The following is a 72,089-nucleotide window of genomic DNA, read 5'->3' on the forward strand; positions in this document are numbered from 1 at the left end:
GTTTAATATTGGATGGATGCCAAAATTTAGCCACCCACAAATCGGACCCAATGGGAATCGGTAATCTCGGAGGGTCAGTGTTGGTAAACCGTGTCTTTACCACGATGCTGCTGCAAGAGCCATCACTTAGCCCGCACGGTGAGGATCTGGCACGTTTATGGTCAACCGCACAGCCGTATGTCATCGGTCGGATTACGGCTTCACTTGAAAGATCCTTCCACGAAAAGAGATTTCAATCACATTCTCTAGCAACGCATTTTTTGTAACAGGTGATTTTTGTTCACTTCACTTTAATTGATGCACTAAATTCACCATAACGGTTTTAACTGTAACAATTCACTTCACATTGATTGATATTTTTTCTATTTGCTTCACTTTGAGTTTGAAAACCTTAATTGAACATCCCGTTTTGCTTTCACTAAACAGCACTTATGAACTTCCAATATATTTGAAGCACCTTCACCATTTGAAAAAGAACATTTTGTGATTAAATCCAGCAGAAATAGGACTCTACTTTTCTCCTCGTTTTATGATCAACTTTACACTTCATTTCTCAAGACGTTTGCAAGGCTTTCAAAAACTTTAATTTCCTTTTTCGGGTTCGAAAGAGGAGGATCAAAACGATAAGCATTGTTGAATTCAAGCTAAGGAAATTGGAACAGGAAGTGTGCCACTCAATGGGGATACTATATTTCCTTCGTTAGTCCAATGGCTCATCAAACGTTCGCCGAACAGCATAAATCATCCTGCACACTTCAACCGAACCAAACGCGATGATTTGGACCGAAAAACTCGTTAAGATCTTACGTGAAATATATGAAGGAAAGAAAATAGATGCAAGAAAAGAAATCTAGCGCTTACCTCAAAAGAAAACCCAAAGAAAATTGCGATAAACTAACGAAAAGAATCACGAATGGGAAAGGAAACTATTCGCACGGGAATGGACCGTCCCGGGATCTGCACAATGGAAACCCGGTGAAGAAAAATTGGTGAAACGGACAGGAAGAACAAAATATTTCTCTTGCCCAAACCTCGCTCCCATGCAGGAAATCCTTTTCCTGTCCAGCGGGCGATGCGATGGGATTTACGTGCATATAAAGCCAGCGGGCATCCAATCTCATGCACAAACACACAAACACACACACACACACACTCACAGAGAGAGGCACATGCGCCACGATTGAACATCGACACGGCCAGTTGTCAAACTTTTGAAAAATACTTCTTAAGTGGGATGCAAATATAAATAAATTAAAGCTCAGGTGAGTAAAAGAGCTGTTAAAAGATTTTTTAAAATATACACAAAAGAATGTGTTAAAAATTTAAAACAAACTTCAAATCCCTTGCCAATCTCTCCATTTTCCTTGCGCGATATAATAAAATATTCAAAAAACCGATAAGCTTTAAAAAAAACCATCACGAGCACTAGGTACCATTGACATGGGATGGTTTCGAGATCACTTGAAACGCGCCAGCCGTTCGGTGCAACTTTCTGCAGCGAAGGAAATCCACCGGAGAAGACGGGAAACCCTTCCGTTAGGCTACGCAGCCGCGAGCGAACTGGCAGGTTTAAAAAACAATTCCATACACCAGCATCGGTGAGTCGAGCGGTAACTAAATATATCCATGAAACCCAACATCCTCCTGCCGTCCTCCAGACCGACAACAGCTGCCGAGGACTTCCGGAAAATGTGTCGAGAAGGAGAAAGCACGAGCGACCGGGCGTACGGTGTGAGAGAAATAATACTGGTGGCTCTGGGAGGGCCACAGTTTGGAGATGCTGGTCGACCAGCTGGTTTGAAGTTCAACCCATCCAGGAGATGTGAAAATAACACAACGCAAAACACACGCACGTACATACAAAAACCATCCTCCAAGGATCCAGACGAAAATTCCAATACGACAGTGAAAGCACGTTCCACAAATAATAGAACAAACCGTCGGCTTAAGGAGCGAAAGCGTCGTGCTCTCTTCGTGACGAAGGAGAGGCAATGATGAGAAAATTCCTTCTAAGCGTGAAGTGAGCGGAAAATTCGCATAAGGGGAGTTTTTTAATCAGCAACCCGTAATCGTGTTGTTTTTATTCTAATCTGGTCGGCCTGGTATAAGTAAATTGTGGTTATTATACATTCAATGAAATCAATATAAATAATTTAAAATATTGGGAAAAGCTGAAAACTATTTGTTTCTAAAAGCGGGTTAACGAACACTGCTTCACATTTTCACATTTTCTCCCACACACAATTCAGGCACCATAGCATTTTCTCACTCTCATTCTCGTCAACGCATTTCACTCAGCTGTTTGTCTCATTTTCCACACATTTCTGCTCTTCGCTTGCGGTTGCCTAGCAATGGCAGTAAACGAATGCATCACGGGCATTCACAGCTGTTCAACGCTCCTTAAAAGAAGTGTAAACAAGAAAGAGAAAGGACACTCGAACCAAAGAATCGCGGTTTTATTCGCCAGTTTGTGCTTCAAGAAATCGAATTCTGCGAAATGGAGGTATGAAATGATTGAGTAGTCCAACTATGAATTGTGATATTCACACGCCCCCATTTGTCCAATAAGTATAAACACGCAGTTTAGCAACAAATTAATTTTATTTATATAATATTTATATATAAATTATTATATTGTAGTGTGTTTCTGTTGTTTCTTCCTCCGCACTTCACCATTATCGCTATTCTTTCTTTGTCTCACTTGTTTCTCTGGTTGTTTCGCTGACTTTTTCACTGGGACTTTTTTTGCTTTCGTTTATTTCATTGTTTTTTCTGTTTTTTTTTATCAGGTTTTTTTTCGTATCTTACCGTAAGTAGCCATTTCAGTGTTTGTCGTGTTGAATCAACTGTACTGTTTGCATTCTTATTCTTTACTCATTCGCCATATTTGCGATCGTTTGTTTTCGCGTGAGTAGTGGTTGTGCTGCGTGTTGCTACCAAAAAAGTTTGCCAAAATCATTTTACCATCTCCGAAATATATGTGTATGCCCACCCCATGGCTTAAGGAACCTGCGTTTGTCGAAGGTTTGCCCGCCTTCGAACACTGATACGAGACTTTATTCTAAAGCTCGGTATTTTCCGTTCCACCCATCCTAAAATTGCTCCATTCCAGTGGGACATTCGGTTCGATCTTAAAACATACACACAAAACTAAGGTTTAGATTAATCCAAGGGTTTGAATTTTGCTGGAAATTTACATACAATTCTACGCTCCTAAATACACATGTTTTTTTTTGTTTTGTTTCGCATTAAGTAGTTTCATGATAGCATCTAAAAAAGATTTTAATTTTATGTTTCCCCTCCGAACAACGTGGCAGTGAGTGCCAATCGCTCGAGAAAGGGTAATTGTAAGAAGTAGAATAATTTATATAAGCTTCCAAAGACAATAATTTTGAGTTTGCTTTGAATATCGAAACGCAATTCTACTGCGCGGTACTGAAGCCGAACATAAATTTTCATCAAATGCCAAACTGATAAGATCTCCGCCGGAGACCGTATTTAAATTAAGGTTTGTTTTTGTTACTTTTATCGGCTGCCGCGTGCATCGTATGTATATTTCACTTGTTTTTCCCATTTCCTGCAGTTTTCGGTAGTTCTGTCGCTTCCTAGCTCGCCCGTCTTCATTCTTCTTTCGGTCTGGTCTCTCGCACCATTCGGTCAGTGTCTGTGTATCCACTTCTCGTCGATTAATTTAATTACATTGTATTTAAAATCACAGATATAATCTATTATTTAATAATAATTCTCTTTCACAGCTGTATGAACAGTTGGTTTGCTTTGGGGAGTTAAAAGGAAAATAATATTCAGTATGAACGGGAAAAAGTAGAAAGTCAACAAAACGATTAGTTTGAAAGAAGCGTTTCTGTTCCACGTGCAACGCTTCATAAGTAATGTGGCACACTAGCTCCACCAGTCAACGTATAGGTAAAACTGTGCAACTATACATTCAAAAGTACGTTAAAACAAACGAATTTAGTCACGAACAAATAAAAACGGGCTCAAATGTTATAAAACATAGCGCAGCAAAGAACCCTTCTTTAAGACAAGGACATCACCATTAAATCCATAGGACACGGTATGCTACATCTTGTTTGCGTTTGATTACACTTCGTTTACATTTCATCGTAAGGCTCGAGAGATACTCCAATATGAAATATATTGTTTACGTTTCGTATACGGAGGTAATATGAGTATACTTCTTGATTCTGTATTCCAGCATTACCGGTGGTGATGTCCTTAGGCGTCGTCTTGAGCCACATGGGCAAGAGGCGCGCACATGGAGAGCGCGATCAAAGGGATCAAACGCAAAAGAGAATACCTTTCCCAACACTCAAACCAACTGTAAATCGTATAAGCATTAAAATGAAATCATTTACCTCAGCTTCTACTTTCAAATGATAGAGTAGAATAACATAACTTCTGCTGTAGGATTTGGGGAGAGCAGTGCGTATCGTGATTTCGTATCGCTCGTACCGTTCAGTTTTGTAACGTGATCATCGACAGGTGTCAAGATCATTGCTAGCAGCATAGGGTGACACTAAGTTGCGCTTGGTTTTGTTTCATTCTTTGTCCTTTCGTTAGGCGTGTCTCTTAACTCTTCCAGTTTATCTCTACGTCGTTTCGATTTTTTTCGGTGCTTGGTAAATAATTTTGACATAACGGTGAACAAAATGGTTTAATCTATGAGCATCTTCTACGGTTGATGATTATGACGTTGCTGGGGATTGGCCAGCAAGAGAAGAAAATATACTTCTTTGCCTTGATCTTTGCAGGACATTGATGGTGATAGTGACCGAAAACAGTATTGCATTTGCTTCTAGCAAACATTTTTGTGTCTCTTTTTATGGTAGTCCCAGAGATCGTTTCTGAACCTTTCTTCGACAGTCCAAATCTTCTTTGTTTTCCTGTTCCTCTTTTGCTTACATCGTGTGTACATGAATGTGTTTCCGTGAGTACAAGAGTTATGTGTGTCTATGTTTGCATCTGTGGGCAAATTTATTAAATCTATTTCTCATTTCACCTTCCAAAATAGTCTGTACCAACTAAACACCTCTCTACTTATTTTCGAAAATTTCTAAATGTTACATCTTACGTATGTTTTTTTCTGCCTTTTTTGCATGCCCCCTTTCAAGCACCCACCCGCACGTCCTAGCTAGTTCATGTCTTTCCCATTTCATTATACTTCTCCCACACCGTTTTCTGTGATTTTATTTTGTCGATTTCTACTACTTCTCGTACCTCTTTGCATAGGGTCCTCACGTAAAAGTTGTCTTTTTCCACACAGATAGGATCGTTTCTCCTGCTATTTTATATAAGGTTTTTCTTCACCACTTCCACACGCGTATCACTCTCGATGCTTCTACATTCATTATATCGTTTCACCTCTGCTTGCGCCGGTGATGGTACACACAGTTCGGTAAAAGTAAATCTGTTAATTACAGTTAGCTTACATACAAGGTAAATGTACTTTGTCGGTTTACTCTCTAACTGCTTCGTGCTAATCTTATCTTTCTCGCCCTACCAATAAGGTTGCTATATCTGATTTGTTGTCTCTCTGCTTTTCTTTTGTTTTACAGCAATAGTACTTGCACTTTTATTTTTCTCAATTTCTTCGTCTAATAGGTTGCAACTTTGCCTTTACGTGCTAATGTTTATTTTTTCCTTAATTTGAACCCTGAAATTTTGTACTTCCGAAAAGTATGTGTATGTTTTGTTTTTCGTTTGTGTTTGAACTGTTTCATGCGTACCACTGCAGAGTCGATGGTAAAAAATACATAGCGAAAACGAGAGTGTACGAAAGTGGTGGCAACTTGTAGAAAAGATGTTGCTGGTTAATGGGTTGCTTGGGGGTTTTGTGTGTGATTGCTTTGTTTAAAAAAACATGAAATTATCACTAACCGAAACACTAACAAATGCGATGTGGTTCGTTTTGTCTTTAGTCGGTGAACTTATGAGTTTCATATTGTTCCATCATTGTTTTGTTGATTTTGATTAAGCTAGATATACATTCGCTTGTTCTCTGCCCACAGCATGTTCTTTAGATTTTGTTTGTTTATTTGTGTTTCTAAACAAGTTTGTACTTTTTTGTCTTCGATTATGGTGCCTCGGCAGCAATGGCATTTTTCGCCGGTTTTTGTCCCTTTTAATCGTTTTACATCTGTACTGCACTGCTTGATGATTACGTTTTCAGAATGTTGGGAAAAATCAACAATTACATGAGGGGAAAACGATTACGATTTCAGTAGTGAACACTCCGGAATCTGGGTTGGAGATTCTCAATAGGGAGCGATGTAAGGTGAAGAAGTGTTGTGCAGGTTTTTAAGAAATAGTAGCTCCAAAGTTTGTGTTATCTACTAATGATGACGTCTTTATGTTTTTTCATATTTTCTTCTTCTTTTTTTTTACTTCATTGCTCATGGTTTAAACTACACCGAAACATCTAGGGGATAATTTTAAGTATCTTTTGTCGTCACTTCTTTTGTTGAGTCCACTGCTTGCCTTTCCTATTTCAATCCACAGGCATTGCATTCACCTTGTGACAATCTCTTGCACACCTACACACAATGCCAAACTTTGTATTTTCAATTTTAATGATAGGTCCTAAAAGTATATGCGTTTATACCTTCGTTTTGTGATTCTTATCGTTTCTCTCTTTGCTCTGGTATACCATATGAATTTTGAACTATTCACCATCAACTTGCTTAGCTCTGCTTGGTTTGTTTATTTTTTTTGGTGCTAGAGCCTGGTATCTTTCAGTATGTTTTTTATATTTTTGATCGTATCTCTTGGGTTTTGTGAGTATTTTTGACCGTTTCCTCTTACCATTCCCTGCCGAATGTCTACCGGCAGGGTGTTTTGTTTCGTATTTCCTGGAGCGCGGATTGACTCCGCCATTGGGTAGCATTTCGATCTGTATGCTCATGTGCGACGATTATTGTTAAATGTAATTTTTCCCTTCACCCTCGTCGTAAAATGCCTAAATACTTACAATGTTTCGCTTTTCTAATATAGATATAAATTAAAGTTTTAATCCAAAATTGCACCTTGCTCGATCGCTTTCTACGCTTACTACACTACTTGTCCGGCGCGGTTCTTACCGTTTGCTTGCGCCTCGTAGAGTTCAGTATCTGGACATTTAACCATAGTATAGCCTCGTGCCACAAGTATACACATAACGTCACCGTCACACACTAACACACCAAATAGTTTCCCGCTGGAGTAAGCGACATGCCGGAGACTTACTCTTAATGGATAGATTAGTATTTATGCGTTGTCTCTAAAGATAGGTTGTGTTATACAATTTTGTCTGGTATATCCTTAGTAAATTTTCTTTGTCGTACATTTTTGCTTTATGGCCCGCCCAAGGAAAAATCCGTTTTGCATGGTAGTGTAGTGCTGTGACGACCCTTGTTTATCAGCTCACGATGTAGTGAATCTGTAGCGGACAGTTTCATATTTGCGACTGTTTTACACTTGATTGTTTACCTTTTTTGTGTCATGGATCTTTGCTTTGAACAACGAATTGGTTGTTGCTTTTATCTGAGTGCAATGCCATCTGATATTGAATGGCTTTGAACGTGGTGACATGCTGTTGAAAGTTCTCTGTAGACATCTGGCATCACCGCACTACACGATTGATTTACGCTCTCGAAGATTTCAATGTGCAGCAATAATTTGAAATACGAAGGAATAAATTAAAAACACAAAACCAATGTAACGAACCGTACACTGACTTGATTTGTGTTTTAAATGTTGCCTCAGCGGTTCTGGACGGTTTATATTGTATGTTGACGATGAACATCTGTGTTTGTGCTTCGTTTGTGCACTGGAGCATAACTGGAGTTTGGTGAGTCATGCAAAAACATATGAGAATGCTGTCAAACATTTTTGGGGTATCTGTCACATTGAGAAACTGGCAAGCTGCGAAAGAAATCAAATAAAAGAAAAAAAAATTGGGACGACAAGCTAAAAAGAGTACAAAAAATAAATTAAAATCGATCGAGGGATGCAAGAGGAAAACTTAACGAGAGACACACATAGTGAACAAAGGAGGAAATTAAACATCGACCCAAGGAAATCAAACAAACGAAACCATTGAAACCCATAAGCAAAAGAAGAGAAACTAAATAATACGAAAAATTGAGTTTTATTCGTTTTCAGCTTTTCAATGTATCTTTTTCCTTGCATTATCGTTATAAAGTTTAGTCGATACCGGTTTTATCCTCATTGTACAAACGAACAAAGTGTTTTCCCCCCTTTTTAGTTGTTACAGGCGATTTGTATGTCTTAAATTTTTTAATTATGTTCTTTTTTTACACTTAAACACTTGTTTTATCAGATGCTTACTGACGTAGCTTACGGTTTTTGCTTCTGCTTATCGAACAAACATAATACACTTAAAAATAGATCGAAATTAAATCAAACCTTATGCTAAATGAATTTTTAACAAACCAATAACTATCAAAATAAAGTTCAACCAAATACCGTCCCACCATTTCTCAACAATGGTAAATGCAAAGCTTGCAGCGTGACGTGCAGATAGTATTAGTTGGCATTAATGGTCCACCAGCAGTTTGGAGTTTATCGTTTCCACCCTCCTGGATGCTGTACATGTTTAGTTTAGACTCCAGTGCGAGCTATAGGAGCTGTTGACCCGTTGTAGAGTTTCCGTTCTGGCCAACTACAGCGCTTTCGGTCGATCTCGCAAGAACGGATCTTTTGAACCTTCGCTGAACCGCCCAAAGGCGATGGGCAGTCCAACTTTCTTCCAGCTCCTTCGATCGGTTAGCGTCCGATTCACTTAAACGCTACTTTTTACAAGTTAGCTGTCTGCTCAACTAACGTAAGCACCACTTTCCTTTCTTGCGACGGCCTAATTAAGAAGATTTGGTACCGCGTACAGGAAGCTGTTGACTCAACGCATTCTCGGAACCCATCCGGATATCACCCATATGTTCAAGCGAACTGTATTGGTAACTTGGTTGATATCTGCATTTCTATACGATTTTCCCGACGATGTTTGACATCGATTCTCATATGTTTTTGCTCTCTTGAATGTTTCATGTACTTTTTATAACCGAGTTCTATATTTTTTAGATGTTTTTCGTGTCCTTTATCCTTTTCTTTTTTGCGCATTTCGAACCGATTTCGTGTCGTTTCATTCTATTGCTTAATTTAGTACAAACTCTTTTTAAGATGATTATTAGCCCAAAACCAAATACTATATTTACCCCGAAATAATTGGTCAATTTAGATCAGACCTGCACGCTAAGTTGTAATACGTAGCTTTGTGTTAATTTTGTTGATATTTTCGGTGAACGCCTAAACGTGTTTTATGTACTAAGTTTAATTTTTGCTTGATTCCGTTGCCTACTTTGATGTTCCATTCTGCACAGTTGATTCCGTTTATGACGGCGGTTGGGTTGATTTGAAAGTGTATTCGCTTTTCAAAACCATCGTGAACGTTGATGTTAAATTACAAAATAAATCGGTAACAAACGCACAGCGTCAACGGAGTTTGCAAAAGAACTGTTGATGGGAATAGAAGATACGCAAAAAAACAAAATTCATGCTTCTTGTTGCGATCGTCGGTAACTCATAACTCCACTTTAGTGGGGAAGATTGTGAAAAAGCATCATGTTGACACCCTTACGAACAGATTAAAGTGGCTGCATTGGTTCAAAAGAAAGAATAATAAGTGTTTCGAACATTAAAAGCTATTTCAATTACAAGTTTAAACGGTGGGATTAAACATGCGGTACAGGACCACACAGCAAAGTCCTTCGGTAAATGGGACCCGACGGGAAAGAAGACCGCAATCCGACAGGAGGTCGATAAAACTAAATGGAGGGATGGGGGATGGATTGGGATATCAAAAGCATGAATCTTGTCTTTATCATTTCATTACTTTTTGCGTAACTGAAGGAAAAACCAAGGGGGAAAGGGATCGTGTTTCCTTTTCTCAATCCGTTTAGCGCTGCTCGAGTATGACAAATCAATTCAGATCTTTTTCTTGTTCGCATTTAAGCAAAATGATACCATATTAATGTCGTTTTGGTTCGTGTGTTGCGGTACGTACAGTTTGCAGAAGCCAACGCATACACGTGGGGCACCACGGGCACAAGTATTCGGTAGGAAAATTATTGTTCTACTCTTGGCCCAAGGCTAGCGCTCCAAGGTGAGTAAAATAAACGTTGTTAACAGATAAATAAATTAATAATGATGTGTAACACACTCCGCAGCAATCGCTGCAGGTCGTCAGTACTGTATAAGGGTACTGGTTTGAATTGCTATCCGGTCTCTGCCATGTATATTCTATTTTGTGGTTTTAATCTGTAAATAGCACTTTCACGCATGGTTGCATTCTTGATTACGTTTCTTTTCTTTTTTTTTGTTGATTAGTGTTGATTCGCTTATTGTGTTTTTGTCGTTTCTAAACAGAAGAAACAACGTACGATTGTTTGCGATTTACAAATAAGGTAGAGTTCTTTTTAAGGGTGTGTGCTTCCGCTTTGATTATTTCTATCTTGCTTGGCTTGTTGGCTTGTCTTTGTGGGTTTGATTTCCAATTTAAATAAATAAATAAACTATGCATTTACAAGACACTGTGCCTTATACAGTACAGTAGTTTACTGTATCGTTATGTTTGCGGAACCAGAACTGATCAGCCGGTTTCCATCGCTCTTATTTGACTGATTTGCCGCACCGTTCCGCTGCTATTATTCGTGGTAATCTTTCTGATGGAGAAAAATATGCTGCACTGGCAAAGATGCACAAAGGAGAATGCAAATAATCAACATAACATAACATAACATTCGGAATACTGCGCTTATCTGCTACTACTGTTCTGGTTTTTTTAGTTTTATAAGGCCTTTACGAAGGCGAACGATACCGGACGTTCGGGAGCCGAGGGGGTAGAAGGGTGGCGAACCACAGTTCGCGCCGTCCGCTGTCACCGTGTGTCGCAAACTCTGGCCTCGGGGCCATTATTATAACTCTATTGGTTGCATCATGTATGTTTCGGTACGGGTTTCGCGTACGCAGCAAACACGGAGAAATATCTAACTCAAAGGAAACGTAAAGCAAATGGGGCATTCGTAACCGTCAATAAAAACTAACATCCTATATATTGCATTGCCGTACACACATTAACATCTACTGAGGTAACAATAAATAACAGTCTCATCGGTTGGCTCCTATGAAAAATACGGTCCACGGTTGTGCGGACGCTGCGAAATGGGGTCCGTTTTGCGACACACTCCACCCCCGCTTCACCGACACGTTTGTTCGTTCACTTTCACTTTTCTTCTACATATATGGTACACTCGCACGGGTCCACGGTGGGTGTGTTGGGATTGGTATCCTTTCACACTCCCGTGCCGGGCCCGCGCAAAGAAACGAAAAGTATTAGACTAGCTTATTGCATAGAATCCATTTCCCTTTGGCGGTCCCTTCCAAAGACGAAGTTCACGTCACCGGAAAAATGGTGAGGTATTTACACTGATTTGCATTTACTCCTGTTGGTATTAATCCTGGTATCCTGAGCCAGCGGTGTCACGCCCTTTGCGGTGTGTGGGAATGATCCTTCCCCATCCGACACATTTCGTTCCGTTCCGTGTTGTTGCGAGTTGCTGCGGTGCTAAAGTTTGCGTCTGTTAAGCCTCATCCGCTGTTTTATAGCCTCGAATGGTTCACCTTCGACGGTAGCCTCGATCGGTAGCTTCGGTAGTGTTGTAAATGTATACGATAGGGTTCTAGTTTTTTTTTTTTTTATCTACTCGGTAACGGCCTCCTAAGTTCGGGAGAAAGTATCATTCACTCTACCGCAACGAAAGTGACACCAGCCCATTTATTTTCGCTATTTCACCTGTCGTTTCGTGCTGTTTGTTTTGTTTTACCTTTAATTTTGCCCACTGAAGGAAAGATTGTTTGATTTTTGGTATACGTAGATGTAGATGTTTAACTGTGTTTGTTCACGAAAAGCAATCCAAAAAAAGGTATTCCAAATGTATACGCGTCGTATCGGCAATTTTCCCCTATTTTCTAAAGCGCTATCCTTGTGTACGTGCCATCAATCTCGACTCCGGACATCGAAGGGTTGATTGAACTTTTGATGCTGCGGGGGGAGGAGGAAAATTGTCGGGCTTCTTTTTGAAGAATTTTGAATTTTTAACATCCGTATCGCTGTGTCGTATTTCTCACCGCTTGCCGCGAGTGGCTGTGTGTGTAAAAGTGTAACTTTCCAATGTTTACTCTGTTATCGCTCGTATCGTTTTCGTTTCCCGCTTGCGCTAATCCCAGGCTAAAGTGGAACTGCAAACGGGGTTTTTAAAAAATCCTGAAAGTTTACGTATCTCTTTTGTCCGCTTCCCCGCTTTCCTTTCCTTTTTTTGCTGTGCTTTATGCTCTTGCCATGGCGCCAATCATCGTTTTCTTAAAAGCAACTTCTTCCCGCCCAGTTTAAGTATATCTTGTTGCACTAAAAGCTAGATAGTATAGAATCTAAAGATAATTTTGCCCTTTTTACTTAATTGCAAAAGCTTCTCGACCATTGCTGTCTGCCGTCGGTCTGCGTTTCTTTTCGTTCCCACCCGGAAAATGAAGTGCTCCGGCGAAGAGGCGAAGGAAACTACGCACTAAGTTTAAAACGGAAAACAATTTATGCAACTCAACACGTGGTTGACACGAGTGTCTGAGGAACGAAGGAACTAAAACATTAAATGCCACAAATTAGAACAAATAAAAAAAAACGTAAACATAACTTTTTTTCTTCCCGTTTCCTGAGAAAAGCCAACGATGTCCTTCCTGCCGGTATGAATGGGAAAGGGAAAACTGTTCATACAGTTGATGTTCGATTCGTTTTTTTTCCCTTCCTCCATCTGCGCTTCTCTTCTCTGCTCTCGATAGTGGCTTCATCTGAACCCACTCCGCTATTTTGATGGTTTTCTCTCGGTTGCTTCTGTTTATTCGTATTTCTTTACATTACAATCCTTGCACAATTGTAATCTCATACATGCTAAAGTTAATCTACAATGTTTTATTACATTTTTATTGTACCTGAGTGTGTTGCACTTGTGACTAGCTGAGTTTTTTCCTCTTTTTCTTACCCTTTCTCCCATGCTTACTTATTACTCTTTCCTCTGGCTTTCTCTTATTCAGAAATTTCTGCCCGCTTTACAAATTATTTGCGAAAAACAATCTGATAAAGCAGATGGGGAAAATGAAACTAACTCGGGGTGGATTGAATTTAGCCAATTATGCGAAAAGACAAAAAAAAAATACAAAAATCATGAAACCTAATGAATGGCAACGAAACGATGTTATAATATCAGAGACTGAAGAGAACGAAAAGGAAGGTATGAAATGTTGCCCCAACTTAATTGCCGTTTCCGTTGTCCTCTTCGCATTGCTCGATTCCTTCACAAGCCCGCAAACCATCCATTCCGAAAGTTATATGTATAAATACTACGCCGCCCCTATCATGTGGAATTACTGCCAAAAATTGTTACGCTTTGCAATGGTATTTCCGAAAAGGGACTGGGATTTCTAAATAGTTTAAGCCGAAAAACCTATATTACGAAACCAGAGTTCCTAAATGGCGTTTCCAAGAAACTCGCTCCACTACGCGCTCGATGTAAACGTGGTGACTTTGCAATAGTGAATCGAAAATGGTCGTTAAGATTGAAAAGGAAAAAACAAACAACAAACGCACACTCAATGTTACACATCATTACGGTTATCGTATTCGTTCGTCTTACTTCGCTGCTTCACCTCTCAACTCCGGTATTAATTTTGTGGGTGACTTAATTGCCTAAAAGAGTTTATCCTCGTTTTAATTTTGTGTGTGTGTGTTTGATACACTGTTTTGACCGAAAGAATCCGTGTCGATCCGTAGCAATATATCCGTACTAGCGCCAACAAAAAACAGCAACGAAAACATCATTTGTTTACTCTTTATCCCACTCGTAATTGAATTTAGAATTTTGTTTAGTAATTTTGTTTAATAATTTTGAAAAAAAACTTTCGCTTTTTTATCCGTATTGCCTAAAGTTTCTATTTCTATTTTACGTGATACGCTTTTGCTCACTTGTTTTACCTTGCGCTAACTAAATTTACTTAATTTCATTTTTTTTTATTTATACATGCCAAAGGGGGGATTTGCCAAAAATAGTTGTAGCGTGTTTTTTTTTCATTTCTGCATCACTTCGCAACAGCTACAACATGATCGTGAACCAATAACTCAACATATACCCAAACAATTATCAAATTATTGCCGCTTTTCGCTGTTGCTTTTTCTTCTGCGCACGGACTGGTGAGTGTTTGTTTGTCAATGCCTGGTAGTTGTTGCCTTTTCTCAATTTTACTTTAATCTGCACTCAATTTTGTCGTATAGTCGTATTCGCCAGCAGATACATGTTACGGGTTTTTGTGTCTCTTTTTCGTTCGCTGGTTTTACTTTTCTTTTCTTGTTACAGTTTTGCCAAATGCATCTTTTCAAAATCTCTCCACTCTCAATTCCACCGGAATTTTGCACATATTTTTGCATCTCTTCAGTGTTGCTATTTACACAAACCAAACAGTTTTTATCAGTTTTAGGTTCTAGTCACCACTCTACATACATTTGTTGATTTCTACAGTAATTACCGAAAGTGTTAGTATTTTTGTAATTTTTTCACGAATAATTCTACGATGTGAGACAGCTTTGTGCATTCAGCGCTTTGCGTCGTACATCTGTGACGTTTTCTGATAGTTCCCAAACTCTTCTTACATTAGTAATTTTATATTTTTGTGTATTTTATGTGTTTCGCGACAACGCCATTTACTTCTCCTTTTGTTCCATTCGTATCTTTTGTTGTTTCCATAAATTTACATCGGTGACTAAATTTTGCTTCCACAAGGGTAATTAGTACTTTTTATCGTTCTACTTAGTACGGTTAATCTCGCTTTACGATTTGCGGACTGGTGCGGACACGCCTTTGCTTTTGTTATGGTTTTCTTCCTCGCTGCCAAAATTTAATTAAATTAAATTTCCATTTCTGCCGAGCTATTTTATAGCTTCGATATTTGCTTCCATTTCGCATTGTACTGCATGTGCGACCACAAGATGTGACCTCAATGACGGTAGAATGACAGCTCCTCCAAAGTGGTATCCTTCGGAAGTTGTGCTTCCTTGCTTCGCTTCATTCTTGTTCATCGTCTGTTTGGTGGAGCCCCAGTGCAAACTACCTATTTACATGAGATTATTCCATTCGTTCCCTCAATGCGCTTTTTGTTTATATCAGGACCTTAATAATTAAACTTTTAAAGTGCTCGCACTCTTTTCAACCTTTACGCATACCATCGAATATGTTTTTTTTCTTTTTTGTTTGTTTGCCAACATTATTTGCTTTTTGTAATATTCATTTTCCTTTACAATTTTACTTCTCTCCAGAACGCTTGTTCGCAATTTTGCATCGTTTTCTTTTTTCTTGAACTCCTTCCTTTCTCTGCTACCATTTGTTTGTCCACGTGTCATCAATTTTGCCTGTTGCCCAAATTATGTTTCCGCCAAATTTCCTGGAGTCCGTGGATCCAGTTTAGGTACCGTCGTTTGCTACATACACTTGTTTTGTTTTTTTACGATTCTGACCATGCCAAACCTTGAACAGATTATTTTTCTCTTCGCTTCCGTTTTCGCTTGCTTACCACCTGCTTAGTGCTTTCCGTAAATCATCGCATCACGAACTTTTACCGCCAAAAACTGAAGTAATATCGATATTCCCATTCGTCCGACTTAGTTTCCATTTTAATTTTTCATCTAACGCACCATCGTTTTCTTTTCGTTTCCATTCGCCGAAATTATGTGACAACCGGGTTAACGTAGGTAGCATTTTGAAATGTTAGCAAGTTGAAAGTCCAATGTTTGCTGCAAACACATTAAACGTTAAATTATCTCCAATGTCCTTCGTTTTTTTGCTTTAACACTAGAATACATTGCTTTGAAAACTTGCCCGAATGCTTTTTAGGGGTCATTTTGACCCCTATTTTGAAAACGCTATAACTTCACCATTTTTGAAGATTTTTCAAATCCGTAAACTGTTACGTTTTAGTATATTTATTGACTATCTTTTGGCGTTTTTAATTTTTTGATGTACCACTTCAGCATTTCGCTAGCTCGGTGTATAACAAAAAAGATCGTTATGAGTCGAATTTTAATCCTTTTCAACTTTTATTCTTTGAAAACGTATCATGTAAATTACGAAAAAAAGTGTGCGCTATGATGTTGATATATTAGGCCACCTTTGAAAAATAATTTCATGGTTTTAACTTAACAAATAACGCCACAAATTGATCTTGAAGATGTGGATTTTAACATTTTCCATAGGAAGTTTCCGTTCTGCGCTTTGTTCCGTTATTCCGTACGCGAGCGTTTCGAAGCGTTATGCGCGATGCGTTACTATGAGAATTGGCGTTATTTTTAATCTTTGCGGTCAATTTATGGAGTCATTTGTAATGGCAAAAATACGATTTTATTTTTGAAATGTTGCTCAACATACTAACTTTCTAGCGCACACTTTTTTTCTAGATTGACATCAAAGATTTTGAATGAATAAAAGTTGAAAAAAACGCAATTTCGACCTTTTTTGCTATACACCGAGCTAGCGGAATTATGAAGAAATTCATCGAAAAACCAAAAACGTCAAAAGATAGTTAACAAATATACTAAAAAGTAACAGTTTACGGATTTGAAAAAAATTCAAAAATAGTGAAGTTATAGCGTTTTACAAGTAGGGGTCAAAATGACCCCTAAAAAGCATTCTAGGTATAGTCACGTTGGTTCTCGGAACTGGTCGAACAGAAAAATCTGAAATTTTTGTTTTAGATATAACTTTGGATTTTAAGAAAAGCCTTATTTTTTTTTGTAAAAATATTCAGCCGTTTTCGAGATATTAAAATCGAAAACTGCGTTGGGGTCAAAATGACCCCAGTTTGGATTCTAGTGTTAACTGCTCGGTGTCCCAGAAGCATATTAATGATTTGATGTGAGAACTAAAGCTTTGAGAGCGTACATACGCTAAACAAGAAGTGTTGTGTTTCATTATTCCATCATGACGAATAACTGTGACGGTTGATGAAAGTCCAAGTTTTCCACTTCATTGATTTTGTGTGCCTTTGCTTCACATTGTTTCATCACCCTTGTAGTCTATTTGAATTGTTTATCGATTATTTTTCCATGTTGCAACCTGATTTGTAAATGTCTTTGATGTACGTACGTAACATTATTGGTTTTGTCGCCTTACGACGCCTTATTGATTAAAATCAAGAGCTATTCAAAAAACCTAAAACAAAATGGCGTGTTCGATAACGCGCTGTTTTTTCCCTATTACTACAGTACGTGGAGGTAGTTGATTTCAGTGTTCATTCTTTTTGTTTTCATTCGTGTTCGTATTCCTATGACAGTTATTACTTTAACTCGCTTTTTTTCTTCTTCATTTGATCGCTTATATACTTTAATGGTTGCTTGTTTAAGATGTAGGCTTGTGTTTCTGTGTTTCGAGTTCTTTAAGGTCTATTTTTTTGTTTTTCTTTTACCGGTGCAACCGTGAGCCTATCTTAGTTGTATGCTTTCGCTTTGGAAGAAACCAGTTGTAGAGTATGTAATGAGAAAAACTAAAACAAAGTAAATTGTTGAAACAAGTTGTAAAATGAATAATACCTACAGGTGTTATTTAAGAGTGTTACAGTGTAAATCATAGACCGTAATGGGCATTTAAAAAAATGTCTCGCCGGAAAAATAGACCCGTTTATGTTGGCAGTTGTCTTTAACTATTTAAATTGCTTTCAATCTCTTTCTCTGCTCATTTACCCTCCTACACATCTTCGTACTATCTTGATATAACAGTTTGAGTAAACAGTTTTGTATAACGGAAAAAATATGCATTCAAAAGTAAGCAGTTGTTGCAGCCCTAGAAAAGAGAAACAGGTTATTCGTTCAACAAGAAACTTAAATCTGCTGTGAAGTGCGCTCCCTGCCGGAGGGTATCGCCCAGATTTGTTTTACATCACCACCCGCTGTCGGCATGGATGATGTTGTTAGTGAGCTAATACAACTATTATCATTATCGACGATGATACAACGGATCATGCGTACGAAGTTTTAACTATCTGTTTTTCTTTTTCTTTTTAAAAATTGAACTAACGGATTCTATTTCGTTAAAGCGTTTCTCGTCTTACATAAGGGAAGGTTCAAGGGAAGCATATTTATCTCTGTTTTTCTTCATTTCATGTTCTTCTTACCATTCTTTGTGAGTGTGGAGTTCTTCGAAAAACAATACGTAAACGGAATAACCTCCGTGAAAATATCGAAATAAAATAGGAGAAAACTCAAATAAAAAACAATCTTACCAAACTATTGTACAAGAAAATAAAAACTCATCTGTGTCGTTTGACGATACATAACATAAGAACCATGGATAGCATCTCTTCAATTACTGTTTTGCCTCTACTTGTTGATTCTGCGGTATTCATGTTGCGGTAACTTCGGTTCAAAGTAATGGTAAAAATAATACCCGTGTGTTTATATACATATGATTAAAAGAAAAAAAAACAACTTAATGACAAAGGAAACTCCACCCACCATGATAAATGCATGTGAATATTGCCTGCGAACATTCATCATTCAATCTGTTCCTTGTGGTACTGATACTAAAAAGCTTTGCTCGATTCATATACTGTACCCTATGTGTCAATTGTCTAGTTCCGTGATTTTTCATGCTTGCCTCTATTTGCGCTGGTTATGGATTATGTATCGTGTTTGCTTTCTCTCTATCAATGAACCCCATTAATTTGCGTTTATTTTCACTAATTCAGCTGTTTTGTCTTTTTCCTTCTTCATTACGAGAGTTTCTCGAGTCCCATTCGAGGCTGCGACTCCGGACGCGGTGATAAGTGGCGTGTGCACAAACTCGGATTCGAGATGGATTCGCTTCAGACTCTCCTTTTTCTTGACCACAACGTCCGGAAGATTTGCTAGCCCCAGACACGTGCATTACGATCACTTCTCTCCTTCCCAGCAATGTACGATCGGCAGAGTGAAACGGAGACCGACGAAAACAGTATAACTGTGGCAGCTTTTCAGTACACAATCCGACAACGAATTGGCAAATTCTGATACTTCTGAACAAAATAAAATGCATACTCCAGGGATATGATGTTAAAGAATTGATTCGATCGAAGAATAAAGGAAAGGAAAGGAGAGGTGTTGTGTGTGTTTATGAAGTATTGTTGCTGTCTAAGTGCTTGTTGTGTTTGGTTCGGTTCGCGTAACTAACTGTGTAATGCTATAAAAATGAGATCATCAACAAGTTTGTATGCTTCTATTGTTTTGTTTTCTTATTTTTGAACACATAACGCTCCGTCCGCCCTTCGACAGGCCAGCATTAGAAGTGTTCAACGTGGAAAAGATTGTAGCTTTTTAAAGAACAAAACTACACTGTAATCTTCTGTTCCTTTTTCGTGCTTCCCGAGTGCAAACGTACACTATTCCAGCAATGTGTTCCCATCAATCAATTAATAACCGAACCGGAACATATCGTGGGCTAGTCGGCAGAAGTAGAAACACTAGTATTTGTTGTAGTATTTAAGTAGTAGTAAGAACAGTATTTAAACTAGAATCGTCTATTTAATAGGCACCAAGTTTCCATTGCATGTTGTTCCATTAGGTTTGCTCTTCTGTAGAAGATTCGAACAGGAATTTGCTTTGACAGGAGATTCCAATGAACAGTGTCGGAATCGTATGCTTGCAAGTATGATCACACTATTGTACCGGACACTACTACTCTCAGTCCGGTTGCATTTGTCAAACCGGCCAAGCATCGGACGAAAGTTTCCGATTCCCCTGGCAGTGTTGAGAAGGAAGGGTTTATAAGTTGTCTGTGTATTATGTTCGTCTTGAGGCTTGCCTCGTTCGGAACGCATATTGATCTTACACCTTCTTTACTTAGCTGCTGCATGCTTGCTGATCCTGTGTCATTAAACCTGTGTTGCTATTTTCCTTCTGGTTTTGTAACTCCCTATTCCCTTTTAACTGCGCTGTACAGGTTCTATGTAGTTCAGTAGATAAGGTTTTAAATATACCTTTCATATATGCGTAGTGTATATATGCCGTAGTTAAATATTTCTCATTAACCTATCGATTCCAACTTATCTTCCCCTCCCCAAGTTCTGTTTCCCTAGTTTCATCTCTTATTATCAGCAGGTACATGTGTATTATTCTTTAAAAACGTCTCTATTATGTTCTGTTCTCGTTGCTTTGCCCCTTCCAATTATGATACAAGTAGTCACGTTAGTAGGATATACACCGCATGCCACCATGTGCCGCACGGCTGTACCTCCTAGTACCTCGCTCGCATGCATTACGATGGAGAACGAAATCCCCGGAACTAAATAAACGACTCATCACGGCGTGAAACAATTGAAATCAACTGATCGTTTGAAACTAATCGTTCGCCGTTTTCAAAGGAAATGCAAATCTGATACTATATAAAACAAAAACGTCAATAAACAGACGCCGTGTGTTGCGTGTTGTAATGACATTTTGTAAACGAAAAAAAAACGAAAGATAAACCAAACATATTATAATCAACTATTCGTTAATATTTCCTATTACCCTATTCCCTTCCTCGGCTAAGTATATACTTCTCATATATTAATTAATGTCTGTGTACTGCGATTTGTGTTGAGTTACGTGAGCAAGATTCTGGTTTTGGGGCCTATTACTTTGTTGGTTTGTTTGTCCCATCGGTTTCGGCAAAAAGTATGTTCCATATGTACTCAAACAAATCTATATTTAATGACACTTGTGGTGATTATAGTTTTCATGCTTGATCGACTCCGAAGGCGTCGGGCCGGTCGAAACAAACGCTGACGGGCGAATCGAACCGTCCGACCCTCGAAAGTCAAAGGCCACCCGTCGCTCCTTTGAATCGTATTTTACGATCGCAAAGAGCAACTCGTGGCAGGTACTGCGCGTCGCGATGAGCGTGTCCTGTTACAAAGAACCGTCCAGTGTTCGTCATTGCTACAAGTCTTGTACGTGCTGTCTGTCGATGTTTCCATTCGTAGGCGCTGGAAAGCTTTCTTTTCGCTATTTCATTCGCAGTTGCTTGAATATTGTTTGTTTTTATTATGAGTTCAATGAAAGGGGGGGATACGTTTCGAAATAGTAAGATAGTGTGGTGAGGGAAGAGGTAAAGAATGATGATAGAGAAAAAATATAATTTAGATAATTAATAGTGAACATGTGCGTGTATGCATCTATCCATAATTTTCTCGCTAACAGAAGTCCATCCAGGAAGGAAAGAAGTCCATCCAGGAGGAAATATCAGACTAACAGTACGTTAGGCCTGTAAAAGTTCAAGAATATTCATTGTAATCAGATCGTTTATCAATCCATTTTCAATTGCAGGTGGAAATCGGGTGGATTACGTAGAACGTACGTAAATACAACCCAGCGCAACTAGTTGCTACTGTCCACCACTTGAAATCGTGGTGTCACTTCATTCTGCCAACCGTACTCTCTAGGAAGAAGCAATCCCTGCGATCCCACCTTCTTCTATTTTTCGCTGCGGCGATTCCTTACGGGTCGCACAGTTTATGGCGTTTTCCACTGTGCTCCCATTACCACCCCCATGCCTACCTTTTCTTAGAGAAAATTATGTTCGAATTTCCCAGCGTCTGGGGATTGTACCATAAGTGCAGCTGTTGATGTTTGATGTAATAGCTGGTCGATGTAGGCTCGCTGGCGGCTGGTTGGCTGGCTCGTAGTAGTTGCGTGTATCAGTGTATCTCTCTTTGGATGGCCTTCAAAGAAAAAAGGGCTCTGCGGCGGTATGGCTACTACACACGACGAATTGGTGCAACAATTATTATCGCTTATGAATTATAGGAACAACAACGGACCAACAAACGGGTCCACCCGCGCGCTGCGGCTGCGGTGTCGGACTTCGCTGTGCGGTGGAGTGGAAGGAGGGCATCAAGTTCGGTGACTACGACGACGGCTCCCGGACCCGAGCACCCGCTTAGCTGTGCAGCTGGCTCGGCAGGAACGCCGTCTGCTGCTTGTGCTCCCGGGCGATATGCCTCCGGACGGTGTTGTTGCGGGTGAACGTCCGACTGCAGTACGGGCATGGCACGCGGATGCCCTGATGCCGCTGGCGGATGTGGGCGCGCAGGTTCGTCTCGTAGCCGTACTGCCGGTCGCACAGTGGACACTGGAGCTTCTTGCCTGGAACGTAAACGATGCCTTCAATCAGTGCACTCTTATCCGTGACCCTGGGAGACCCGCGAGCGCCTGATGACCTACCATCTCCCGTCGTTTCCCGCGGTGCACTGATCATTCCCAGCATGTCGACCGACGGTATCGATCCTTCCAGACCACCTTTCACGTTGATAAAACCGACCGGTGTCGTTGGGGTGGACGGCGCCGAAGACCTCAGCGGAGACTGGATGGGTCGCATTTCCAACTTTACTCGTAAATCTTCCGCACCAGCCTGAAAATCGAGCTCAGTTTAGTCACAAGTTCGATGAAGGGAAAGCAGTTGTCTTACCTCATTTCCCTCTCGACATTCGTGCTTGACTTTGTCCGCAATTGAGCCGTTGTGATCGTTGCGTTCGTCCCGGTCCATTGTGTTCGACGATACCGGTCCATTTCCGTGGCCATGGTGGGTTGTGCTGGGACTGTGATTTTCATAGCGACTAAGGAGGGAAAACCGGAAACGAAAGCGTTCATCGCACGTTCGATATCACGTGTGTGTGACTTCCCAAACTTACTTCGACTGTTGAGGTGAATCCCGATCCGTGTGTATGGTATCCGCTTCCGTGGGGGTTGCCGAGGAGCCGCTGCTGGACGGTCGATAGTTTTTGCTGCCACTCACCGGGCTGCCATTGCCTGCGCTCGCCTTGCCGTCCCGCAGCACACTGTCCCGTGTCGCTTCCTGGTGTTCGTAGAACGGACTTCGCAGCGGTCGTTTCCTGTCATACGGTGGCATGTAGGCCGCTGGTTGCAGGTACGGTGAGAAGCTAGAGGCCGGTGTACTTCCTCCGCCACTACCTCCCCCACCATCACTACCACCACCGCCGGCACCACCTCCTGCACTACCACCACCTCCTCCGGCAGCGCCACTTCCAGCGCCCTCATTGCGATCGCTTCCACCACGTCCGCTTCCGACGCCCGCACCGCCTCCACTGCTGCCCCGATCCGATGCACTTCCGACGCCTCCACTGCCCACGCTACTGTTCGCCCCGTTACCTCCACAGCTCGCACTGCCCACCACACTGTCGCTTTCCCGCTTGACCGGTCGGTTGATCGACTCCAGCGAGGACGACAGGCTGTTACGCTGCTGTCGTCGGGTGGCGGGCGATGGCAGATCGTTCGGTGGATTGTGGAACGGCGATTGCGATGGCTGACCGGCGTTGGCACTCGCGAAACGGCCATGTTCCGTGGTGAGACCCTTAACCTGCGGCGAGCGAGAACATTACATTTATCTATCTCCTCTTTTCCGACCGTGGAATATAGAACACCATTGACTTACCTGCAGGTTCTCGGCCGCTTTGAGAAAGCTTTCCAGCGCTTTCTGCGATACGTGCACCTCGCCCTTGTACATGAACTCGAGCAGGGCGTGCATGTTATCGGCGGAGGTGGCCTCCAGCATCACGCAGATCTGTCCCGTGCCGACCGGGGCCCGTTCGAACAGGTCGGCAAAGTTTTTCGAGCATGCCGCCAGGATGACCTTGTGTGCATTGAATACCGTTCCTACGAAAGGGGATGAGAAGATGACGATGTGTCACATTAGTAACAGTTTAGTATGCACTGGACAAAATGTTATGTCAAAACCTTATACATATACTTCAACTTAGTCATTTCGAAAGCATCTGGAAAATAATGAAGTCAACTTCTAGGGTGGGGGGAGAAAGAAATTTATTACAGCTGCAACATGACCATCGTTGCGATACCCGGCACATGTGTTTCTTTTAGCGCTCCCTTTTTTCTTAGTTTTCCCCTACAAACAGCTTGCATTGCAGTGGGAGCGAAAAAGAAGGGAAATTCACACCCAATCCGACCCCTGGTCTTCCCGACCCAAACATCCCGGGGCCAGGCTGACTGATTGACCTATTTTTGAGTGTGTCTAATCACATACACACACACACAAACACACCCTCACACCCTCGATAGTGCTCTATCGTGCGTTCTGCGAAGTTTTACAACCCAACCACAACACGCGCATCCATTGACCACACGCAGCAGCAAATGCGACTCGAGGACGCGCTCGATACAAGATTGTTGCATGGTTTAATGTTGTGGTTCCACGAAAGAAGAGCGAAAACAACCTTCCCAGCAGCCGGCAACATCATCTTGGCTTGGGAGACCGCGCATAGCGCACCACCGGGAGGAAGAGAACGAAATCTGCTCCAACATTGTACTATAAATAAGACTGGCCAGAAGGCAGCTCCACCCGAAAGAAGACCAAAAAAATCTCTAATGCACTGCACCACCACCGTTTGATAATGGTTTCACGCGCGAACAACGTCGTTTTTTTTTTTCGAGGGGCCGAGGGAAGCAACAGTTATTGATGGCGTAGTGGTAGAATGCACCCGATTTCCGACCTAATTCTTACACTTTTTTTTGAACCTCCTCTTTCCTCCCGCTTGGGTGCGCGCTGCTTGTTCCGCGGGCAGGGGGGCAACCCAAAATTCCTCCACCATTGGAAGACCTTGAAATTGAGCGCCCCCCAATGCGATAGGGGCTATGACATCATCATCAACATCATCAACAGCACCGTCAACTGGCTCCGTTGCAGCGGGCAATTCAAACCAGCCCGAGTGTGTGTGTGTGTTTGTTTGTGAAACTGATAAACATGGACCCTCCGTAAACCGACGCTTATTTGCTCAAATATGCGATGTGGCGCCTGCTGGAACTCAAACCCTAAAGGCAGCATATATTTTTCCTGTTTTCTTTGCACTGCTTCACCGAAGAAGTGCGACAGCGAAAGATTCATTTCCGGCACAGAAACGTCCACCACGTGTGCGGTTGATAGAATGTGTGAACCATACGGTTGCAATAAAATGAAAATTTGAAAAAAAACGGCGCAACATAAACTTCACTTCCTAAAGATCGCACTTCCCGCACACGCTGTGGTGAGTCATCATGTCTCCAAGAGGGTATCTTTTTCTCTACATTTCTAGCGATGGCAAATCCTTCTAGTTTGGGTGGCATTTTTACTTCGACATTCTACACTATACTCGGCAGTTAAGTATGTTCCAGTATTATATCTTCTTCTATACATTTTTGATTCCCATTCCTTCTGATCTATGGGCGACACACATTTGGTAATTCGTCCTGTTGCCTCTCCGATGTTGATGTTTACAGCATCATGCTGCCGCTTAGCATAAGTAGATCTTCTTCTCGTTCCGCGGTTCGCAAAACCGTTCGTTCGCCGTAGAAAGTGGAGTTTTTTTTGTGAAATTTTATTCACCAGAGGTTTTTGAACAGTCAAGGCTAATGCTAAAGACCGGATGTGGTGCTGGTGGTTACCAGTTGATTTGGAAAAAAATCACAGAGAGGAGAGGGCGAGCAACATCGTTTGATAAGAAGACAATGTTGCAAAGAGTGAAGTAAGATCTAATGGACAGGAAGATAATGTGAAAGATGTTTGATTTCATTCTGATTCGGAATTTCAAATGCGTTAGATTTTGATTATAAAGAAATCTTACACTACTTAATTTAACTTAAATAAAATATTCAGCAACTTATAAAACAAAATCGAAACCATACCCCGAACCGAACCGTAAGAGAAACAAGCATTGCATCATCTACTGTCGGATGCATTTATAGACTTTTCCACTGCAAGTGCATCGTTAAAACTTCCTTCTTCCCAACCTTGCCTCTCTACATCAAACAGTTGTAAAAGTCCGTCCCGATTTGCGTCACATTGAGAACGCGTTCTGCGAAACACCCAACTTGAAGCCGTGAAGAAAAAGATTAAAAACAATCTTGGACGATCGTTAACAAAAAAAAAAACAACTCTCCTAACATACGCGTGTTTACATTGTGAACCGATGCACGCAAGCGAGGCGTTGGTGAAATTGATGCAACTTGTTAAACACACCTCCTTTCCAACCCCCAAAATTCTCCACCCTCCCGTTTTCGGGGGAAAGGAAGCAAAGCATACCAATACCAAACCACTCACGGGGGTTTGTTTTGGTGAGTTCCACCAAGGGGAAGAGAAAAAAAAGAGGGAAAATATTGAACAGAAATTAAAAAACAGAGTCCGCCAACCGATGCGAGTGCGACTGCAAACACTCCACACCAAATGCGCAACATCTTCCCCGAGCGATGCGAGATTACGACCCGGGGAAAAGGCAACGCAACGCCGATATGCTGCGGCCGAAGGGGCTCGTCGGCGAGGGGCAGCAGTGCAGTGCGTGGCGTCAACGGATCGTTTGCTATTGCTGCACCGAGAAGCCGACTCCCGAAAATGACCGAAAGTAGGTCACGCACATTGCCCAGCGTCGTCTTGTGCGTGTGTCCCAGAAAAGAACATCCCGTGTCTCAGCCAATCAGTGAGGGTTAGTTCTTTGCTCGAAGGTTTTTTTTGTATGCATTGACGATATTTTTTCATAATTTTCGTAATTTTTCTACAATTGTTTAATACTTTATAGTTGTTATAATAATTTTGTATGACACCGTATCGCAGACATAGGTCGAACATTTTCTTTTTTAAATTACTGTTTTACAAAAATTGTACAATTTAAATATTCTCTTGCATCCCACCATGCAATTACCCCATTCCGACACGCAACCAAGTAAGCTTTGCCCCAATTTAATGACCCTTGCGTTGCATTTCGGGCGAGCAAGCTGCGCATTCGCTCGTGCATTCGTTGCGTACATCTTTACGATGGCGACAATTTACTCTACTCGAAAAAACCGACAAGAAAACAAAAACTGTGTCACGCTAAAGATGCGCCTACGGGTTTAATGCTTGCACACGCTTCGCTCCCATTTACGCCCTTGCGTTGATGGTAAGATGGCCAAACGAACCGTTGGCCCCCTCGCACGCACGCACGCACGCACGCACGCACTCGCAGTTAAACATTAACACTCAACGTTCAAAGCGCATTAAGGGGGGAAAGAAAACATGGCCCCAGCCTCGGACGCACACGCGTGTGTGTTTGTACATTTGTCAGCTGTAGAACCGACGCGTCTTTTTGGGGAGCATGGTTTTATGTTTGCGTCCCTATCGTCCCCTCCCGGCCCGGCCGTCTCCAATCCGGCAAACGGATGGGTTGGGTTGCGTTGTGTGCGCGACACAAATGCACATTTCGGTATGGCGCAACATTAAACGGCATGAGAACGTGTGTGAACGAAAGTGGCCTGCGTAATGCACTGCAGGGTTTGCGGGTGCATGCACATCATGCCCCTCTCCCCCCCCCTCCCCCCCCCCCCCCCCTTTCGTCCGGCTAGACGAGAAGAACATTTTTTACTGCGTTGCTTCATTCATCCCGCCCGAAAGAGATTGGGGCCGAGTTCGGGTTCTTTCCGAGCTTCCGAGTCGAAGACGTCGCAATACTGCAAGAAATCAGGGTAAAAAGTAGGTCACTAAATCCGACGCCTAAGACGGGAGGGATCAAGCCAAGATTGCATGCTCGTGGACGTTCTTAGAAATCCATTGCAATAGAATGTTACAATGGGAATTTACAAAAATATATCAACGAGTGTTTGTTTAACTGAATTCAAAGCTACGTTTCAAACTTCAACATGTTTAATAATTCCTCTTCATATCGGTGCCACTTGCCGTAATTTGTTTTGTGTGATTTGTATTACTAACACAATAAATAAGAACATGATTTTCCTTACAAGTCAATCAAAAACTTATTACGTGATTAACTGAATCTTTTAGGCTCTCTCTCCCTAGTTTTCTTACTTCATAAACCGTGTCTCATTCGATACTTCATTATCATTACTCCTAGCGCTGGGATTCTTTTTTTCCGAAAGCAAATTACGCCATCATCCCGCTAATCGCGTCTCAATCTGTTCACACTTTCCACGACCTCCACACGAGGACCGTGTCCTTTTACCTCCCTCCAATCCCTCACACAACACGTTTGAGTGGGTAAAAAAGAAAGGAGCCAAAAAATAACACCCCAAACCCATAACCTCCAACAGACAGACTCGAACCACGCCGGAACCCGACGTAAGGGCAGGTCAGTTTTGTTCATAAAATTGATGCCCCGCTCTTTCGGCAACACGTAGCGTCGTGGTGGAAAGCTCAAAAGAAAAGCGCACGACAGACAACAAACCCGAAACAAAATACACACACACACAAACGCACATAAAAAGCCGAGCATAAATATATAGGAAGAACCCTTTCCTTCGTCATAACTTTAGCGACGCGGATGATTTCCATTTCTTACTTTCCCATTTTCCCTAGCCAGCAGCAGTAACAATAAAGTCGGGGGGTTGAATTGGGAGTGAGTATAATTTTTTTTTGTTATCAACAGAATCCTTCATCTTTGTTGCTTTCTCTGACGCAGATCTATTCGATATCTTTTGTTCTTTTTTTCTAGAGCAATCTTACATTAAACCTCCGGATGGAGGGTGTCCCGTTGACACCTTTTCCTTGTTCACGCGAGCGAAAAAGATAAAAATATTGCCGGTAAAAAAAATTGTCGGGTTTTGCTCGAAACCCAGGAAAGGTTTTCCACAAAAATTCGTCTGGATTCCATTTTTTTTTCATGCATCCTAATTTTTCTTACCCTTGCGGTAACTGACCACAGAAACACAACGCGCACACCATTACAAACGGCGTGTTTATTGGTTATCGTCCCATTTCCTTTTCTGGCGCGTCGCATCTCATGGAGTTTCCTCATTAATTTCATTCATCCGCGGCATGTCAACGGGGAAAAGATAATAAAACCACGAAAAACCCCACCGAGTTCCGGGGAAAGTAACCCCGAACGCCCGGACGCCAGCGGCAAAGAATTGGGTATTGTTTGATTAATTTACTTACACGAACTTCACATGCGGTCGTGGAAAACAACAACACAACAACCACGACGGAAGTTTTTCGGTGTCAGTGGGTCGAAAGGTCGTCGACGGTAGACGGTCGGCACTTGGGGGACGTGTGTTGGGGGAGCATAAAGTCCTCTTTGCGTTTGGCCGACGAAAAACGGAGCGACATTTATACGATTTTCTTTCCCTTTGCGAATGTCAATTGAGCCGGGTACATGCTGTCTTTCGACCTTCACACGGAAAAATGTATTCGGTACCGACGGCAAGACACACTGAAACCAGTTGAAATGGGGGAAATAAAAAAAAACAGCATTGAAAACAGAAGTATACACCGCTCGAGGAGCGGAAGAATAATGCCATCAGGTTAAGAGGGTCGCCAAATTCGGCTTTAACGACAATAATCGTTTCCTCCTTCGGTTCCCGTCGCCTTATTTTCATCAGACACTTCAGCCTCCCGGGCCAAGGTTATGAGCATAAAGCATCCATCCCCCAGGAAAAAGGACATGGGGAGAAGAAACGGAAATAAGATGGATATGATCCTTAGTCGTCGTCGCCTGTCGTCGTCGGTCGTCGTCTGCCTTCCTTCCCTTCCAAAATGTTGCTCCTCGCTGGAATGTTCTCACCCCACATCACTCCACTCACTCGCCCTATTATGCTCCCATTATGCTGCGGCAGTAAACAAACGTACACGATGGGGCGCAAACACACGTACAAACACACCCACACACGTAGGAAGTGGGAAGGAAAATAACCGAAACCCACCCACCAAGTATTGGGCGCCTCCATTTGGGCGCGCGAGTGGTGCTTGTGCTTTTATGTTTTTATTTTATTATCCTTCCCGCGCGGTTTTGTTTCTCCGTATTTTTTTCACCACTTCACCCCGTTTCGCTCCCGTTTTCTTCTTCCCGCCCCCGCCAGACGCGGTATTTGCTCCGACGACTTTCCCTTGAACTCCTTCCGGGCGGAATGGGTGCGCTTCGGGTTCGACCTTTTGCCAGACGCACGGTAGACGCACGCCGTTTACGGCGAAAAGGACCTGCCCTTCCAGGAACCGCCGACGCCGCCACCGCCGCCACCGCTCGCGACTGAGTGACGGAACGTTCGATAAGCCGGGTCGGCAAAGGTGGGAAAAGGTTTCGTCATCATTGTTTGGAGAAGCCACACCCAACCCGCCCGCCGCCCATGGCCAGCCATCCATCTTGTTTCATCATCTACATCTCAGCGAAAAGCGACTGAGCCTCGGGAGACAAAACCGAACCCTCTCTCCCCCACCCGACCGGCTGAAGACGACCAGCCTCCCTTCCCCTCACGGTTCGTCAAGGTCACTTCGAAGCGCGCGCGTTCTGAGCCCAAGGGATGGATTTATGAGTTTTGTTTTCACTCTCATTACAGACAGCGTAACGTGTTTGTGTCTGAGGTGGATTCTTCCGGGGGTTTTTTTTTCAAGAAGACACATCCGGATGGGAGGCATTTAAATCTCTTCACCATTGTCTCCCTTGTCAACCAAGTGTTCCACTTTAAACAAATGTTCTTGAAGGATCATGCACGAGACACTCAGCAAAAATGATTAAAAGAAAGACTTGAGTGCCTCGAAATGTATATTTTTTAAATTTTATTTTTAATCGATTTAGCTCATATGAATGCTCACAATTCACCAGAAGCCCTACCAGGATCAGAATCCATTCGGCTCGAACTAATCTGATTAGCTCAATGAATAAAATTTCCATTATACCCTCCTTCTCCCGCCCCAAGGCAATGGAAATATTAAAAATAAAAATGTTTCAATCGTACCGGCAGTCGCGTCGCGTTCCCCAAACGAACAGTTCCATAAAATAATGCTCCGTCAACATCGGATTAAAGTTTTAATTTACTTTTTTAAACCGAACCGAAACTCCTGCTGCTCCAAGCCAGGGACATTGTGAGCCGCCCGTTCGCTGATTGAGCAAATTGATTGACGTATGCTTCAAATCCTGTCCGCAAAGGCTTGGTGGAAAAAACAAAAGCAAACCCCCGTACGCGCACAGCGGGTCGCAAGCACACAATCGAAATCGCCAGTCCGGCGATGTTTTTTTTCTGCATACTCCAAAGACCATTTTTTAAAACCCTTTTTCAGACGAACCCTTCCCAACCAAACTGGCTGATTGCGATATGCGATGCGTACGGTTATACGGTACGCAAGCCGGAGTCAGCGAACTGAGGAAAATGTTTGACCCCTTCCCGGGGAGACGAAACCTATCGATCACCGACCGCCAAGCTGTTGGTCCGTTTCGCCCACACCTCCCAACCAGAGTGGGTCCCTTTTGCCGGGGAAACAATGATAAATATTTCACAAAATAGCGCACGTCGACTTCTGGTGAACGCAAAGGGAGAGATAGATTCCGGAATATACGAACCGATTCCGTTTGGTCAGGAGGTTCAAGCTCGCTCGAACAAATCATCGAGCAGACCACACACACCTACACACCCAAACCAGCAACCTCGGAGGGGGACAATCCGTTCGTTCTGCAGAGAGGGCCCCTTCCGGTGGCAAGAATTTGGCCACAGAATAACGGACGACGCCACCATGCCAATACTTTGAGAGGAACGAAACGAACGCAGGACACAAACAACAAAGATCCAAGTTTTGAAAAAAAAAAAAACGGAATGGTATCCAATCGCGGCGTTCCGATCCGGTTAGGCCCGGCGAGGAAGGAAACAAGCATCCATCGGCCGATACCTCGTCGGGTAGTGGCGCTTCTCAAGCAGATTTTCATGCATCGCTGAGTCCTACACTCTAAATCGTATTTTCCAACCCGTACTCCAATTGTCTGGAGTAGAAGCGTGGGCGTTCGGCATCCCCCCCTTTGGGCAAGTATATCCGGGCCGAGAAGCGGAAGTCCAGTCACAACTCACCAACGGCGGGCGTCGTCGTCGTCGTCGTCGTGCATGTTGTCCAACAATAAGCGGTCCCGGTCGAGGAGAGCGAGATATGGAAAAATTGGCGAACTACAGAAAAAGCGCTCCCTGGATCTAGAGGGAGGCCCTGTTTTTTTTTCTTCTCCCCTTTAGGACACACAATACGCACCCTGCCAAACACAAACGGAGCGCTTCGATTTTTCCGTTCACTTCGTTTGTTGTCGTGGCGAACGAATTCTGGTGGTCTGTTTTCGTTTCCCCGAGCGGAAGTTTCCCGGCAGAACGGGGAAGAGTTATTCGAACCCTATCGGCCAAACGGGCAAGCCTCACATTCATTCGATTTTGCACCGTACAGGTGCTTTGAGAAAGAAATAAAAAAGTTCGAATGTCGAATGCAAAACACAAAAAAAAACCTCCATTCCGCATAATGTCACCAGCTCCAAGTTCTTCGCAATTCAAAAAAACGACACACCACACCGTTTGCGATGCAAACCGAGCCGGAACAGCGCACATATAGCACTGGAAGCAAGGACAATGATACAGAAGCAACTTTTCCCCACTACAACACACACAAACATACATTTTCTGTTTACCGAACTGATGGATGTATAAGCAGGCAAATCAGCCGACCAAACAGAGAACCGGAGTCCCTAGGCTACGACTTAATTAGCCCGGCGCGATGATGCCAATGATGATGATGATGATGTTGATGAAGCAGCACCACAAACTACCCCCTTTTAATATGAGAGATTTCCCATGAGGATCGCGGACCGGGTGTGTGTAACCTGTAGGGGGTGTTTTCAAACACGGATAGACTATCCCTACTTTGTATCAATAAAATGTTGCATTTATCTAATGGATATTGATTCACTAAACAAAAAATCATTTAAAGGGGAAAGAGTTGAAAATTTGATTCTTTAACAAGATGTTTGATTCATTACTATAATTTTAGTAATAAGGACGAAATAGAATGAATGACAAATTGCGAGAATGAATAACAAACACGTCCATCATAATTTAAATTTCCCTAGCGCGAGTAAGTGAAACATAGAAAATCAATTCAAACGACCTGTCACTACTAATGGCGAAACATGCGAGGAGCACACGGTGCACAAACGGCAAGACATTTGTTACGCCCGTCCATCGCGAGTAAACTAATGAAACGATATTGATCTTCTATTACCCAGTCCAGGTCCGAGTAAGCAAACGTTGATTAATTTTCTTTCCACAGGCCAACCACTATTTACACGGCGTGCTTTTTTCTCTTCTCTCCATTTTCCTCCCTTTAATCGGTTAGTTTTGTCAGCCTTCACCGCCGATCGACCGAAACGGTAGAACACATGAGCAAACACACACGTACAACACACCCTGTGGCGCACACATGTTTTTTGTCCTTCCGTGAACAAGCAAATGTGACAATCGGAAACTGATCCCCGAACATTTGCACGTTCACGCGGTCGGTTCAAAATCAAACGCATTCGCGACGCAACGTGAAGATGAATGCAGCACAGGGTAAAATAAAAGTAAAAATCACCTTACTCATAACGAACGCAAATAGATCCCATCCCCGTTCGATCATACGGACGAAAATTGAAATTCAAATCAGTGTCCAAGCGATGACGAAGAGGCGCGTTGCACAACAATTCGGAAAGGATAACCAGATTTGGCTAGGCATGACCGTGAAAGTGGGAGCCTTTTTCTCCGTTGTGAAGAACAAGAGTCTGAACAGGATGTATCCATATTTTCAATTTCTTTTTTCTCTAATACTGGAGAGAGAAGCAGCTTTTAATGGCAACCATCGTGATGGGAATGGAAAAGACGTGAAAGAATCCATCAAAGCAGCAGGAGAAGTAAAAAAAAAAACTAAAACTTTAAATCAATTTCAATCCTTCAGGTAGAATCCTCCCCTCCTCCCCCGCGCCTCTGTTCCGGATCGGTTGCTACAGTGCGCAGATAATGTTTGGCCCCCAATTGATGGGATGGCGGAACATCGTCAACTGTATCCGTTATGCGCGCACCGATGGAAGCGGAAGGGGAAACAAAAGGAAGCACGGAAAGTGACACAGCGACGAATATCAGAGCGTTCGGAAATGGAAGTGCCTATAAATCAATATTCATTAAACACACGAGAGCAAACCCGCATGAGTGCGAAGACTGGCGGCGGCGGAAGGGGAAAACTTTTGTCGGGAAAATATGCAGAACGCTTTCGCGTTTCACATTCGGGTAGCAAGCAAATCAGAGAATCAAATGGAGGACCAGAAATGTCCTGGGGAATGGAAGATCAATAGAAAAACGATGCAGATGTCGGTGTGGTCACTGCAGGAAATCGATCGTCTCCGTTTCATCCAGTCAAAAGAAGAGGAAAGTCAGTTTTCAGATAAGTTTGAATGTTCGAAGTAAAGCAAATGTATGAACTATCGGAGAGAAAGTGCAGAAAAAGGTAAGAAAAACAGTGAGAAAAGATAGAAGTGTTCACATCGAAGAAACTAAAACTAAAAACTTTTCCGCCCCAATCCATTCGACATGCATATCGGAAAGCAGCGTTCCTGTTTGCATAGGAAATTGAATTGGAAAACACTCACAACGGAGGAAAAAAAAGCGAGGAAAACCCTCTACTGACCACGACCGATGGACATTTGGAGTAAAAAGGATGTCCGAAATGGATAACGGTAGCAAAAGAGCTCGATCAAATGAATGACAGATAGGGGCAATATACATGAAATTAGCATTTTACAAATAGTCATCAATTTCAATTTGTTCACCTCTCGCACTCGCTTGTCCTCCCCTATCGGGGGTTTTTTTTTTTGAGTTTGCCTCCTTTTCCTATCGGGGGTGGTTTGATATGACTTTCCATTTTCCATGCGTTGCAACCAAAGGGGGGAAGAAATTGGTAACAGACAGAGTGCAGCGATCCGTTTGTTGAAAAAAGGAAAAATGAAATGACGGCAAAATGACGTTTGCCTCCCGGAACGAAAGCAGGCATCCATTACCGGCCGGCCACGGCAATGCGATGAGCCAATATTGGCCATTTTCAATAATGTCAGACCCGGTTGATGTATGGCGCCGCACACACTAGTGTGGAGCGAAGCCACAAGACTCTCACCATCCGAAAAGTAAGCCCCCGGTTATGGCGGAAAACTAGGATTCATTTAGCTGATGGTTTCGACCGAGTGGCTTATTGGCCAACGGAGCAGGGAGGATGTTGCGGGCGGGCAATGCACACGAGATCGATGTTCGATTCAGAGGACTAATGGGTTTGCAGGACACAGGCGGCTCACACGCAGCTGCCGGACACTCGCCCTATCTTTTCCTTTCGTTCCGCGTGCACACTATCGGAATGAAAAGTGAAACCAGCATAAACCGATTGATGAAACAGAAAAAAGGGAGACGAGTACATTTGGAGCTCGGCAGGGTTAGCCAACAACCGCGCTGGAATCCGAAGTACGGCGCCAATGCCTCGACGAAGGGAACGGAAAGAAGCGCGGGAAGGGTCCCGGGGAAGAACAAGAGACAACTCTTTTCCTGCGGAACTGCGGAAGCATAGCCCGATTGAATTCAAAATCAAATCAAGCGCATCGGTGTGCGCGCCCCGGGGGAAAAAAAGAGATACTATCCGACAATTCCGAGCCCCCGGGGGAGAGCTTAACACCGAGGGTAGATGTGTGTTTCATTTTTTTTTTGCCACTCCGTTGTTTGCTTGCTTCAATCGGAAAAGCATCACGCACGTGGTAGGCAAGCAAGGACATACGGGTCCGCCATCGAATGGCACAAGGACCGCATCTCGAACGCATCTCCCAGCACACACGGGCTCTACATAACCGCACTCTTCAGAAATGCGCAATGATGGAACTACTCTCTACCGGGAATGAAGAACTACCCTCTACGTCGGGTTTGCGTTCTACTCTGAAAGGGAAGTTGGTACCAACACGCGTATCCTGAAGTTGGCTCTTTTTTTGGTACATCCTTTTTGTAATGAAAGGATCTCAAACGAGGCAACGCATCACGGAGGCAAATGGATTCCATCGGTTTCTCCTCGTCTACAATGGGGGGCCAATAACAAAACGTTGGCAGCAAAAAAAAAACAAGCAAACCCCAGACCGAAGCTAGGATAACAACGAGGGTAAGCATGGTACGGAAGAAAGCAAAAAACAAAACCAAAAGAACGCGCGAACGCCTGGTGGGGAAGAAAGAAGCAGCGGACGGAAGAAGATAAATTCCGAATACATACATTTCCATGAAAATGGAAAATGAATATAAATCGAAATAAATATCAAGCAAAACTGTTTTTGAGCAACATGGAACCAAACCATCGCTTGCAGTTCAGGCCAGCCTCGCGTCATCGGAACGTTTCGGAAGCGAACAATGTAAACAGGCGCACGCATGAAATCTAACCCTTCGTTGGAGGACAACCAGTACAAAGGAGCATAATAAAGCACGACACACAAGCAGAGGGCTTCCAGCTTCCTGCGTCGTGGCTGAAACAAGCGAGCAAAAGGGAAATGCTCTATCATCATCATGATCGAGGATGCGCGATATGATTTTTCGTTTTTTTTTTTAGCGTAATACTTTCACTAGCGGAATGTAGTTTTCCCATTCATCGTTCAAGGATGTTTGTTTCCGCTTCTGGAGTGAGCATTTCTTGCAGCAAACTTTCACTTAAACAACAATCTAAAAAGAAAGGTCTGGTAGAAGGAAATCACTATCTATATCTGTGAAAGGATAGATTATAATCATTTGCAAAATAAACTATATATCCATAATACATAATTCAATATAAACATGGTAGGCATTTTCATAAATTGGAGCTTTAAATCTGTGTAAAAGTCAAAGCGTCCCCCCCGTAAATGACATGCCTAAGCTCGATCGCCTTTTTCCCAAACCTATTCTTATGGTGTGGTTTATAATCAAACCCCAAACAGTCGATTCTCTTTAATAATACCTCCCATTAATCCTCTCGCGAGAAAATAGAAGACAAATTCTGTACATTTTTTTCGTGAATCCATTGAAAATGTGGCCGATTGTAGATCGACCAAGTTGGTTTGGGGTACTAATGGAAACGTTGTAGGATCTCATTGATACGCCCAAACCCAAGATACTATCAATAAGATGACGATAGCTTGAGCGTAAGCATGGGGAATATGTGTGTGTGTGTGTGTGTGTGTGTCTTTGGGTTAGTCAACCGAATAGAGTTGTTTCGGAAGTGATCCTTGCAAGCAGAACACTTGGAACACCACACAATCACAACACTTTACGTTTGTTTGGGTTTCGTTTTTACACCCGGCATCCCTGTCTCCCACACACACGCACCTACCACCTACCTTCAATCGACGACGGCACACCTTTAATGCCGTCAAATCGATGAATAGCAAACAATACCTTCGCCTCCATCGAAACCCTCGTCTGGCGGCTAAGAAGGAGAAACATATGTTTATAAATATCTTCACTTAGCGCGCCATCGCAGCCTAGTGCCGTGATAGTAGGCAAGGAGGAAGCAAAAAAAAATACTCCACAACGAAACGTCCCCCCGTCCTTCGGTGAAGTGAGGAAAGTAACAGCCAGCGAGACATCGTAAAGCCTCGTTTTCCTGGTTTTTCCTTTCACACCCAAAACCACCAACCAAGCGCGTGTACTGGAAGGCAACGGCAGTACTATACTGCTACGCCACAGACACCTCATACGCCCAACCTTCCTCCATCCATGATGCTGGAGAAATTGTATCGTTTTATTCACATTTTATGTTTTCCTTATTTTCACGAGCACCCCGCACCCATTCGGTGAGATTTCCACCCGCGGCCCGGGTGTGGAGAGTGTGTCTCGTAGGGAGAGAGGGTATCGAATTTTCCTTCCGGCCAATCGAGGAAGCACAATAACATACCCCACATAAAAAAGGGAAGAAAATATTAGGACATACTAAAGGAGAACGCCGGCAGGCGGGCGCGGGTTGGCGTGGAAGATGGAGTGGAGGTGGCTGGTAGCAACTTACGGAATTTTCTCTTCTTTCTTGTTCTCCCCCCGTTCACAGCACACCACGCCACAACAGTTCACACACCACATCCCGGACGCTTTTATGGGTCGAATCGTCCTCTCAGCTGCGTCGGAGACGGCAGCCATCGACCCGAAATGGGCCTCGCCAGCCAGCCGCACCCGCCCGACACATTTTATTTGCGTCGACGGTATTTCCCGCTCACACTCGCGCGCGCCGGGTTTTTATTACGGCTTGAGCAGGTCCGGGAAGTTGAAGAATTTTTATGCGTGTTTGTTTGGAATAATGAAGACGGCTTTATCGGAATCCTCGAGACGCCGGAGAACGACGGCTTTCACGCCACCCTCCTTCCGAGGCACATTGTCTGGGGGGGAGGGAGGGAAAGGACCACATGTGTGTGCGTGTGTGTTTCTTTTCTGGTTAAGGGCTCGACCCCGACACCCCCCGAAGGCTCACACCTTTTCTACCCCTCCTGCGATGTGGCGCGGCCAATTTTGGACGGAAAATCATATGGGTGGAAATCGAAAGGCCCTTCCACAAAAGCACAACAAGTCACCGTTTCCGAACGAAATCAAGTCATACGTCCAACGATAAGCAGCCGAGGGTTCGAAGGATAGCAGCGTTCGATAAAAAAAAGTCAAGACGAGCATGTGAACGCATCAGGTTTTTTTGGTGGGAATTGAGGCATCTGTCGGTCATGCAATCTAATAATAGTCAAATACATATTAATGACCGACGAACGATTAAGACAACTGTTTCATTCTTGTACTCTTTGGTCTTCAATAACTGGAACAAAAAAAAGCGGTCGAAATTAAACTTTTAGCAGTATTCACGGTCTTTTAAAAATCCTCTGAAGACATTGGTAACGTCCGGCACGTTGTTTAAATATAGTTACCAGATACCCATCATGAAGAAAGTGTTCTGTTAGTCGGACAACGTTCTTACCTAAAATAAAAAAGAAGAGAAAAAAGAAAGAACATTAGTATCGAACAAGAGAAACGAACTGTTTCGTTGTTTAATTAAAAACCTGAAAGCGCAATGAGAAGTGTAAGCGCATTTGGTCGGAATAAATCTCTGATGAAAGCGCGGCCTGTAGCTGCCGGCAACAGCGGGAAAGTACTACGATTTCCTTTCTAGTTTCCCTCCACTCATTAACGATTTTCCTGTTCCTTCCTCACCACCGCCATGTTCCCTTTAAATTCATCTTTTTTTCTTCGTTTTCTCATCAACCAAACACTAGCGTTGGTCCGATGTTTTCGTCCCAGGTTTCCGGGTGAGTGACACAAGGAAGAACAACAAGACTTGACCAATCAAAATCCCTGGTGGAGAGTGCGCAAAGAACAAACCAAAAGTCCTCCAAAAGTCCGCCTAGCGTTGGGAAATGCGTATAGCGTCTGTGAGGGAGAGATAGAGAGAGAGATGAGGAGAAAAAAACAACCCCCGTTGCGTATCACTGTCAATTGTAAAGTCAAACATCGTCGTCGTTGTCGTTGTCGTCGTCGGCCGGTGTTTTCTCGTTTCGAGTGAAGCCGTTCCAATTCCATCATCCAACCCACGCCTAAAAACGGTACGGAAAAAGGACGACGTTCATTTGGCAGCGCGCTAGACGGTAGCGAGCGTCATTTCGGGGCCGGGGCCGTCATGATGAACGTAAATAAAAGAATATAGGGATGCGAAGGCTACGGAAGCATTTCCTTCCAGCAAACGACTATTGGAACTCGGTGCGTACGAACGGGAATGGGGATCGATCCTCCACTGTTCGGCCCCTTCTTTCTCTTCGATTAATATTTCCCAACGGAGCGACCGGCACACATTGGTAGGATTTTGGTCTTCGATAACTCACAACATTCGTAGTCGACGAAAAAAAATATATCAATTCTAAAAACCGTTTCCCCCCTCCGCCAGCGTTCGATTTTTCAACCACCACCACCACGAAGGCAGGTGAGTGAAGATGAAAAAGTAAAATAAAACAGAAACCATCCACCGGAAGGACGCAGAAGGACGACCGATGGACGTATTGATGGACGCATCCTAGCGGCACATCCGTCGTTCAATTCCGAATTAGATCGAACCGGAGCGCACACAAACAAACCAAGCTGTACATACGGTGACGTAGTGAAACTCCTCACAGTTTTCACCATAATTTTTCCGACCCTCTCCATCCGTTTCACTTCCGGTTATTGAACAGCGTTTTCCAGCGTTTTATTTTTTATCGTACCTCGAGAAGGAAATGCTGGCCAAAAATGAAAACAAAAAAACGCAATGTCCAAAATGCCTGCCCCAAAAGCAAATAAAAACGACGATCGCTGCGTTTGGCTCCGTCCGTTAGCCGCCCGGTACCTTTTTGGACCATTTGACACATACGCAATTTTTGCCGCGTGGCGAGGAGATGAATTTGCTTTGCCCAAGTCCCCGGTGGTGGTAGGCTCGACGACGTCACCTCATACCGTCACGACAGCTCCGTCTGGTGCTGGAGCACACAAATTGGATGGAAATACGCTGATACCGCCGCCTGGCGGAAAACAAAACGAACACGACCGGGCGAAGACTTTTCCGGAGGTGGTGTGTGTTCGTGGATGTTTTCCCTCCTGCTCTCGACAATCGAAGGACATGGCCAGAAAATTCCCCGTCTGCTCAATTGGTTTGGAGCTGCTTCCCTTTGATTCAATTTCCCTCCCATCCCAACCCCCGCACCACTTTATACGCATCTCCGCTTGCCTTCCCTTCGGTTTTTTTTTCCTTTTTTTTCCTCCCAAACGAGAAGAGATCTTCCGTGATTGCAGCCGTTCGCAAGCATACATCATCATTGGTAAGGATTCCTGTACAGAACCGAAAGCCGGTTCGGCTGTTATCAGGTTTCATTTTCTAAATACTAGAACACACCCGTTTGAGGCCGACAGCATGGGAGAATGAAAGCGCCAAAGGGAGGTGGGTGGCGGTAGACATTTTTTTCTTCCCCCCCGAATGCTGGCACATTTATTTATTTTTCACTCGTTTAGGCTTATGGCAAAAGGGAAAAGGAAGTTCATGAACAGGCAAAAAACTTTTCAACACGATGGACCAATAACTCCCCCTTGATCTTCTTTGCCTACGTTGCGCCCTAAATGGTTCCATGGCGGAGAAAATACTGCAAAAGATAAGGCTGATGTCAGGGAAAAATCGACGTGAAGACGGTGGAAAGCACACCAGCAGAAAGTACGGTGCTTTCCAGTCTCAAGAACGAAGCTACATTCCGGTGGAAATGAGCTACGAGCGTCGTGTTTTTCCCGTTCGCATCCCCCGCCACATTGTCTTATCAATCTTGGTCTGCAACGAAGAGAGATCGCCATGCTTCCCTTTTTCCCTTTTCCGTAAGTAATAGTTTCACGTGATGTTCTATCGCTCGGACTCGGTAATGACAAGGACGCCCGAATGAGGAACGGCCCAAAAGTTTTTGGACCCCGTTTCCTGCCGTAGATAGAAAATTGCTTTCCAAGGCCCAACTGGGTGGAAACTTATTGCAGTACCTATACCCGCCCGCACGACGCTCTCGTCTATTTTCGCCAAATGGCACAACATTGGGCCCGAGTCTCCCGCAAAGCTGCTTCCAACGAGCTCTTCTGCAGCAATGCCGATGAGTTTTGAAGTATTACAGGCAACCATATCGGCTGCAGCATTGGAAAAATCCAGGGACGCAGGAAGAAAAGGGAAAATAAGTTTCTCCATCGAATATCATCATCAAGCATCGCTTCAATCCGAGATGCTAAAGCAAGCGATAGAACAAAGCGAACACAAAACACTACGAATTTCCACCAGCAGCAGCAATGCGGGAAATATGCTAACTCTACGCACAACAACACGAGCGTCAAAATCCAACACGGACTTGACGACGGAGCACAGGGAAAACATAACTTCCGGTTCAGGCCGCTTCCACCGCGATTACCCGGAAAAGCCCGCGTTCCCAACAAACAAATGAGCCGAATTGGACGGATGATGATGGTGGTAGATTGATTCGATTGCGAACCGAGGGCAGGGGTTTTTCCTCGCCCAACGTCCGCAATCAGTCCGCTGGCTAAAGGATTAATTCCCTATTTTGCTGAATGTGCTGGGACATGTGAGCGCATAAAGCCGCTACGATTTCCCTGCACCATTGCGGATGCGAAAAGCCCCCCACAATTGGATGAATTGGATGCTGGAGGATCAGTGAACCCGGTGCTAATGGGTTGCCGCACTACGCGTGTGGGGGGGAAAATGCATTCGCCAGGATTAGGTGAAAATGCGTGCGTTAAATAGAATGGCAGTGGTTTCGTACGATAAGCCGAGCGATTGATGAAATTAAACTATCAAAGATTAGCCGTCCGATACACACGGGCCCGATCGAAGGGGGAGATGCATAGAAAGGATTATCGAACCAGGGAAGAAAAAGGATTATTTGTTAGCGTTTTGTTTTTTCTAAAATTTGCTGATAAAACGAGTACCATTCGTGGTCGAAAAACTACCAAATAAACTAACCACCACTTACATTACAAGTCATTATGCAGATGAATTTGAGGTACACGTTTTTGAAACTGACACACAACGTCGTTAGTTTATCATCTACCGTATACATCAGAATAATGTGGAAAAAGGACATCGGGATCCTCTGTATCCGGCGTTCCATTTTCAACCTATTTCATTAACCCGTTCTATGTGCTGGCATTCATTATTCATACACCGTCGTGCGAGTGCTTGCTATCGGAGGAAAATGCGTATGACGGTGCAAAAGAACGACGAGGCTTCTCATGATAACGTGGGCCCGAGGTTTTTACCCAAGAAGGAACAAGGTCCGTCGGAAAGGGCTGATTTTCCCGGCAATAGTTGTTTCGGGTGCAAATAAGACGAAGCCGTGCAAAACACCGACGCACACACTGGGAGAAAAAGCCCAAAGAACCCAGTCAAACAGCGTACCGCATACATCGTCGACTTCCTGCGGAGAGTCGTTCCGTTTGGAGCGATGGCTCAACTGCGAGGGCGAAAAAAAAACTTAACTAATTTATTTCTTGCCAACAAACTACCCCGAGAGCCTCCTCCCCCGAGATGGTGGTGCGTGTGGTGGATGAAAAATAGAGCAAAATGAAAAACCTCTTCCACATCATCCGAGCCTATCTTGCGCATCCTTCGAGTCTGCACGATGTGATGAAGGTACAGAATGTAGACCGGACCAAGTAGAAACACGCTCTTTCCTTCCGAAGGTTCTGAGGAGAAGAAAAACTGAAAATTGGCACACAGACGGTGTACGCTGCTGCAAACAGCTCGGTAAAAAATAAACCCACTACGAAAAGTAGAACGCAAAAGCGGATGGAAGGCTCAATGAATTTCCCCGCCAAAAACCGCCCGACATTCCGCTCCGCCACGGGAATGAATTCGGTGGAAATATCATGGAACCCATGGACGCTACACCGAATCGAAAGTAACGTACACGGATGCGCGACAAAACCACGGCCAAGGGGAAGGATGCACGATAGGCAAGTGCAAACACCGAAAAACTACGTACAGCAGCCTCCGCCTGGTGGTGAAGTTGGGCTTGGGCCTTCGGAATAAAAACAAGGCTCCAAATTTACAGCCATCACAAGCTACCCAAGAATAACAAAAAGAGGGACACACAAGCGGAGCGCTAAACCAGTGTAGAAAAAGGCAAGATAGAGTTTACTAAGTGAAAAGGGAAAGAGAGATACCAGATAGCCCCACCAGGTTTAGTGGACGCCAGCGTACGCCAGGGACAAAGGGAAAGGGGAAAAGTTTATCATTTAGAAAAGTTTGCTGGCTTCACAATTTTGTTTGCTTTTTTTTACTTTTCCACCCGGCGGTTGGAAAACTGTCGGGCCCTAAATGAAAACAGTGACATGCACGACGACATCAGCGATCGCTCTTCGGGAAAACACATTCCAGGTCCGGCACCGCATCAGCATCAGCATCATCATCAGCAGCATGATGGTTGATGCTCCCCAAGCTGACGAACATGATGATGATGATGTTGATGATGTTTGAGGAAGGGACCAACGGGAGGAATTATAGGAAGGCAAGGACGAATTCTACATCGACACCGCGCGGTAACGATCCGTGGAAGTGGCAGGCGTGGTGGAGAGGATTTAGAGCAAAAATTAGAAAATTATGCCAAACACTATTCCGAGGGAGGGCAGGTTGCCATCAGGGAGAACATTTGTGTACGCATGTGGGTATGTGTGTGTGTGTGTTAGGTTGTGTTCTTGATGAAGCGAAGTGAAGTGGCTGATGGATTGTGTTGGGAAAAAAGGCTTTCCACCGGTTCGTACGACTGCTATGCCGTCACATTCGTAGCATGCGGTGTGCTTTTCCACGCCGTACCGTGGGTTTTCCCGGTCTGTTGCGGAAAGACTTGAATTCAATTTAGCAAATTAAACTCTGAGCTTTCTCGACTAGAAAAAGAGTCGTCAACGAATGTGAGGACTACATTCATCTAAAGCTACACAACAAATTTCGACAAAAGTTTTCGAGAGACACTAAGACGGAACAAATGTCGATTTTCTTTGGATAATTGTTTTCCCTCTAACGGAACATTGGCACATAAACATTTTAAAAAAGATCTAGATTCTAGAATCTTTATCGCACAAAGAAAAACACATTTCTCTAGCAAGAAAGTGAATATTTCAAACCCAATTTATATCTTTTAAACGAAATAAAAAGTCTGTTAAGTGATGTGCTATGTGTGAAAATCGATGGAAAATCTTCCATCAACCAATTGAAAATAGACATAAACTTCTAAAAATAAAGAAACAAACATCAAAAACAAAACACAAACATCACTCAATTGAAATGTTTTGGAAGGTTAAAAAACCAGAAACGTATCTATCGAAATCATTCTTACGATTGCAAGACAACAAAATAACCCGTTCATTATCCACCTCACCGAGGGACATCCCTTCCCCCCATCCACCAGGCCTCGTTCGAACGAAAAACCTCGAGTGGATTGTGGTCTTCGTAAGGCTTTTTTTCTTCTCCTCTTTAAGCTTATATTTATTCCTTCCCTACCACAACTAGGCTTAATACAGTACGAGTAAAGTCGCATCGGTTAGGCAAAACGGAAAATGCGTTTCAGCTCACCTCAAACTCGAAGCCCCAAATGCGGGGGGCTTGCAGCGTGGGCACGAAAGGGTTTGGGGATCTCTCACACACCCGTAGTAGTAGCGCAAATAAGCCGAATGGAGAATATTGAGCCTCGCAGCGTTTCGGGAAAATGATATTCGATAAATTTCCACATCAAAGCAAATATCACATTGCCTGCGATGGTGGTGGTGAAGGTGGTGGTGGGTTTTCCACAAGAAGCGGATTCGAAGTTTGAAGAAAGGAAAGGACCTGGGATGGTAGAGGGTACACACGAACGAAGCGCGGGTGGAAAATATCATGGACATAGTTTAGAGTTTGACTAGGGCCGGGGGTATTTTCCCGGCTAATGCTACCGAACGCCGACTGTTGGTACAGCGCTTCAGACGCAAGCTGAAAGTTTTTACTTCAGCTCGACAAGCGGGTGTGCTCGGAGTGAAACAGGGAAGGCGGGGGGCCCGTTTGAATATTGTACACCTCCCCTACCTTTGCTTCCTCGCCCATAATTTCCACGAGGAAGACAAACAACGGTTCCGGCCAAAAGGGTTTCCGTATTTCCTCATCGTTTTTTTTTTGTCTTCCCCCACATTGCACTGGTGGGAAATGGGGAAAACTCGAAGCGATGGAGATACAACCGTTGCTTTTAACATTCCACGCAGAGGAAAACTGAAACGCTAACCGTAGTAGTAGTAATAGTAGTTGTAGTAGTAGTAGTTGTGGTTGTTGTACTACCAGGCATGCCAAGGATCGAGCTTTGCACGTTCGTTGGGAAAAACAACACGCGAATTGTGTTGCTCCCAACGCATTCTCCCCCTTCCGACGCAAACCAGGCTGGGCTGCTTTCACATGGCGAACGATGATGAAAATATTGTGGGAGGAAAATGGCCTCATCTCGTATAGATCTTTCCACCGGCAACGCGAATGAACGGCACGGAAAAAAGTGGATGAAGTTTGTAGACCCTTTGAGTCGATCACCATCGCCATCGCTGGCCGCCAACAATGTCGACGCAATGGATTGCTGTGTACAGCCAGCCTGCGTACCCTCCCCGTGTTTTGTTTTTCACCACCCATGCCTGTTCTATATTCAATATGAATTTTCGCTGACATTTTGTATCACTCGGCTTTGTTTTTTTGAGGAAAAAGAATGGTTCAGCTACAAACGGCGAGCGAACCGGAATAAGGACGACGAGCTGACCTTCCTATCGAGACTATCTAGAGTAGCAGCGTACGTATGGAAAATGGACCAGTTTCCCAGGGAACCGTGCTCCGATGGGCGGTTTGTCTCGTCGAGCTTTAGGGTATTGGACACCAGATATCCTTTTTTCCCATTTTTTCCACTGCAGCCGGAAAAAAAGTCGTCCCAAAAATCCGCTACCGCAGCTGCTTGTTATCGATGATGATGAAACAGAGGAAACTTCTCCCATAACATATACGCTTCGGAGTGTGTGTGTGTCTTTTGGTGGAAATTGAACAAGAATTATTATTTCTACGTAGATTAATTCGCTTGTTGTCGGCAACAAAAAAACAACAAACAAAATAAAAGGGTAAATTGGAGACGTCTTTCCAACGATCTATCGGAAGGGTTGGAAAACCCACCCAGCAAAATTATGGAAGCCTTTCTAGATGATGGAAAAGTCTGCACGCTATTTATTCGCCCCCCGGTTTTATGTAACTGCCGGCATCAAATTTGCACCGGCGCTTTATGTATTGTTACAGTGAAAAGTGAAAGTAAGCCACCGGAACAACGACCTAGGCTCCGGTTTCGGGTCGAGCTTGGCTTCCACTATTTCTTCCACTACTACTACTACTACTAGTAATATACCACTTCCACTACCAAAACGCAGCATCATCGCAGCGTTATCATCAGCAATATTACCCCACGGCGCAACCCGAGAAACTTGTCCTGCGTAAAAGGGATGAAAAATGGTGGAAAAACGGAGCTTCACCGACACCTTCCACCTTCCCACGCCCTCATTTCCGGAGCATGTCATTAGCAGGAGACCACAACACCTCCACAACACCGCCCACCACCACCACCACTACCACAAAACTATCACGTATCGCGAGCGCGTTCAATTTCAAGTGCGTTCTTTCGCTTCACCGACGTTGATGCGAATTTTTCCTCCTCCGCAATTTTCCAACAGGCTTTCGGGCACGGAGACAAAAACCCGACGCTCCACCCGAAAACGCTTTGTCTCATCAGCGGCTCACACTCTGGTCTCTTCAATCAAGCGTGCAATCCACCATCCGTCCCCGAGCCGAAGGCGAGGAAAAGCGCGAGCAGCTCCCACTGTTTGCCAGGCAACCCGGAGGGGGGTTAGCGGGAGGGAATGGATTGTCGCAAGTGACGCAAGTGAAAAGTGATTCGGGAGAAAATTTCAATAACATTTCAATGACGGAGGGAGGAACGGATGGGGAGTGACGATGACAGCCCCGGGAAAACTGGAGGATGATGGTGGTGGTGCGGTACGTGAAAGTGACACAACCACGGCACAGGATGCGCCTTTGGTGGTGGTGGGAGGCAGGAGGCGGTGCAAAAGAGAAATTGTTTGTTGTTCTTCCGCCACCGTTCCTCCCCCCGTCTTCGTCACCAGGGAAACTCATCCATCGCCACGGAGCGATCTCGCAATCCTTTTCCACGACGACGGGCAACACCACGCTCAGTCCTTCAACAACCAACAGCGACACGGAGGAAAATAGGTGAAGATGAAAAATAATTACACCGAAAGGGTGGTGGGAAAAGTGGAACGCATACTTTTGCCCAAGCACGATACACATCGGGCTCATCGGAGGCGAAGAATCGCAACTCGCGGCTGATAACGCAGCGGAAAAATCATCCATCCATCCATCCATCCATTTTCCCTCGCTGTTGCCAGTCGGTACACGTTCGTCCTAGGCGTGCGTTTAGGCCTCGGGATGGAAATGGGCTCCCCGGTGCCGTTTCCCAACACACAACTCCGAACCACAGTTTGATAACGACGACGACGGTTTCAATGAGCGGCCCCTAGGAGAAAGGATAATTCTGTACTTTAAAATCTCAACCGTCGCTATCGCAAACACACAAACACACACACATACACCTGCACACACCAAGCTTACCATCCTAACCCAGTGCGGGAGCAAATGGTGCGCTTTTCCGTGAACATTTTCACACCAACGACGCTCGGACGACGAGTTTTGGTTGACGAGAAGCAGAAGAAGCCCCGAACATCCCAAGCCCCCTCCTGATGCAAGGCAAGGCAGAAGCCCAGCGGAAGGTGCGGGGAACAGAGTGCGGAAACGATGGTTCGAGGCGAGTGGGAAAACTTTCTCGTGTTTCGAAAATCGTGTCGGTTTTTATCATTTCCGCCCGCGGGCTCCAACGGCGGCGAAAGGCGCAACTCTAACACTACTCACCCCCTCCCCCGGTCCACTACTCCCCCCTTCTCTGTAAAATCTTCCTTCCCCGCCCAAACCCACGATCCATTCGTCTCCCCTTTCTTCCACATCGTCCTTTTCGCGTGCTGCGAACAAACGAAAGTGAAATTTTTCGCCCGAAAGATTCATTATTTACCGCGCGAACCCGATTCGGAGCGTGGTAGTAGTATGCACGTTCGATAGTGGTGTGTGCCTGTGACACTGGAATGTCCTTGTTCTCACTTTCTCTTTCCAGCCTCCACTCACCCCGGTTCGTCACTTTTGTTTTCTACTTTTCATCTTAAATTGACTGAAACTTTCATCACCATGGTAGTCAACAAGCGGGAAGGAAAGAGAGAGAGAGGAAGTAGTGTCACCCTCAAATGAAAGAAAAGAGGATACAATCTTTGCATAATCCAACTGAAATTGAGCGAAAGGCTTTCACGCTGTGTTTGTACGTTTTTCTTTCGATTTTAATTTTCCTAAAATATTCCCAAACCGTACGCTCTCCAAAAACGTTATATTACATTTAATTTTGTGAGTTTGTTTGCACAAATCAAAACACGAGGAGTTCTGATTCATTTATCCTATTTAATGACAATTCAATTAGTCTACAACCATCCTGTATGCCAACATTTATTTGTTGTGTCAGTTAATCGAATTTAATCATTATTGTACATGCTACACTTTTTCCCCCGCTTGTTGAACATTTTTTTCCCTAAAACTTCCCCTTCCAGTGGTATTCCGTTCAGCGAATCTCTTCCAAGTATAATCGGATGCAATTATTTCACATTCTTTAATGTGCATTATGTTTTGCACCGTGGCAAAAATAAACCGGTGGCTCAGCATTCGATTCAAATTGTGCTAATTGTGCAGGTGCTTAAAACCGCTCTTTCCATTGCCCACTTTTCCATTTTATCCTTCGCCAACCAGATAACCACAGTTCGCCACACTTTAAGCCACTCTACTGCACGGATAATCTACACCGCGTTATTGGGTGAGCTTTCGAAACTTTTGTGTTCCCCTCGGTCCTCTCGCGCTTTAATCCTTAAATGTAGGACACAACTCAAACGCTAAGCGAATTCTGTCCACCTCAGCTCGTGGGCGCGGGGGAAATTATCTACTTAACTAGCCAAATTTGCAATATTTGCCTTCACGCGAGGATTGTGTCTCGCAAGCGAACGGACGAATCGGTACACAGCAACAACTCTGATTTTGTCCACCTCGCGAGAAAGAGGACAAAGGGGCAGGTAAGAAGTAAAAAAACCTCGGCTCAATAAAAATTATAATAAATTCAATCCTAAAACGACCTCGCGGGACACACCGAGCCGCACAGTGGTGAATTATCCAAAGCGGTCAGGCAAAACACACACACAGGATAAAAAGTCCTGCATGGACGGAAAGTCGTTTCAAAGCATTCCACGCAACAACAAAACTACGATCTCGCGCGAAAGGACAAACGATAAAAATACAACCCCCCTCCGAACTCTGGACTCTTTTTCCGCTCCGAGGTATCCCTGTCGCAAGCGAAAGGATCGTCGAGTGACAGCGAAAGCGAGCAAACATCGGCCCCGAACATTATTAAATTTTAATCCTCCGGCTCAATTCGGCTTGGCCCACCAAACCTTCCCCCGCCGGACATTCGCGCCCCGGAACCGGAAGGACAGCGTGTTTTTGAATACAGTCGAACACGCGTTTTGGAGAGCGCACTCTCTTCTAGTGATGAAATATTCGTATTTTCCATTTCCACTATCTTTCGTTCCCGGCCAAGCACACATTTCCTCACTTTCACTCGAAAGTTCCACTCAATTTCCCGTGTTTCCGCGCGACGTGTGGCGATCTTCACGACCCAACGCGACCGAGAAGAAGGAGAGAAAGTGGTTGAATACGAGTAAAAAAAACCTCCAGCGGATGTGAGTCAAAGGGAAATCTATAACGTAAGCAGGAACGACAGGACAACACAACTGAGTAGCACCGAAAAAGAAAATAACCATCCTGCCACGTGTCGTGCAGCGTTCACCACAACCGACTGGCCACAACTTCTGCTCACAGGTAAGGCAAGCCACCGAACAGGAAACCGGAAACCGGAGCGGCAGCGACAAAAGGGGTCGTGCGGGAGCTGCCTTACCTTCCGTCGTGCATTAACTGACCCATCAAACGACCACCAAAGGGATCGAGAAAAAAAAACCTTCGGTGACTGGTTGGTGATTTTTGTAAATATCAAAAGAACAAAACAAACATACAACACACACGAAAGCACAAACTCGCAACAAAATGGAGGGAAAAGCCATCACAACACGCCAGGAAAAGCGGTTGGGAATGAGTTGCTCCGCGCGAGAAAAATTAATTTCCGCGATTGTGACACACGACCGCGAGAGCTGTCCGTTATCAGCTTCTCAGTCCATAACTGCGCCAACAAAGGCATCATGCTGTCCATAAATGGGGGACATTTCTACCCTGGATGCTTTCTTTTGGTTATTAAATTTTCTAAAACAGGATAGATTGAAAAACGTAAAATAAATATAAATTTTTGTTTTCTAATTACATTACGAATAAAACTAATCATAAGTTGCAAAAGAAAAATCAAATTACAGGTCCTCGTCGATTGAAGAGAAATTTGTAAAATAAATATGTTTCAATTTTCCCCAGCAAAATAAAAACTCTTTTCGAACGCCAAAAAGAGCGCCACAATATTTACACTACAGTTACCAGTTAACGAGTGTGTAACATAACGTCCAGCACGAAACCAAAATTGGAGGGAGGAGGCGAAATCAACTGTCAAAGAAAAGGACTCGCGATTCCACCTCACCGAATTTCGCTAATCCTAGGCAAATACGTTCGAAACAAAAAAAAAGATAGGTGCCACTCGGTGCGTTCGTAGTTCATTGTTTACAAAGTGACAACGACAGCGAGCGAAAATCGCGAATGTGAATTGTTAACGCACGAAAAGTGTCCCTTTTTTCCGGAAGCAACAAAAACGTAACAACACACACGCGCGTCCAGAAAGGCGGGGTACAAAGTCGCAGTCTGCCATCCGAAACCGTCCTGATGGTAAAAGGATAAAAAAAAAGTAAAATAAACCTCACGTCAAAGGGCAACGGAGACAAGAATGGGGGGCTCGGGTTTAAACAAAAAAAAACCTCGATCCACCGTCGAAACAGGACATACACACTTTGCCCACGCCAAGACCAATAAAACGACAACGGGACGGACCGCCAAGAAGGACTGGACCAACGTCCCCACAGCAACACCATCATCATCATCATCATCAGGTCCTGGTGGCACCTTCCTTTGCCATCCGCGAACGGTAAAGCCACGTTTGCTTCCGAAACGTGAGTCCTCCAATTCGCGAAAGCGTCCTTGTCCTAGGAAACGGACGAGACTCACATTCTCCCTTTAAATCACAAAACAACAAAAAAAAACTAGATTAAAATAAATCGCGAATGCGTACGCATGTCTCCGCGAGTTCTTTTCCCATCCCGATGGGCTGACTGTGAACGACGCATGGTAAAATGAAAATTTAAAACAAATGTCTAATCCTTCGAAAATCCGCTTCTCATTTCCGCCAAAAACACACAAACATATCGCTCGAACGCACGAACGTGCCAACCAATCAACCCGCGGGGAACTGGAAAATGGACGAGAAAGAGGAAAGAAGGGTATCGTCTACGTGCGTATGTGGCGCGGAAATCCTTTCATGTCAACCAGCGATCGGAAAAACGTCTCCAATTGGCTCGCGAGTTCGGGCCTCGCGGTCGAAAAGGGTTTTCAAAGCAACGGCCATTTCCTAAAATCCACCCCTTCTGTGAGGGGTGCTTTTCCAGCCCAGCCACTGCTGGCGGAGAGTCGGGGGGTCAGTGACACTTACCTCCACAAACCAGCGTGACGTCGGTGAGGGTGGCGGAATCGAACAGGTTGGAGAAGGCCGCCGCCAGGTTCGACGAGTAGTTGCTCCATTTGAGGCAGTACTGCTGTTGATCCATGTTGGAGCCTTTGTTTGCCGCCCGTAGACACAGCGTTCCGACAGTGGTACCTTCCGGCTTACGACGCGAAAAACGAGCGCGTCACGGTATAGTGCCGTTTCCAAAAGGAAAATTTAGCTCCTTCTTCTCCTCCGGCCAGCTAGTTCTCGATCCGTGTGCTCGGCAGTCCCGCGGAAGATCTAAAATGAAACCGAAGCGAAAGTGTAGGTTAGAGAAAATCGTGGCTCAAAATAGCAATCGTGGCCTAAAAATAAATGTTATTTACAAAATAAAAGGACTTTTAAGGACCTCAGGATCAGTGTGGTGGAAACTCCGAACGCTCCGAAAAGATTCTACTCCAACGATGTGCGTTGCACATAAATCATTGATTTATCTTCGATCGGGCCTCGAAGGTCGTAATGTGGAACCACATACACCCCCCTCCCCGCTTCAGACTATCCATCCACCATTGTGTCCCGAAAAAAAAGCCCGAAATCCTTCGCCCAACACGACTATGACACCTAGGACAATAAATCCACACGATGTGCAGGAAAAGACAGGACACACCAAATAATAAATAAAACCGACAAAAGAATTCAAACGTTCATTAAAATGCTGGTAGGAAGGTTTTTTTGGGTGTGTTTTCGACTGTTTTTGTTAGAAAGACCACTAAAAGTGTCAAACGAGAAGGATCTCGTTTTTCGTCATAGTGAGTTTATGTTTACTTTTGTAAACTCAAGAAGTAGACATCTTTTTTACATCTCTGCCACTTTTCCATAAAAAAAAATAGATATTGCTTTTAGAATATTGTTTTAAAGAACCATCGACTGTTAAGTATTGAACGTATTACATAATTCCCCTTAGAGGGCGCGATCACGTAAGAGAAACCTATCCTCCATCGCTAGACGATGACTCTAGTGCTGCTCTGCTCACGATAAAATATGTACACCCCACCCCAAAGACGCATTCACCCAGTGACACGGTACGCACAAAGGCACGTCGCCACGCACATTTAGTCCCAATGTGTAAATATTGAAACAAGGAACGGTCTCCGATGCGTTCGATACGCAGATTTACGAAACAAACCGCAAAAGACGACAGCGGTTCCTCGAACAATCCGAAGTGGTGCGTGTGTTGCAGAGTGTGCAAATATTGAAGAACAAACCGATGGCGATGTTGAGACAGCGGCCGACGGGAAACTGGGCCACCCGCTAGGGGGTGAGGCTTTTCTTCGCCCTCTTCCCAATTGTTTCTGTGAGAAATTCATCCTGTACGCACTCTGGCAAACGCATCTTTTACGTCTCTGTAATGGGTCTAGTTTTTTGGTGTTACTAAAAAACACATAACGTGATGAAATGTTTGAACTCGGTACTCAAAGACAAACCAGGGTGGGAGTTATGAAAGCGCTTATTGGTATCCTTAACTGAATCGAAAGTTGGGAAACATGGTTTATTAGCAAAATTAAATAATAAAAAATGCACTCCTTGGCTTTCATGATGCATAAGCTAAAGAGAACCGTTTAATCCACTACGCATTGATCTCAATATCTTTGACGCTTCCATTAATAACAATTATTTGGCCACCACAATGCTTACTGTCAAAATATTTAAAGTGCGTGTTTGTTTTACGTTTTGTGAGCAAACATTACCCAGATTCATTATCGTTGAAACACGTCGTGCACATCCGACGGGAAGACTTTTTTTCGGGTTAATTCCCTTTCTTTGGTGGTGTAATTTAATCCCAAATGCACCAAAACCAACCGACGCTAATTAACCCCTTTTTTCCACCCAGCATTGTGCGGGGTTTGTTGATCATGGAAATTAGGCGATCAATTGCTGACGGGTCGTATCGTCGAAAATGATGCCCGAGGTTTTTTCTTGTTCGATGCAGTTTTTTGGCAGCTAACATCCACACAACAAACAATCGCTTCGGTAGCTTTAAATGGATTTAAATTGTGTTGCTTATTTTGCCTCGCATTCGGGTAGCATTTGCAAGGGCGCGCACGACATTTCTGATTGGGCCGAAATAGCGCACAGGAAAACCACCCCTTTTTCCCACCATCCCCTCCCTCTTGGATGCCCTGGAAGAAGCGGTAGGGTAGGGCAGAGGGCATAGCAAGTGAGTGGGAGTTTGACAAAAACCATTAAACCACATCGTCAGCGGCCGCGTGTGCCATGTGTGTAAAGCTCCGCGAAGGTGAAAAACAAAACAAACCCTCTCTTATGCACAACAACAACAACAAGCACCGTCACATCCGTAATGTGAAACGCACTTAGGTCCGAACAAAAAATAGTAACAACAAAAAAAGGGAACCAAGCGCATCGAGCAGCAGCTTCAGTCGCAACTGCACAAGAAGCGAAATGGACGCGCTAAACCTACCTCCATCCAAATGCCGAAAAGACATAAAGTCTGTGAGAGTGAGTGAGAAAGAAGAAGAAAAAAAAACCCAATACCAGCGACGAAATTTCGGTTAAATAGATTTGACCTACAAAAACTATTGTGCAGCGACAAACGAAACGCACCGAGGTTGCGCTTTTTGGTACACGCCACAAAAGCGGGGTCTTCTATTGGGAACACGACATCGAATACGCATCGTGCTTACCTTTGGGCGAAGGGATTCGACGGCAGGCGCGTGGGGTGTGCGGGGGAAGAGGCAACGCATGCCACATACATAGTTTCCCTTCCCCTCCCGGGTTGTTGTTCACTTCCGCCGGTAAAGGTCTCTCAAAGTAAGCTCTCTTCTTGCTTGCCGTAATGCACTTGCAATAAACCCTTGCAGGGCAAGAAAAAATACAATTCCTTATTGAAATAGATTTTTCCAATAAATAAACACCAAAGTTGTGCAATAGAATTTCCAAGATTTTTTTATGTAGCATGTTTATCCAATAAAAATTAAATGCCTAATTTAGGTTGGATAAATATGGACAGATTCACAAGGGTTGATCATACAATCAACAATGTTGGAGTTCGATGGCCAATCGACAATCATAAAAAGCCTTCGCTTCCCTCCCTTCTACGCTTAACCCTCCCATGCCATAGTATTAACTTTTTGGAGGTTCTCGCGACTCGACCGGAGGGTTGCGGTTGCATGAATGCGCGTTAATCAGCAATTAAAAATGCATGAACCACAAACACATTGGGCGATCCCCGACACCCGCCCCCAAACCCCGTTGCACATCAAATGCTGCAGCGGCAACAACGACCTCTTTGTCGTTGGCATTCTGCGGCTTCAATATATGCTTCAATTGCCATGGCCACTGGTTGAGGTTTGCTGTTGTCGTTAATGTTGGCAAGCCGGGAGGGACGGGGGGTGGCTGGGATGGGTTGCATTCGCGCGGTTCGTTCACATTCAGTTTCGGGTCACACATTTTTCGGCGCATCTGCATAACCGAACCGTGTGCGATGTGGTGGAATCTCAAGGCAGATAGAAAAAAAAGGCCACAAATCTAACACACACACACACACACACACACAAATTTGGTACGAATTTTTGAGGTTTTCATTTTGTCAGTGACTTTTTGAAATTGTATTTTTATTCTTCAATACAAGCCGCAGTTTGTTGCCTTTCTGCATTTGTGCATCGGTTCCAAATATTGCCGGCGGAAGTAGCACCTGCCCGTCGGGTCGGAAGTAGCGCTGCCGAAAATGGACAACGTCGAACGAAACAAACAAAAGCAATAGCGAAGCGCTTTGTAGACGCAACAATGTATTTTCGGTGCGCGACGGGAAATACATTGATGCAATGGCAAATAAAGAAATAAAGAAAAGGAAAAAGTACATCCATGAATTTAAAAACACTCTCAATTTAAATACATGTATAAACCAATTCACTCTTTACCCTCCAGAAGCCGCAAACTGCTCCGACTTGTATGATTTATGTTTAGCTTTTTCTTTTTGCTATAAAGTTTCTTTATTTTTAAATTTTTAATTAGTCTATCTACCTTGTTCCGAACAATGAAGTGTTTTCCGTTCTAAAACTCTTCGTATAGCTAGTTATATATTTTGTTTGCTGGTTTTGTTTTCAAAGACAACAATAGTATCCTTTAACGACGAGAAACCTGCGTCTGACATGCGTCACCGAAGTGACATCGAAGGGATGTGGAAAAATAAAAAGGCATTTCCCCGGGGCGTTCCCGGGAGACTCATTTCGTTGCAGGCATTTTAACTTTTCATGAAACAGAACCCCCTCCACGTATCGTAGCAACTCCGACCGGGAGCCAATTTAGCTACTGCACGGTCCAACATGGTTCTATGCCTCGGCCAGAACAACGTAAAGGAACGCTATAATGGAAATGGCCGGTTCGGGGGAGAGAAAAAAAAAGGCAAACGAAACAATAAAGACGTTACCCACATCATACACGACAAACTAATGCACGCTGCGCCGTGTGTCGTGTGGACACAACGTCCACACCCATCACCAACCAGATGAGGTCCTGTGCACAAAACACTATACACATGTACCGTAGGATGAGGTCTGCTTAAGGGAGGTGGGTCGTTCAATGAAAATGAAATGTGACGTTGCAGAATGAAAGCGAAACAACATCGTGTCCTATGCGGTTACACCGGCAGACTGCAGTGTGGACGGAAACCTTCGCCTCACTGCAATCAGTTGCAAACACACCCTCTCTCCCTCACATATAAGCGAGGAGTGGATTGGACCAGGACATTCCCATAAAAGTTTCATTAACTCATGCACGGAAAGAAACCGACAACCGAGGAGTGGGCAAAAAACGAAAGAAAGGGGGCCGGATACCAATTTCTTCCCGTTTTATGACTTTTCCGTTCGGCTTGTCACTGCAGCAATGCATTATGCTTCAATTTCCCCCTGCCTGCATAAAGGCTGCAGTAAAAGGGAACATAATTATTTCACCTTCTGTTTGCTTAGTAGTTTGCTCTGCGTTTTATTTTCCCCTTTGCTTGTAGTATTTCCATCAACCACTCCCACATGCAACAACTTTACCCAAAACCGCCCACAAACAACCAACGGGGTTCTCCTTTACATGCATGCATAATATATGCCACCCTCCACACAAACAACCACATTATCCTGGCCGGCATGCATCGCCTCCGAGTTCCGCACTGCACAAGAGCCGGTTCGTATTGTACGTCACGTCCGTGCAGAAGCGAACCACGTTCTAAAAAGGGAAGATTTTGGCCCAAAACGTCCCCCACGAAGCGATACGCCGACATTGAAACTGAAGAAAGGCAGGTGGTTTTTGGCAAGAAACCCTTCTCCTCGGTCCGTAGTAAAACTCCACTTTAGTTTTCCAATAGGGAAGGAAGATAAATTTCCATCGAGCCGTCACCTTGCCCATGCGGTCCCACCAGGGTTGAAGAAGGGAGGGACGCATGCGTTTGTTTGTGTGGTCGCATATAGTTTATATAACCTTATACTGCAGCGGGTGGTTGAGGAAATTCCATTAAAATTACCATGCTGCTCGCTTCGTCTATATATAGACCCCGGCTCGGTGAGGGAAAGAACATCGCAGGACTTCGGTAACGGGAGTCCTTGGACCTTTGAGCAAGCGGGGGAGGAGGTGTAAGATGTGGCGTCTCAGCTTTCCCTGCACATTCGTTGCATCATCCTTTCCGCAACGACCGTTCACCGTGTGGCCAACCTCGCTGTGTGTGTGTCCTTTACAGAGTGCTGCATAAAATTAAGTATCCTTCGCTTCCCCCTCCGGCGAATCACCCAACTGCCGACAACCCTCCGAGCGCCACGATGAAGCAGTGAAAGTGAAATCGTAATACCGTCCACATCCGCCAACCGACCCGTTCCGTTGTTTCGGGTCACCGAATCCTTGCCACCGCGTTTGGCTCCCTTCTTTCCCGGGTTTGCGACTATGCGCAAATGCAGCTGCGCTTGTGTTCACATTCCGCATTCCAGCTCGAACCATTCCGTTTTTATGGCACACCACCACCACCCATCACTACCTCTGCAAGTAGACGCCCTTTCTCCGTCCCTTCCCAAGGGTTAGGGGTTTTCCGCAATTTCCCATTCCGGTGCAGCGTCGACCGAGCATAACTGCATGCTATCCCTCGGGGGGAGGATTTTCCACACCGTTTTCCACTCTCCCCAAACCCCCTCCGAAGCCAACAGAGGGTGGTGCAGCACATTTTACTTTCACTTTCTTACCGACGTAACAAGCAAGACAGGAATTGCGTCCCGGGGGTGGGTGGGTGGTCCGTGTTGCCCGCAGGTGGGTGAGGAAAAATACATTCTCTAAGCAACGGAACGGAAATGGTGGTGGGATGGCAGGCGATCGGAGGGGATGATTGCATGCCGAAGAAAAATCGTAACCACCGGCAAAGGCAACGCTGCAGCAAAACGAACGACGTCAACGTCGGCAACAACGAACCGATGTCCCCGGAGGAAACCGGTGGCTGGGGGAGGTGGCCGGACGAATTTTATTGTGTTCCATTCCTTCGCTTGCAGCGGATGTAGGTTTTATTCCATTTCGACGCTTGTAGGTGGGGACGAAGAAGCCAACCATTCTACAGCCCGAAGGAAACTCGAGGTTGGTATTGATTTTCCCTCGCCCGAACGCTCCCACTTCTGCCCCGGGTGGTGGTGCTGGTACTAATTTTCAAATGCTGCTGCTGCTGCGTGTTCCGATTTTACGAGCCAACCATCGAAAAGCCTGCAGTTTTATTGCGTTCGGTGCGCTCGTTCCAACCAAAGGCTTCACAGGATGCGTTACACTCCTTACAGGAAAGGGGTGCTCATTCAACGTGTCATCCCCCGGCGTTCCCTTCCGGTAGGCTGTAAAATGCGACTCGGAAAAAAAGGGTTAAACACATTTCGGGACGAAATGAGAAAATTACTACCAACCTTACCGCACAATCTTCTCGTTCGTCCCATGCCAACGCACACACCGCCGTTCGGTGACGCATCGAATGCGTAAGTCCGTTTAATAAAACAAGCCGGCCCGAAAGCGAAACCCCATTAAACGGCCGTCGTCACCGAACACCGAAACGCCCTGACACGGCGAAGTCGTTGCATGTCCTTGTTTTCGAGGCCCGAGGGCCGGCCTGGGCTTTCCATTGCACGCTAAATGTTGCTTCATAAAACTGCATTTTATCGTTTGTCCTTAAAAACATAAAATTTACACCCTCTTCACAGCGTACGGATATTGTCCTTCTCTCTCTCGGGAGTTTCGAGTCCCTCAAAAAGGGGCCTTTCCTTCAGATTGTGCGAAGACAACGAAAAAAAAAACACACGATCGATAGAGCCGCCGGAATCTGGGGACGACGCATAGCTCAAACGCAGCGTTAGAAGATACGGTGATGGATGGCCGATTTCCACTGGCACCACACGAAGCAAAGCTGGATGAAAAATTGCCTGCACCGGATGGTTCGTCTTTTCGAGGGTTGGGGGAGGATGGAGAGGACACGGAAGAAACATTTATCTTAAAACGGATTAAAACCACGTCACCACCATCTTCGTTGTTGTAAACGATTTTTTGATGCCACAAGAAGGGTGGAAACGGAGGGGCAAAGGATGAAACTGGAAACGAGGCTTCAAAGAATAGAACATACCATGGAGGCGCCTGGTGACCCCGTTACTTTTGTTATGGAAGGGAAGATGCAGTCTTAACATGTACATTTTCTAGTTTCAAAACATGGAAAATTGCTTTCTTTTCTAAAAGAAAGTTATTTGGTTTACTTTTAATTTAATAAAATCGATTAGACATGCATCCTCCACATACGAATAAATATAAGAACGACCGCATAGTAAATTGAACCCAAATTCTGACCTAAAGCATTCCAAACGATGATTTAATATAACGCTTTTAGTGGGATTGTAAAATTGAAAGTCAAAATTGAACCTCGCAAGGTTATTTGCGCCGGTCAAAAAGTCATAAACGAAGCACCGCACGCACTATTTGTTTCCTTCCCGATTAAACACGCACAAAAAGCGCACGAAACAAAACATGAAACCTATCCGGCAATCGGGAACACACTGCAATAAAGCAGGAAGCAACCGACGGCCATATAAATCGGCAATATTTTTCCACCGAAAACAAACCCACGCCTGCCTGCCGTGGCGCGCTAATGAGCTGAGGTGATGTTTTCCGCTCGCAAACAATAACGAGAAAATGCTGTTGCGTTTATGAGACGCATTTCTTTCCTTTTCTTTTTTTTTTTTGTTTTTTTGGCAAAACCGAAAAAGAGCAGTTAAAACCGAACCGACCAAAAATGGATTGCAACGGTGGTATACGTTCGGACTCTGGGCCGGTTCGGACATTGCCGGTCTAATAATCCATTTATTGCCAAGCACCCAATTTCTAGACGGGGATGCCAACCCGGGAGGCAAGCGAAGCAGGACGAAATACCATCCCCGTTTTTACGGTCCACCAACAGGCACTAATGAGTGCGGGAGGTTATTTTTATTTTGCCTAATGCGTTAAATAATCCTTCAAATGATCTTCCTGCGTGTGAGGCTCGGTTTAGTCTTTGGACGGCAAAGAAAATCAAGTTACACACACAAAATTCTAACACACGCACCCGCTTGGGAACCGAACAGCAACAATCAATTCGATTTACAGCGACGAAATAGAACCACCTTCGGGGAGCCCCTTTTCCTTCGCGATCGTGGACGAGTGTGTAGAAATCACTTTCGTGAACCAACGGCCATTAATATTTATACGCACATTTTACCATTATAAAACATCCTGAAAGCTCGCTGCAGGGAAGGTAAGCGCATCGTTTTTTTTTTTTTTGCAAAACCATCCACGAGAGAAGGTTGAAGGTTCGGGGATTCGGAAGAGGGCTAGCCAAATCCGCGAAACGGTACACGAGATGCCCAATAAAGCCTAGACGATGTGGACTCATCATTATCATCACCAACTTCGACGTCGTTAGCATCTAGCTTTTGGAGGGAAGGGTAGCAGAACGATGGGGGGAAAGGAGCAGGATGCTAAAATGCGTAAATCAATACATAAATCATCAGACCGTTGGTTGAAAGGTGTGGAAGTGTGCGAAAAAAAAACCACTTTCGTCTGACCGAAGCAACTTTCCGTTTATATTGACCCTCCTCCTGATGGGGCGATTACTTCTTGCAATCTTGTCTTGTCCGCTAACGGATGGTGTAAATGTGTCTCCGGAGCATCGAAACCCCAGACGCAGCTTTACCTTCGAGCTCTTTTTTTCTATGTCTCCCTTTCCGCGACCCAAGCATCTGGCTGGGCGGATGGCCGGTCCACGTCCACCGTTTTAACCCACACACGCACGCGACGCGAACGCGATGCGACGAGATTAGACGCACGATCGTACGCACCAACGCATACTACCGCGCATTGACCTCGCGCAACTTCCACTCCACTCGAAAAACGCATTTTTATCGAGGCCACTAACATCGACGAGGGAGGAAGACGGTGGAGGTGGTGATGCCCTCTTCCGCGCGGCGCCGAAGGGGATTTCCGTTTCCCTTCCTCCAGTGCAAATAGAGGCCGTTACGCGAACGGCTTTGTTGCTACGCACCAATGCGAAGGTTTTTGTAGCCCGGGCGAATGTAAACCAGGCATGCGTGGCCGGCGTTGTACTACAACGGTACACATTCGCTGAACCACCGACGGAGACGGAGTGCAGTTTTTCGGCTGGGTGCTTGAGGTGGCCAAAACGGCAAACAGCTGCTACGTGGGGGCACAACCCACCCCTTCGCTGTTTTTTTTTTGTCTGTACCCTTCTCCAACGCCGTCGTACGATACGTAACGCACCTTCTGCGTGGCCTCGACCGTTGTTGCGCCTCTAATTCAACCAGACAGCCATGGCAAAAAATCCGTTGAGTCATAACTCGATCGTTTGGAGGGTTACCAAGTGATCGGACTCGTTTTTTTCTTTTTAGCACCGTTGGGTTACCGTATCGTCCAATCTGTCTCTCAATCCCCACACTCAAAGTGCGTATGCAAGCGCGACACACGATCGAACCTAAAAAGAACCGGTCAGCTGACTGGAAAACCTTCAAATCGCATCCTCAGCCAATTCGCGGCCCATGCGGAGACTCTCGAGTCGGACGGTGCGTACGGTCCGTCGCACGCACGAAGTCATCTGTTTCACTGGTCGCCGTGGTTTTCAAATTTACTCCTTCGAAGGCCTACAAGAAAAACAAGCAGAAGCTGACCGCCGCCGGGACGGGTGGATAATGTGTTCAGCTTACTCCGTTTTACTTCGTTCGTCAGCATCACCGTCTCTCTCTTTTTGCGACCGGCCGATTTTATCTTTCCTTGGGCGTCTGGGGTACGTCTGGGGTGCGTAAGTTTTCCGGCCTTGGCACCACTTTTTCGCATTGTTTTATTTTTCGTTTCGTTCGACGTGCGAATCGTGTGGATCAATGGAACCGGCACCTTGTGGAGTGGAAATTTCATCAAATCGGTGTTGGACAGCAAGGTTGGTGCATTCCGTACCATAAAAAGAAATGTCCCCAATCTGGCGAATCGAAGGTACATAAAAATGAGAATGATTCACAAGGAACTGCAAATGCAACGCGACCAACTTATGACCATTGCAAACGGTACACCATCAAGCCTCGTCCCATTGGCGTCTAGAATCACGTCCGACAGCTATTGCCTCCAAAATGGTGGCAGTTTGCACAAACCAACCACTGGCCAGGGTCAGTTTTTACACGCATGTTTGGCGAAAAACAAAAAGAAACTGTCTACAGCCAAACTGCGCACGAACGCACGCAGCTTAAAAGTGCGGTGAGAGATTGCAGTTTCGGGCAACAAAGACCACACACAACTTTAAAACAAATAAAATTGCCACACGACGCATCAACACATATAAAATGGCGAAAACTTCTTTACTCGAAAAAAAATAATGCACTCTAAAGGAGGACATGGTTTACAGTACTACAAAAAAAGATAAACAAGCTTTCCGCATGGAAAAGAGAATAAAACAAAAACACTCGCTAACGCACCTAAAAACGATGACTGGCCAAAAGGGCCGAGCGTCGTGGACGCGTCCGTAAGTCCGAGTCAATTTGGTTTGCTGGAGTAATGACTTTTCCTCCGCACGCCGCCATGCACCAACGCATTGGGCGGAATTGATGGCTCAAACTTGGACCGAAAGGGTTCCATTTCAAAATTCTTCTCGCATACATGCCCTTACCAACCGGGTATCCTTTCCACATTGGTGAAATGAAACCGTAGGTTTAACGGTCACTCACTATCAGGAGGAGACAGTCGTGAATATCCTCCGGAGGCTTGCCGAAACAATGCAGGTCCCGGGAAAAACCAATATACCTAAGCCACAGAACGAAGTACGTCCATCCACACTCGACGTTGACGCATTTTCCCATTGTGGACAGTAGGTACTAAACAAACAAGAGGGGGACAAAAGACCTACCAAAAAACGCAACTGTCCCCAATCTCCAAGATTCGTCCCAGGACGAGCCAATTCCCCCGACATAGTCCGTAGTTTTTCCTTTGTTTCCCCACACACATACAGGGTGGACTAGGAATAGACACAGTGCATGTCTTCCAAGATGAGTGCGTTCGAAACTCGAGTGCTACTCCCATCAACTCAACTCGCAGCAAGGACTAACGAGAATAGATTAGAAAAACCGATCGGGATGGGGGTGCATGGGGGGCAACAAAGTGCAGCTCCCGCAGCTTCCGTTCGCTTCCTCAAGGTACATCCATCGTTGATCGTTCGAGGAATCGAGCCAGCACTCGAATGGCGCCTCTTCACTTCTACGTGCCTTCCGCGATAAAATAGGCTCTGCTGGGGAAAGAATGATACGCACCGAAGCGCACCATCCTACCACCGCTCTAGGATGCCGTTTTTGAGCTAGACCGGGGGATGGAGTGGGAGCATAGAAAACCGTACTAGGTAGGTATTCGTTTGAGACTCTCAACTCTCTACGGAGCACGAACCCGTCCTCGCCGACGTCCTCGCCAGAAACGCAACCAGCATGATGGCGACCAACAACAGAACACCATGGCATTATGCTCTAGGCCTGCCCGAAAATCTACCCCCTTTCCGCTACCTTCTCACGCACAGAAACACAAACACACAGACGCACACCCTAGGACCTCCCGCTTTTCACCAGTAGTGGTGGTGCTTTTGTGCGTCATTTTATCGGTTCATGCGCATTTCAAACGCATTCGCAATGGCGAGAGTGCGTTTCCCATTCCCACGGCATATCCCACGTCCTGCCGCCCGCGTCCTTGATCCCGCCTCGCCGTTTCCGGTGCCCCAACAACTGCGTGCCTACTGCTGCTGCTGCTACTGCGCTGGAAGCGATAGCATTCTCCCCGCTTCGTACGATGGCCACGACAAAATCCTTCCTCCACCAGACCTTACGGGGCACCTTACTTCCCGGCGGTGCGTATCAAACACCCGGCGCTGCCCGGGTTCTCGTCCCTCTCGCTTCACAACCGTTCTGTGTGCTTCCGTTTTCTGCCCCTTCTTTCGCTCCCCTCGCAGTTGGAAGGCTCTCACGGCAAACGCGTACACACACACACGCACGTACACTCGCCATGGCATCAAATTGCGTAGCCCAGCCCGCGCGCCACCACCACCGCGGGCGCCGCAGGGGTGAAGGAAAATTCATCACGCGCACACCCGTCCTCCGCCGCCCATCCGCTGGCAAATGCACACGCCACACCGATCAACGGGCTGGGTGGAAGGGGTGTGCAGCAGTGCGAATGTGCGTGTCAGGATCCGGACATCCAATTTCCAGTGGCATGATGGGTTGTTTCATTCCTCGCTGCTGGAGCGGACACGGATGAAGCAGGACGAATGTGCCCGAATTTTGCTGAAACAAGCATTTTCTTGCCGAGGGAAAGCCGTAGCTTTTCTTCCATTTGAAAGAAGAGTTTCTTGAGCCCACACAATGAAATACATTTCTAAAATATAAAAATTATAAGTTAGCGACTATATTCAACCCCAAAACCAAAGCCAAACAAACATACCGTGCACCAGCATTTATTTCGCTGTGCTGTCCTCCTAGTTGCTGTGATAATATAATCTGTCCCCCTTTGACCGACCGGTGCGCTTCCACCCCGGGAGGTTCATGCGTGCAGTCGGCATGGCGCATACATTTCGCTGAGTGCTACACGCGGCGCATTTTCCCCTAGTTTGCTAATTAGGTTAATTATACGCAACTAATTCCCACCCCACCCCTCCGACACCCAGTACCCCGTCCCCCGGTGTGAGCCCTTGCTGAGTGCAAGTCCGGTGCCTATGCTGTGTGTCGTTCGCAAGAGTTAAACAACCAAAATGCACCAAAATACGACTTGAGGCGGAGGGAGAAACCGGAGTGGAGTGTGGCCGCGTACGAGCGACGGGTGACAACATTTGAATATGTATATCTTAATGTCCCCCAAAGTAACACCCAGCAGAATAATAACAGAAGAGAAAAAAAACTGTCGAAAAACGGTACGCACTGTGGCGAGCGTGGAATCGGTGGCCAAACACCGGGCTCGACTAGTGTTTTGTGCTGTGTTTTGGCCTCTTACTTTCGTAGTTCGTAGAGCTTAATTATACTTGCTAGCTAGACTAACGGGACGGCCTAACTTTGCATCCTAGCGTCGCAGGGGCGAGAGAACGACACCATGCCGGAAATGACAAAAATGCATAATGCAAACACACTTTCCAGTGCCAAACCTGTCGCCACTCATTAACGGTTACCAACAGATTACCTGCCAGCTTACGTCATAATTTGGAAAAAAGTTTTACAAGAGTACAACTCAATGGAAAGGAATTAAAACTCAATGTTCGTAAACGTTGCCTTGCATTTGCACCGGATCGATACTAGCAAGCGACTTCAGCTAGGTCGGTGCTCGGACATGAGGGGCGACGAGGCGGTACTAGGCGACGGTAAATATAAGGATAAAAAGGAGCGCACGTTGCGCCATTGCGTGCAGTTGTCGCGTACGCACTCCGATGTAATTACTGCACGAACAGCTCGGACATGGCAAGAGGCGCACAACGGGCACACACGTGCACTAAGCCGGAACCATCAAAGGACTTTGAAGAAAGGGGGAAAACAGGAATTTCCCAAGGTACGAATTCGTTTTCCTACGGTCAATCGTTTCTTCGTTTCGTTTCATCTGGGTAGGGTTGGGACACAAATTGGATCTTAGTCTGAGACACATTTTTCCCCCTTTTTGGACAATCTTTTTGCAATGAGATCTGACGTAAAATTTGAGAAAAAGGAGTTATAAGCTCCTGGACACGCGCCTCTCACAGCTAGGCAGAGCCGTTTGTAACGTGCTGAAAAAATAAAAAATAGTTGTTTCAACACAACTTGAGGTAATTCCTGTTAGTTTATCTAAGTTTCATTTCAAAACAACTAAATACGCGAGACGGTGCTGCACCAGACTGGTTAAGAATTTTCGCCAAAAGCTACGGACTGTCGACAACTTTGTCTTCGCCGCGGTGTCAAACCCAACACCCAGCGGAATTGTGAAAAACACCAAACTCAACTCAACTATCAAATAATGAAATCTCACAACGGAACGCGATACGCTCCCCCGTCTAATGGACGTCTGACATGCAATATGAGCCGGTGCAGCGGAAAACAGGTCCAGCGACACCGAACCCATTCGCACCTCCCGGGTTGGCGCAGTAATTAAAACTTCAAACTTAAAGAAACAATCATCGTTTATCGCACGAACCACGTGTCGGGGGCCGGTACACCGATCAGATGAGCGGCGGCACAGGACGGCCAATCTGGTTGCTAACCCGAGCGGGAATGAAGAGCACGTGAATCCCCCGGCTAGCGAAATCATTGCAACCGCACAGGAAATCCTTCAAGGACATGCAACATTTTCCCGACTTTGTTAATCAGCCTTCGACGCAGGGTGACTTATGTTTACAGCAAGTAATGAGCATGTTTTAGAATGTTCTATCAAGTAGGCAGCTTCTTCTAGGTAACCAACTGGTTATTAGTTCCACTACAAAATAAATGCGATTCATCAAAATTAATTTCCAGACCGAGAGAAACTGCTATCAACCTCAACTGACAGATAAGAAACGATTATTGTAATAAAGCAAAATTGGTTTTGATTGACTGGTTAAGTGTTTGCGTTAAGAATCTTAAACTGTCCGATAAGATAATTTACTTCCAGCGCCTGAATTAGGTTTGCTCTTTAATCGACCCATTTGCTAAGAGCCAACAACTAGGAACTCCATTCGGGTCTAGAACGATTGTCGTTGCAAAGAACGCCTTCCCTTGAAGAAATGTCGACATGGGCAAAAAAGAAATCAAATGACTGTTCTCTCCCCAGCTTGGACGATGGTATGCTAATCTTAAATCGCATTTCATTTCCACCTCTCAGCTAATTTCGCCGGTCACGTAAGGTGCGAAACTGGGCGGCTTACTACACTTTTATCTTTCCTTGCTTAAGTTTCGGCAGCAGTACAGACACCCTTAGCGAAAAGTTTGATGTCGTCCTACAACGGGTCATACCTTTTTTCACTGCAAATGGCCTGCGTCGATGAGATCTGGAATGAACCGAGATGAAAAACAGTCTCTATTAGTGAAAAAGCACTGATGATTAATAGCATTAGGGAAGAAATTGTTCGTGCCGATAATTGAACTAAGTAGTACGGACCAAGTAGAATTCCAACCTCAACCGTCACGCCAACGGATGACGGCGTCCCGGACACTTCACTCAATGTATAATTTACACTTCACTGCTCGTAAATTGTAACGAATCCAGTCGAAACGTAATCCGATTAGGAAACTGGAGAAATGCCACCGTGATTGAACTATTTTCTGCCTATCGTTCTTTACAGCTGATCGTTGCATTGTAAAAGTAAACAAAAAGTATCCGTCACCAAAAATACACAAAAATGACGTAAACAATTGGACAAGGTGTATGCAAGGTGTAAACGACTAACCCAAGATAAGTATAATAAGCCATAATGGATCCATTTATCGATAAATGGACCGTTGTCCAAGACAGTGGATATTTGTACTATCTTTTGTAAAGGCAGAAAACCTTTTTACTTCTGTTTTATTTGAAAAGCTTTTTAATGGCTTTAATAACTAAAAAGAATAAATTTTAACAAGATAACTAAGTAAGTAACTCTGGTTATCTATGGGTAATAATAAGCCCAGTGGCAGAATATAAAAAAAGGATTTGTTACAATATAACTGAAAAAGGAAACGTAAACAATTGAACTTATGATAAATAGTTAAGTGCCATAAAAATATACTTGAGTGATAACAAAAGTAAACTTTTCCAAAAACCACAAAAATAATGTCAACTGCTGCAGATGAACAGATTACTAACTGTTTTGGTTTAATATCATTATCATAATTTAAAAAATTAACCAATCCATCTAACTGCTTGGGGATACCGTACATTCCACAAAAAAAACCACGCCAACTTATTGTAAAAACAACACGTATCAGACCTTCACTTTTACCCTTTCCCACTTGGGCTTCAGCATGAAAAAACGAAGGAAAACTGCGTAATTGAAAACTAATGTTCAGACCATGCGTTAGCCAATCTCTACGGATTTCCGTTGGCAATTAACTTCGACAAAAAACTACTATTCAAACTAGCACCACTATACAGGCAAGAATGCTTGCCTCCAGGGCCCATAGATTCTACCGGCTTCATCGTCCTTTGAAACGTAAAGGAAAAAAGGACCTCTTGTTCCACACTTCCAAACAACCATGCCTACCCAACAGTTGCCAATGTTTCCATTAACACAAAATGCTCCTTCCATGTACTACATTGGCCAGTGTCGAGCCATAATGCCTTGTAAACCGGCACTGAACTAGAAACGCACTCCGGGCTCCATGGTTAGTTGGTGTAGTGCAGCGACGTAAAAATTAAGCTTCTGCAAATTAATATCAAATGACCTCCATCTCATCCCGCACTTTCTGGCATTCGAGGCTCCGAGGGTTCAGCAAGCAGAAAATGATGGTGGTATGAGATGGAGCACCTTTTGGAAGGATTAATTTTCTGTCCCGAAATCCGTAGCAATCGTCGTAATCGGATATGCCTCCGGATGTCTGATTAGGAAGAGCTTTCAGCCTTTCGATGGCACCCTCGCACCCTGCTCGAGGATCCCCCGCCCCAAAAGGCGAAAAACTGGGCTAAAGAATAACTCGAGCAAAAGAACAACCGCACACCGCAGCCTTGGGCAGCAGGCAGCGGGCAGAGGGAGGCCTAACACCGGCAGCCCCCGGTTATTAAAACTAATTTTTATGACTGTACAAAAGCTTTCAACATTTACAGCGCCACTGCGCCCCGGCACTGGCGTGCGCTACTGTCCCGGTTCCGGTTGGTTCGGCGGTAGAAAAGGAGTAATTACTTTTATTATTATGGCTATAGTGACGGCCCAATGCTTAGAATGGCCCCGGGAATGCTAGTGTACCTCGATGTATCTTCTGGGTGGCCAGCGAGAACTGCTTTGGGTGCGTTTTTCCCGCCATCGTGCCACCTTCGTGAACTCTTCCGTTTTGGATTTTGGGTGCCAGATTTACAGCACGACTTGTATTACAATACACCTGAGGGTTGAGCTTCAGCAGCTCGTGCACATGGAGACGCCTAATGAATTTTATCACCATACACATCCATTGTCGGGACTTACGGGTCGGTATCGGTATTATCGTTGTAAAACTGGCCAGCCGCATCGGCGTTGGGCTTTGCGTGCGGTTGGGCAAGCGTTTCGGTGGAACAAAACGAACACTGGATTGTAACCGGGTTGAAGCCGTTCCCCATCGCTCGAGTAGCTTTCCCGTGCTTATCGATCGCTGCCGCGCGCTCGGGAGTTATTTGCAACCAGAAGGAAACCGCTGCTCTAGGCAAAAATAGACCAAAAACTTTCCAACCCCTTCCGGCAGAGTGTATTTTGCAATAAATATTTCTAGATTCATAACATTTTCCGTGTCCTTCACCGGAGTGCTGCTTGGGGGATTTTCCAACCGGTTACTTCGATTCGCAACGAAACATAAAAACCCGTTGCTTCCACGCGACTCCTACGGGCAGGTTGTGGAATCAAAAACATCGGAAATAAATTGTGAAAAATCGCAAACGATGGCGACAACAGTCGCCCTTAAACTTCCCTTAGGCTCTTCGTCTAGGAGTCAACTTCCGTAGCTGGCGAGTTACGAGTCGCAAAACTCGAAACCGAAACTTTAACGAAACAACAATAAATACAGTTGCGTTTTTCTCTGCCCATCACAGCCATCGATGTTATACCGGAATGAAAAAAAGCACTAATAGTACAGGAAAAACTAGGCCTATTCCAAGCACCCACGTCCTGCCAGCAAACCTTCTCGGGAGCACCTAGGGAAACTCAAATATGTAACGGTTTCCCTTCAACAACTCGATGCTCTATAACTTCGGTCTCGATGCTCGCATGTACACTTAGCTCAGTTTGGATCAAGAGCCCAACCGAAGGGAACAGGGAAAGAAAAAGAAGTGTTTTTGCGCTCCCTCCGGCTTGCACGAAACTTTGGGCAAACTTTCCCTTTCGGTTCGATTGCAGGAAAAGCGCAGGGAAGCCATAAATTATAGAGCGTTTCTTTTTTGCATCGCCAGAATGTTTCACTCCAGAGTTCTTTCGATGTTTGCCGTTTGGGGGGAAAAAAGAACTTCCAAACCACCCGTCTAAAGGCTCCGAGGTAAACAAGTGAACGCTGAAAGACGTCGATTGAAGGGTAGCAATAGATCGTACGCCTAACAAGAAATAGAGACTTAGAAGTAGTCGTCGGAGGCGACGGAAATGCAACATTTATTTTTCCATTCCCTTGCGTGAGTTTAAGCCTTCACTTAACAGAACCGGAAAGGGGGCCTACGTTTGGCAGTCCTCTTTTCTTCCCCGCGTTTTCCGATTGCACTTCAATTCTACGCAAACTAATGCTGCTCACACAGCATACTATCACACTTTCAAAGGAAGTGAAATACATGGTAAAAAGGATAAACATGATGGAAGCCAACGACGACACAACGTTGATGGACAGATTTTCCTTCCCACACTCAAACAACCGTGCGTGAGTGCACACGTGCGACTAAGGAAAAGGACCCTTGGTTGGCCGGACTGCTCTCCGGTTGGAGTTCGCTGGAGTCCAATATATATGACACTTGTGTTTCAGCACTGGAAACATTGGTATATGCTCATGATTGCACGAATGTGCGAATGTCGCCGGCCATGGAGCCGGTTTGCAGCATCCTTTTTTCGATTGGATTCGTTCGCAGAAGTGTCCCTGTGACGGAAAATGGGGAAATCCAGAGTGCCGAAGCGGAAGAAGAAAAGAACAACGGAGCACTCGAGCTCGAGGGAGGACTGCCAAGAGCCACTCGAGAAGACTCGACAGTCGAGTTTCTCCTCCGATGAAGTTACAAGAGTCTGTTAACCTACTCGTGGATGTTTACCTGTAAACCCTAGATGCAAGGGGACAAGCGTTCTTAGTTAGATAAAAAGGTCATAAGGCTATTATATAATGTTCAAACCTATTACACACTTTTATCTGACATTGGTGACAACAAAACCTTTTATAAAAGGATATAGTTAAAACTTTGTATTCCAAGTAAAATAGGTCATGTTATACTTAACGAAGAATAATTAGCATGATAGATATAAATGTGATAACAGATGAAAATAAAACGATTTTGCTCCCGGCTTTATCCTGAGGATACATTGAAACACGAGGAATTCAAAACATTCACCGTTCACCCTTCTTTCCCTGAATTCTTTTCCCCATTTGCATCCGCCAACCCCTAGTTTGAATAACCCG

At 44.6% G+C, this 72,089-nt stretch overlaps 1 protein-coding gene across 1 annotated transcript; it reads right to left on the bottom strand.

Moving 5' to 3' along the window:
• Positions 1-21,392: 21,392 nt before the first annotated feature.
• On the bottom strand, positions 21,393-52,474 carry LOC131294217 (zinc finger protein chinmo). The gene is made up of 6 exons (XM_058322299.1): positions 52,288-52,474; positions 23,571-23,791; positions 22,810-23,495; positions 22,587-22,734; positions 22,343-22,529; positions 21,393-22,264 (listed from the first exon to the last, which is right to left on the bottom strand). Exons 1-6 carry the CDS (start codon positions 52,400-52,402, stop codon positions 22,059-22,061), a joined length of 1,563 nt encoding a protein of 520 aa, XP_058178282.1. The 5' UTR covers positions 52,403-52,474; the 3' UTR covers positions 21,393-22,058.
• Between the last annotated feature and the right edge of the window lie 19,615 nt (positions 52,475-72,089).

Source organism: Anopheles ziemanni, chromosome 2 (genome assembly GCF_943734765.1).
Source record: "Anopheles ziemanni chromosome 2, idAnoZiCoDA_A2_x.2, whole genome shotgun sequence".
NCBI classification, from domain to species: Eukaryota; Metazoa; Arthropoda; class Insecta; order Diptera; family Culicidae; genus Anopheles; species Anopheles ziemanni.

Bases quoted from the DNA above. Each gene is read 5' to 3' on its own strand.
- LOC131294217 (XM_058322299.1), bottom strand. From the start codon at position 52,402: ATGGATCAACAGCAGTACTGCCTCAAATGGAGCAACTACTCGTCGAAC. The intron at 23,792-52,287 runs GTAAGTGTCACT...CCCCTTTCGTAG, and splicing joins CGTCACGCTGGTTTGTGGAG to GAACGGTATTCAATGCACAC. The intron at 23,496-23,570 runs GTAAGTCAATGG...CGCTCGCCGCAG, and splicing joins AAGCGGCCGAGAACCTGCAG to GTTAAGGGTCTCACCACGGA.